This window comes from Barbatula barbatula, assembly GCF_947034865.1.
Source record: "Barbatula barbatula genome assembly, chromosome: 8".
Taxonomy (NCBI): domain Eukaryota; kingdom Metazoa; phylum Chordata; class Actinopteri; order Cypriniformes; family Nemacheilidae; genus Barbatula; species Barbatula barbatula.
This window is the reverse complement of record NC_136771.1, coordinates 23,470,062-23,536,070: the sequence shown is the minus strand read 5'-3', so window position 1 is coordinate 23,536,070 and position 66,009 is coordinate 23,470,062. Positions and strand designations below refer to the sequence as shown.

The following is a 66,009-nucleotide window of genomic DNA, read 5'->3' as shown; positions in this document are numbered from 1 at the left end:
GCAGCGTGGCAAAGCTGTTTGTCTGGGATGGTTGTGACACCCTCCGCTTGGGGGGATTTTAATGAGCTCCCCTGGGACAAGCATTAGTCATTTAACATCCTGTGGAGAGCAGGGACATCCAGACACACACTTTTGCTGGTTAAAACCCAGAGTGGACGCACACACACCAACAAAAGAATATGAATTCCAGGAAGCATGCAACAGGTCTCAAGTTGCTGCAAAATATTATGCACTCTTAGCGCGGTGGAGTTATAAATATGCGGTGGTATTGCAAGGCTGAGGAGTTGTCATATGGGGGTAAATCTTGTGGAATCAGGTCACATTTCACCCGAAAATGCAAAAGAAAGGGAATAATTTGTCACCTTGGAACTATAAGGTTCTATCTGCATTCTGAGCAGTTTTGAGATATTGAACTTCAACATTTTTGCATTCCATTTGACTGCAGATTTAACCTTTTTGTACACAAAACAAATCACATAATGTAAATAAGTTCACAATCACAATAATAACATAACCTTATAATTCTAAGGCTAAGGATTTTATTCATAAAGAAACTGAACCCTATATTTAAGGAGAATTTTGAATTGAGAATGATCCAGATTTGCATGAAAGATTTGCAAGAAGATTCACGTATGCATCCAGTGATCGATATACATTGGCATTGCTTACGTCTCCAATTTGCCATAACCGATATTGCGTCTATAAGCATCAATCAAACCATATCCATCTTTGCACCACATTAGATTCCAGCACAGAATCCACGTACAAAACCGTTTTATTTTCAATAACAAATGCACAATTAACCGTCCATTTGTCAGGCAGCATGTACCCATCTCCTGATAGGTTAAACGGCCGGTGCGAAGAACAACAAGGCCGATCTGATTTTGTTTATCTTGGACAAGCTAATTAAAGTGTCACAATTCATTATACAGGCCATGCCCCACCTTGTCACACGGAAAATAGGAATATCAATCATCCTGCGCCCCCACTCAACCTTCTCCCGTTGCGGATCTCATTGCTCGCCACGGTGTCAACGCTGTTCGAGGCATCAATGAGAAATGGGTTTTCCCTGAACACGTGTCAATTCACTCCTCTCTCTTCGTCAAACCGCTGTCATGTAAGCACGACCCCCATATACCTCGCCTAGCGTGTGCGTCATTGAAGGGTCTCCTGTCCTTGTTTTGACATTAACCCGTCATGTCATCATGCGTAGGGAATGGCAAAATGATGTCTCCTGCTATCCAGAGTGAACTGTCAATCATTTGAGTGATGATTTTTACGTCACAGTTTTCACATATAATATTTGGAGTCGTGCATTTTAACACAATTTCAACAACCTTTTACTGCAATTGTGATTTGAATGATCACTTGCAAAGAAAAATGTTTTTAATCAACAGGTATTTTTATTCTACATTATGCTATGCAGACGAAAGCCACGACGAGCCCACTGCCAGGTTATTACTCTGCCCGGTCTGTTCTGCAGGATAGGAACAATGAGCTTTGCTGTACTACCTTGCATTGTAAAGATGACTGTATACACAATGATAGCATGAGACGGCATGGGTAGGATTGGTGCAACAATGTCTTGTTTTGTAAAATTTGGAAACATTTTCACACCACATAGAAAATACGGGGTGGAACATGCCAAGTGTAATTTCGCAATACTGTAACAAGCTGTCATAATCTTAAAGTTACGGTTGAAAGAAGCAAAGTACAAAAACTTGATGAGCATTTCGTAGTTATCCATGCAAATTGCTAACCCAACCCATAACCCGTAGATTGGTTGTGAAGAGAGCTGGAATTTTCTAGAAAAATGTGTTAGTGTTAGTGCCTTGCAGATTGCACCTATTGAATGTGACATATATGTTGGACGGTGGTGCACATGCGAGAGATGTGGGTTTTAGTGCGTCGTCTTGCATCTTCCAGATTCTATTTCAATGTGCACTATGAAAAAAATTTGATCGGATAAAATTGGACCAACCCAACCAATGGTTGAAATGACTCTAGAAAATATCCTTATTTGACCCAACCAAGCATTTTGGGTTGAACAAGCATACCTTAATTTGAGCCCAACGCTTTATAGAGTTTGTCTATATTTTACCCAACCATGGATTCAACAACCAAGTATTTTTTTATTGTGTGACCTTGTTAAAGAGTGAAATAAAAAAGTTAAAATGACTTCTTTGACAAATGCTTTCTCATCCAGAACCATTACTAAAGTAAAATTACTGCTCTCCTCAAGGTACCAAGACTTTGATCAATTCTTTTATTTAAACAGCACCAGACTGAACTCCATCAGTTTGACACTTGCAGCAAACGTTATATTGTAAATCAGGTAAAATTCTGCAGCGCAAGCATTGACACAGCACGTCCTTGTTTTTGATACATTTCTTTTGCAGCGTTTCCTGCACAAGGCATTGCTTTTGAATGAATACAGCTTAAGCTACTTTAGTAAAGTGATAAGAGGGTGTATTATTGTATCATGAGAAAACTAACTAGTAACTAGTTTAATAATAATTAAAACTAGTTTTTTCACAAAACAAACTAATGAACTCACAAGTGTTCGTTCTTGAGAAATTTATTTTCTATTCGTAAGAAATATGCTGACACTTTCCAACAGAACTCACGCACAGATGTAAGAAATGAAATCATAAATTGTTTCCATTGATTCTGTCACTGCAATCTTGTAAAACACACTCTATCATAATGGGATTGTTGTGCCTAATCCTTGCTGTTTATGTGTATAGTCTGAAATGGACAGATGTCATCTGAGATTTGCTGAAAGCTACAAGGGAGAAAGGGTTAGAAACAAATGATTCTTTGGAATTTACAACCTCATAAAGTGTCTCTGTATATACATTTTCAGTGACAATAGATGAACGGTGCAGTACATGTGCTGTTATGTAACTTCGAAGAACATGATGAATAAGTTATCCATTTTGATTTTAGGTTAACATTTTATTGTGTGAATTAAATCACTTTTTGCAAGGATAAAACTTTATGATAAAGTTCACTTCATAAGTTGAACTAATAGTTAATCTTAGTGAATGTTCATTTTAACATTCATTTACTAAATTCTGTTTAAAATCAAATACTGTATCTGTTAACATTATCAAAGTTAATAAATGTTTAATGTAAATTCACTTAGAATGTCAACATTACATGGAACATATTAACCAATGTCATGATTAAAATAGTGATAATAACTTCAACCGTTAGCATAAACAAACTAGCAAAATACTTTTTTTAAGATGGAATTTAGCTAGTCCCAACCTCCCAAAAAACGTTTCCATTGATAATGAATTACATAATGCATACATGCATTTTTTAAGAGTTCTGTAAAACTTCTCTTTTGTGAATAATCTACTATACTTGTGCGAGTGCATAATTAAGTATTTAATGTTCATTAAGTGAAAAATTCATTAGCATTCACAAGTACCACTTGTAACCCAAAAATATTTTTTATGAAGATCATTTTCATTAGAGCGTCTCAATTCTTGATTAATCAGAGAAGTGCATAATTTAACTATACAACTTTAAAAGCATATAGAAACGATTCACACAGTGCACTACGTCCTGTATATGACCAGGGTCAGAGGTGAACAGTTTTTCACTCAAGTACACTTTCTGTATCCGTACTACAGTATATCAGAATGTTTAAACTTTATAAAAAATGAAATACATTATAGCCTAAAGCATATGCCTTAAAGATGAAAAATCATACTTTTACTTTACTATACTATATTTTAGAAAATACATGTCAATTTTGTACCTTTAAATACATAGGTACTCTTTAGCTATACTGTAAAAACCTCCTTCACACGTATTTCAAAAGACTTATGGGTAAGTTTTCTGGGTCACTTTTAAAGTGGTTTCTGGATACACATGTTGTTTGAATTGTGCCGATTCGATATTTTACATCCATCAAGGGGTGCATTAAGAAAGAGAACACATCATTGTGTTTATAAAGCAGTGTCGGGGGGTTTTAAACTTCAAGGACTGGTTCATTTGTAGCTAGTTTGCTAAAGCGAAAGGTAAAATAAAGTGTCAATGGCTACAGAAAACCTTGGCATGCTCCGCTGACCAAATGTGAAAGCTTGTTCCCTTACTCTGTGTTGGCATAGGTCTTTTAAGAGCCGACTCCTTATAAAGGTTCATCATTTATTTATATGTTTTACACATATTTTATCAATACAAAACTGTGCGTCTAAAAATAAATCTAGAAAACTGGATAATGCGAAAAGTACCTAGAAATATCCTCTGCAATCTTCTGCATGGATACAGCGTGTTATCTCCTCTAGCAGGTTGTTGGGACAGTCTGACATACGTGAAGTGTTTTTTCATGAAACATTAAAAATAGCTGTTTTGCCTGCCTGATATGTTGGAACATGTTTATTTGGAGAAAAACATGAATCAGCAATAAGACAGAAAAGGACTCGAATGATCCTTAAAACTCAACCGCTCTACTCAAGCTGTTTAACAGAGGATCTATCGTATTAACAGCTTGACACAAGAAATACATGAAATAAATGCATTTAATTTGAAACAATTTACAGAATGAACCCTGTTTTATTTTGACTTATGGGTTGGCTAAATCACATTTTTAGGAAATGAACACTCATAGTATATATAAACAACACTATCGAAGTAAAAATACTTTTTTTTGCTGGGCAGATGAAAAATGTAATGCTTTGCTAGGATTAACCTTTTACCATTTTTTTATTCCAATAGACTTTGAAAGAGTCCTGGAGGGGCATTTTACTTGATCAAGTAGGTCCAAGTAAAATGCACCCTCCTAGACTCTTTCAAAGTCTATTGGAGGATAATTTAATATTTTTATACCAAAGCAGTTTTAAGCATCCTCTATGCACTCCCTATTTCAGCATGTATCTCCGGATGAAACTCTCTCTATAATCTGTGGCATTACAGGGAAAGCCCCGGAAGAAAACCGTGCATCAGTTTCACTCCGATTAGCCGTCAACCATATAGAAGTACAGCCACTGTCACAAAGAAGCCAAAGTAATTTGCTTTAATAGCAAGACAACCCTGGGTCTGTTTGGAGTAATGAATACACGGAGTGTGCCAGGGGCCAGAGAGCGTGAACAGCCTGGAAAAGAGAGCAGGATGGCAAGTGAAGTACAAATACAAAGCAGCATTTCATCGTGGTTCTTCTGAAGACGGCCAAGAATTTTGGTTGTAAAAAAACTGAAATCTGAAATACGTTTGGAAGATGAAATCTTATGCATTAGATTAAATAAATACATAAATAAATAAATTCTGTGTTTGTTTTTTCACTTTAGGTGAAAAAAGTATTTCCGTGATCTAGTTTTCTGTAATTTACTTCTTCTGTTGTACAGGACATCTGTTTGGCTTCAGTATTAAGTCTGAGAGATTGAAGTCAAATAAAGAGAAATAAAGAGTTTATGCACACCACACCACACTGGTTATGTAAATACACTTAAAACATTTTAAACGTCACTGCGTTGGATAAGAAAATATCAAACCCAAAGGCATCGGGTGGCAAATGATGCTAAACCTTTTTTCAAAACTAACATCACTTATTTATTTATGTGAATACTTTTACCAACTGGACCAGTGTAATTGCCAAAAAGTAAATATATAAATGTCTATTATTGTAACGTTGCTTTGAATATTGAGTAATGCTGAAAATCTTACAAACCGCCTAGATTAAAATCCTAGAAGGAAACGTTGATGCTCAGAGGTTGCTCTTTTATATATAAAAAGCATCTAAAGTTTCATAGAAACAAATAAAAGGTAAACAAATGAGACTTTTGTTTAAAAATTTCAAGAGCGTAAAATGTAAATGAAAAAAGGTTGAAATCGAATGTAGATTGCAGAGATAAAATAACTTTGCTTCGGGTAAATTTGATAAGAAATGTTTGAGTTCATATTGAGATATTAAAATATATTGACCTTTGATTGCAGACATGACAAATATGTGGAGATCTCTTCTGAAATGATAATGACAGAGACATGTGTGACATTGCAAGGCTTAAACGGATACTTCACCCCAAAAAAACATGGATGTCATGAATTACTATCCCCCAAATGTCTTTGTTCAGCAACTGATATTTCTGGGACATCATTCACTACCATAGAATAGGAAACATTAAATTGTACTCAAAGTGCCACAGAACGGTTTGCTTTGCTACATTCTTCAAAATATCACATTTTGTGTGTAACAGAACGAGAAATATTGATCAAATAATTGAGAATATTAAAGCGATCTCATCTGTTATTATTGTTTCTTGTGGTATGTTTGTCTTCAGCGGCAAGTATAAAATATAAACAAGGCTTAAAAATGTAACATGCATCAATATATGAGAGATGATGATTTGTTTTAGGTTGAAGAATCTTTTTGACTCGGATGATTGTAATGCAGCTTCAGCACACCCCTTCACAGCCCTAAGCAAGGAAATTACACTGCGATGAAATAATTACAATCTAAGTCTTTCTTCAATACCAGTATCGGTCCCACAAATTACACATGAAATCTCTAGCTTAAAAATGCTGCATAAAGGGATTTTAAGGCACAAGCCCCATTTCACAATTCAAGTATTTCAAGGAGTATTAAAATGGTGCAGACTGCTGTGAAATTGTAAGTGCTTCATTCTCCGGTGCGACTTGGTGCGTGCAATATGTTGGATCTTGTTGAAAAGACGCATAGGAAAGTAATGTCAGAATTGAGATCTCCTTAGTGTCTCAATTGTTTTTCCAAGATAGTTGAGATACTTTTTCTAATAGAAAAACTTGTGGGTCTTCTCAGCAAAGGTCTCAACAATATCTCAAACTAGGCTTATATTTTCTATTTTATTGTACAAAAGTCAGAGATTTTAATATGATCTGAAACGTTTCCAATATCGAATTATTCTATATTTCATTGCGCCTTGTTCTTCATAAACAATTTTTATATCTTTATTTTTCCTACGGAGCCTTACGAGAAACTTCATTGAAAATATTCTTTGTGTCTTGAGATACTTTTTTAAAGATCTTTGTATTGTCCCGATGTCAACACATTGTATTTTAATGCACAATTTTCATGCATTCATTTTTACCTATGCAAAAAATAAGTGTTTAAAATCCCAGAGGCTGCGATCATTTTTACTTCCGTATTTTGACGCGTTTCCGAGTGAAAGGGAATTTTGAATGAGAAAAACAGTGGGCGTGGCTTTTGTCTCTCTCTGCGATTTGATTGGATCTATAAAAACATCCTTTACATTTTGAAATGGAACTGGCAGCAAACTGACAAGGGGAGGAGTTAATGGATGCTCCGCCCAAGCCGTCTAACATACATCATTTGAGATGGATAGTCTTTACAGGAAGGACGTGCATTTTCAGATTTGACAATTTGAGGGCACACAAATTTTAATAAGAGAATGACCCACTTTGATAAACTATTTACTATAAACGCTTTAAAATTTCATGAAAAAAATTGGCATTGTAATTTTTTATTTCACTGGGACTTTAAGATCACATTTAAGATTTAAATCAACTGTGCTTTTTTGGCCTGCATAAAATACAAACTTAACAGAGCACTATCACATTTTGGACTAATAAATTGAGTTCATTCCTTCGATTCCTATTTGTTTGTTTAGTAAAGCCAAAGAACCATTTTATTGACCAAACTTTATAGTTATTCGCTTCTCACGGTTAGGGTTATGTGGATGTTTCGGATGAGTTTGACAAGTGCTGATCTGGTGATGACTCAGTCTCACCTTGGCTTAGTACTGTCTTGGTGTCAACCCCTTAAGGTCATGGTCTTGATCTTTAGGTAAAGCGATACTTTCCACTGGGAAAGGCCAAAAGTTGGCCAGTGTTAGGTTTTTATGACCACCTTTAAACTAAAAATAGGCTCTAAGTGGCACCTTTGTCATATTAACTCAGATAATTGCATAATTAGTCAGTTAATCCATTAATACTCCGCATTATACAGAGACAGAAGTGCCATCAGTACCCCGCTGCTAATCAATAGCTCTTCACTCAGCATTTTATGAGGGAGATATTGTGGTAGATGAGCCATTTCGTGGAGCTAGATCACTGGAGACAAAGGCTGTGTTCCTATTACAAACCAGTGAAGCAGCTCAGCTTCTATTCCGAGCCAGCTGACAAATGCCTTATATATGACTCTCACCGCAAACTGCACAGGCAAGCATTCAATTATAGCCGTAGTCGGGTCAGCAGAGTCGAACGACGGTGTTAAAGGCACGTCATATAGACATACGGTTGTGGCATTCGAGCACATCCGTCGTGTAAGACGTGTCGTGGCATACAGGGATGTGTGCAAGAATATACGTGGCATGGCATCACAATGGAATCGTGGAAAGTTTGTGTTTTCGTTAAGCTCTTTTTATATTATTGCCTCCCTGAGATGAATCGCATTTTTCCACGATATTGTTAAGTTGCTTTGATTAAAGCGTCTAAATTTGCATACATTTGTAAATGTCTGCAGTAAGCCTTTTGTTGTTTGTACTTAAACAGTGAGTAATCGTGAATAATGTTTTGGACACATAAATTAAAAATCTAAGTTGAACTATAGTTGACAATATTCATACACTTAAAAATTTAAGTTCAATTTACTTAACATTATCAGTCCAAAACGCAATGAGGAATACCCATAAGCCCTTGTACCTTAATGTATTGATTACGTATGTTTGGTCAAAGAATAAGTCTCATGCAAGCAAATTTCATTTAAAGATGTACCGATATATCGGGCAATTATTGATTTCGTTCGAGCAATTTTTTACGCAATCAGACAACAGCCGATGATCAAAAGAGGACCGGAAAATGCAACGAATTTGTGCTCTGTATGTAGAAAATGTGAAGAAACATCACCAGTCTGATGTTCAATGTTAATAGTCATATATGAATGAATAGCATTCAGAAAGTTTACAAAATCTTAATTTAATCTTCAGAATCGGCAGATATCCCTGTTTCTTTGCACTAGAGATGCACCGATACAAAATTTCCTCAAAGACTTGTTTTTGGTCATAGAGGTTTTAACTAATTGTAGTATTACTGATAATATGATATTATAGATTTTTTACAGTAAAATATACTATTGATTTGTGTTTGCTTGGGTAAACTTGAAAGTTCAAAAGCTATTTTTTTTATGTTAAATCATATTGCATTTACAAGTTACTCAACTTAAATTATATTGAACTGATTTTAAAAAATCTACTTGAATTTGGTAATACCTAAAAAAATCTAGTCAAACCACATTCAACTTTTGGTAAAGAGTTGAGGTTCAAGTGACTCCTAAAGCTGGTTTGATTTTAATTCAAATTTGAAGGCAGCTTTGGAACTAAAGTCTTTAAATTAATTTTTTACAGCGTGTTCAAAACATCATTTCTGAAAATATGCATCGAAAATGCATTGTCTTTCTGCAGAGATTGAAGTTCATCCAAACTTTTACATGAATTATTTTAGAACTTTGTGTTATAATGTCATTGAATGAGCACAAAAAAAGTTCAAAATACGGAAGCATTCAAGTTTTGTCTGAAACCACATTACTCAAATAAACTCAAATAAAGTAACAGTCAACTTGTTAGGTTGTGTGATAAAACGTGTAGCTTTAATACTCAGTCACTTTGGATAAAAGCATAAATGTAAATAATTTATGAGCATTTAAAAAAAACATAAATTATAGAGTCTATATTCTATCTCAATCACAATTCGTGTCACTGTCAAGTCAATTGCTGCAACTTACCGCCGCCAAATCTTTCATAATGGTTACCGATAAAGTTTAGCTTTATGTTTTACGCATCTGGAAATCCCATCCGTGCTTTGTTATTCAGGCTACAGTATATCTGTTGATTATGGCGAACATCTATTGGGAGGAATGAGTTCCTATTAGTATGCAAACAGCGGCTGGCCGCCTCATCTAGCAGACCCTCGGAGGCGTCCCTGGGGCATGCTCATGGTCAACATACCCTTACAGATGTGGAGGAAGCTGACACTCACGTCAGCGCGGGCCAAAGCCCCCTCGGCTGTTCATTCTGCAGCACTTATGCAGATTGACTGTGAGATGTAGTTCAGGAAGGGTCTGCATTCAAATCGTTCATTAATCGCCCACACAGATAAACCCTGAAGTTTGGGGCTAAAGGAAAAAGATACCTTTTCTTCAGCGGCGCAGACGTGAGTCATGATGCCATAATGTGTTGTGATTTTACTTTTGTTTTGTAATGTAAATGTTTTAGCATTTTTTGCATGAATAAATCAGGATGCGTCTCATCGGAAATCAAATCACCGATATTTCTGAGAAAAATTTAAACTTTAAACAATTAGAATGGTATTCATCTTCAAGCATCTGTGTGTCAGATATTGTGGTTCTGTTGTGCTCAGTCAGAATTGGTTTGTTCATGCAGTGCAACTGAGCCGACACAGCAACTTGACTCGACCAATAGCGTTGACTTGTTTTAATCAATGGCAGATGGAGACAGATGTTTGGAAATCTGTTTGTGAACAGTAGCCTATATGTTTTGTGACCCCAGCTTTAGGATACGCATTTTGATAAAGGTTCACAGAATGTGTTTTAAAGTCTTGATGATTTCAATAAGCACATTCGGCGGCTAATACGACTGGCTTCTTCATCTGATCTATTTTATTGTCACTTTATTGTCTCATTGTCTTTTGTTATTTATCTCTGTCTCTAGCAACTATTATTTCTTATTTTGGTGTAATTCTTTTGTCATTCGCTCTGTATAATCTTTTTTATAATCTTGTATATTTTTTGACTTCATAAATTAAATATTAAAAGTATTTGTTAGATGACTTTTTGTTGCATTTCATTTCTTGATGTGTAGAACTTGTGTGTGTAGAATAATATACCGTATATATATATATATATATATACACGATGCAATAAAGGACATTGCATTGACTTCAACTTGACATCATCTATTTCATCATTACATGACTTAACAAAACAACTTTTTAGGTGTATAGAATTCTTTCATTTCTTGCCGTTTCGAACTTGTTTAAAGTGTGCACTTTTAAGCATGACTCAGCCCAACTTGAAGCCAGCGCTAAAATCAAAGAAAATAAAAGGCTTGAGTGGAGGAAAAGGTTTTGAAGTTGATTGTGGCCAAGCGTGGAACACCGAGGAGCCAGAAAGCAGCCATGCTGGTTTGCGTCTTGCTTCTGTTCATTTTACCCCCTGTTGCGTTCCGCCACCATAATGCTCATCATCACTGGACCTCTTGACTGGGCACGAAAGACCAGCAGGTGAGTGAAGACCACCGCTGGGACCTGGACTCTGAGTCACCGCCGCTGTGGGCCGCGACAACAGCAACCGCAGGGTAACTTCAACTGAAATCTTACAAATAGAGAGACAGATTTAAAAAAAACGAAGCTTTGAACCGAGAGCCTGTTTGTTACCGTGCAACCAATCAGCAGTTTCCCGCATGTCACCGGGTTCCCGTGGACGTGGTTTACCTGAATTCAAAAACAAGGGCATTGGGGTTCCCTGTGGAGACTGATCCATGCTGTAAGATAAGGTTCGTAATCAAGTGCGGTGTTTTAAAGCATCATCTGTCCACCTGCTGTTTAAGTGATTATAAGCGGACAGGTCAATTCAGACGGTTCAATCGATCAAAATCAGGATGATGATGGAGCCAAGATAGCGTCAGGCAGTTAGTCCAGAATAATAAATAAATGAGAAGGTCCAGTTTGTAATATTTTTGGAGGATCTACTGACAGAAACGCAATGTAATATGCATAGCTATGTGTTCAGAGGTGTATAAAGACCTCACATAATGAAGCGTTATGTTTTTATAACCTTAGAATGAGCTATTTCTATCTGTATACATATACAGACCCTCCAAAAAAACGTGTTTCCAACTATTAACATGTGAAAAGGTGCATGACTTTAGGTATAGTTTATAATTCATGTGCATATCATGCCAAAGAAAGTTTGTATTGCTCATGTGAGATTTAAAGGGGTTTGTGTCTCCTAAAAATAGAAACTTGTGAGAGATAAATATGGTAAATAAAGTTTTCAATTTGCTTTTCACTTAATCGTATTGATCTTTCAGAAATAATCATCTTTCTCATCAGATATCCAGTTAAAAAGCTGGGGTTATAGATGCTTTTATACAAAGTGACCTATCCTATTCCATGTCAAGCCCATGACTCTTGTTTTGTTCTAACAATTGACCTAGAATAAATGTAATCATGATATGCTCAGGGTCAAACAATACCCCATGTAAGCTGAGCCAAACAATAAAAAAAGAATGGTAAATGTAGAAAAAAGGAAAAGAAGAAAATCACAAACTTCCAGATACTTCCCACACACTAACCCAAGAACACTTATATAGTGATGAGCCAGCACCAATAAATAAGCATAGGGGAACACAATAAACATATAATGGCCATTTCACAAAAACAAACTACGCATAATTAAGGAAAGGAAATCAAAACACTGTAAAAGTCCATGACAGGAACCATTATTGAGCTGGCTTTTAGCAACGAGCCACCTCTGCACCTAGCATCCAACACAAACGGTAAGAAAAACTGTATTATTGGTGCGCGCCAACTCAAACGATTGTTTAAATAAAGATTTTAAACCAAAATCAATGTGTTGTGACTTGTAACTTATGGAAGTCAACAACTATTTAATAACTAAATTGAAGAAGACAAAAATAAACTTAACTTTTAACCATCCATCACTTGGACCACATTTGTTGTTCAAATCCTCATCCCAAAATATGCTAGCATTTTTTATCACTCTCGCCTTAGCAAACACTGCTAATTGTATCTGAAAAATAATTACAGGTCTGAGAATAAATGTTTCGCAGCAAAGGCATTTTTGCATTCGCAATCTGTCCCGAAATGCTAAACAAGGTCTCTTGGCTTCCAAACATGAATTCTTGACCTGACAACAGAAATGAAGCGCAGCTGTAGGCTGAAAAAAAATCACCCGTATAGACTAAAGGAGTTAAAGTTCAGGGTTGGCTCTTATGTTGATGCACTTTGCAACTGCAAACAGCTCCGTGAATGTTTCAAATACCATGCCTTTGTAAAAAGGCACCTACTAAAACATTTTATTTCTCCCAGGCTTCAGTATGCCCAAAATACTTTTCCTTTAAAATGAGCATAAAAGGTCCTCACCACCCACTTATTGCAGGTTCTTCAGCTGTGAGAAGAAAGAATGGGTGTAAATAGAAAGAGGAATGATTGCTTTCCTTTTTTAAAGTTTGGTTACATGAGTGTGCAACAAGAAGCAATAACCAACCTAAATATTCTTCCACTGCAGTCTTTGTGGAACAGGTCAACAGAGCATGCATGACTTTCCACGCATACTTACCACTTCTTTCAGAGCTTTAACCATTTTATGCTGTGTTACAGTGATGCTAGTTTTCAAAACATTTACATTTAGTCATTTAGCAGACGCTTTTATCCAGCGACTTATAAAGTAGAGGCAAACAATGGAGCCAATTTGTGCAACAAAGAGGAACAATGGTCTCAGTTAGTAAAACTATCACAGTATACGAAGCAAAGTATTTTTTTTGTTATCAAATTTTGTTTGAGTTGGGGCATAGTATAGTAGAATAGAAGTAGAAGACTGAACTAATGGGTCAGATGTTGACGGAAGAGAACTACAGAACCTGCTTGATCTTGTGGCAAGAGGGAGTTCGTTCCAGAGCCGTGGAACACATCCTGAGAAAGTGCATAAGAGTAATTTTTTTCCATTTGGGACGGCACCACAAGACTTTGTTCAATTGCAGAGCACAGGGATCGGGTGGGTACATAAATCTGATTTAGTGAGTGGTGGTTTTGTAGGCCAAGAGCCATTAGGCTGAAATGACAGATGGAGCTGTGTGTCATCCGCATAACAGTGATAGGAAACGCCATTTTTCCGAACGACAGAACCTAGGGATGTTGTGTATATGGAGAAGAGCAGCGGTCCAAGAACTGAGCCCTGGGGTACCCTTGTACTGAGATGCTGGGACTCAGAAACCTCACCTCTCCAGGATACTCTGAATGAGGATACTCTTGGATGACTGTGTGAAGGGTTTTCCCTCGCAGACAGATGATGATAAATTTTAAAGCTGCATAGGAGGTTAAACAATTTTAACAAGAGACAGATTCCCTGACAAATTTAAAACCTAGTTTACTAACCATTAAACATTTTCTTTTGGGGTTGGTACATTCAGTGGATTTTTGCGTTAGTAATCTTTGAACCTTGTGGGCTACGAGTATAACACAAATCAACAAAGTTTATTCGTAATTGAAATTGATCACAAATAAACTATATGAATGAGAATATAATGCACATGAGGAATCTATCAATGTTCTGGCAGTCTTATGCAGAAGCAGATGGAGTATCCGGGATGAGAATAAAACATGACGTATTGGCAGGTCATCCGACAGAGAAGTGCTTAGCTTTTACAAAGTACCAGGATTCATAATAGTCTTCTATGCTTCTATCAAGTCCATATTGAGCGCTTGTGACACGTGAAACTGCCAAGCCACGATGAGAAATAACCACTGTCAGCTTTCATGTGAACTTCAAAAGATTTAAACCCCAGTGGAGGGATTGGACAGAGGGCTGCGGTAATGGGGCAGAAGAGATCACGTTCAAGTAGGGTGGTCCGATTTGTAATTCAGATTCATAGTTTAATCAATTTCAGGTCACGCAGTTGGAAACAAGCTGCTACAGAGCTAATTAACGATAACAATACATGTTCAATATATACATTTATTCGTCTATATGCTGTATGTACTGTATAGGCATATACAGCAATTTTACATGTATATGACATATGATACTGTATATAATACTGTGAGGTTTTATACTGCATATAGGTCTATAATGTAATTCTATATGTGTATGGCATACGATATATAACAATGATGTTTAATAATGCGTATAGGCCTATCAAGTATTTTTATGTATATGGCTTATAATATATAACACTGATGTTTAATCCTGCATACAGGCCTATAATGTTATTTTATATGTGTATGGCATATGATATAAAATCCTGATGTATAACACTGTATATAGGCCTATAAAGTCATTTTAAATGTTAACGGTATATGATATATAACAGTGATGTTTAATACTGCATATAGGCCTATAAAGAAATGTTTTATGTATATGGCTTATCATTTGTATTACAGCTCCATTTGTATTATATCTCTCCATACAGTTTATAGGCTAATAATTAAATTATATATATATGGCATATTATATATATCACGGTTGTTTGATACTATACATAGGCCAATAATATCATTTTATATGTATATGATATATCGTTTAAAATTATCTAAATACAATCATTTTACTGTATATGGTTCTACTTTAACATCAAACATGTATAATAAATGTTCTGTATATATTTGTATGGGCCTATATGTTATACTGTATAATTTATTATTCTGTATTTAATTCAGAATGTTTTGGTTTGTTTTGCTGTCAATACAGATATGAAGAACTTGGTATATAACCCTGTTTAAAAAAATCTAAAATCACGTTTTTTTATGGTGCATTCCAATTAATCTCTATCGAACTGCAGGGAATCATTTGGAAATTTCCTTTTTAATACATAATTTATTTAATTACTGTGACATACTCGGACATAATGCGGTGCACGCAGGTGATGACATGCGCATAATGTGATGAGGCTCCTTTACATATAGCTATGGCTTCAAAATGAAGTGGAAAGAAACGGCAACAACGTGAAGCCAACAAACAAGAAGGCATGTGTTTTGTACTATTTCAAAGTCTTATTTAATTTTGCCAAATTAAGCAAATACCGATTTACAAATTCAGTATTTGTCCACTGGCACTGGGCAATTTAAGCCATAATAACGCAAAAAATGTAAAAACTAACACAATTAAACACAATTAAAACATGACAACATAGTAAAAAACATACAAACAGAGTTATCTCAATTTGGAACCAAACTCTTCATATGCTGTCATACACTCATCCTTACCTTGTGCTATACGTCTGTGCATACTTTCCACTATGCATCATGGTTAAGGGTTGAAAAATTAAGCTATTCCTCCCTGACTTTATATTCTGAGGGGAAATGGTACAATCCAACTCCGCAATGTTTCCATAATTAATTTTTAATTGATCTTCTTTTCCATCATGAAGTCAGCAGTCTAAGCGTTTATAGGGAAGTTTGTAGATGAGTCTACAACGTTCTCTCTCTCTCTCTTTCTGCTCATATATCTCTTTCTCCCTCATCCTCTTGTTTTTATCTCCTTATCCTTTCATTCCATTTCGTCTCGGTACATTCAGATTCAGGTGTGCGGCATGGAACAATAAGTATGGCTTTACCTCTGATTAAGAGTTCTCCCAGTGGGGCCCTAAGTCGGGTCGGCTCAGCCCCCCCATGCAATTAAATCAAGTTCCACTTTAATGAGGAGCGTGTTTATTAAGTCCGTTCGGGGACGTGCCCGCAGAAGCTGTTAGCATTGCTCTCTGATTAGGAAGGCTAAGCAGTCTGAGGAACCAGACCTGAAGTTACTACAGGTGATGCAGTGCGCAATGTACTTTCTAACCATTAGCCGCCCGGCTAGGGCCAGACTGACAGGGAGAGATGTTTCAAAAGGTAGGGTGGATACCAGTCTGGTAAATGAGCACACAAAGTGTCTGGTTTAGAGGTGTGTGGATCGCTGATATCACTGGTGTACTTCCAGGGAGGGGATTACTTTGTTGAGGGGAGACAAAGAAAATGCGAGAGGCAGGAGCCGGGCCAAACGGAGCGTGGCACAGGTTTCAGGTGGACGCCATGCTTTTGACAATACTGGCACCTATAGGCCATTGTATAGTCCAACATTGGAAACAGCTCAGAACTTGTTAACAGAAGTTTGTGGTAACAAGACATAAGCATGAGAGCCCTTATAAGAAAACCAAATTTCTCATGTGATCGCATTTGTTTGAAACAATGACGTGGTTTTTACTGGATTCACAACTTTCTGCACATATTTAAAGACCTTTTTTGCAAAGCAGTGGTGATTGGAACTGTGGTCCAGAAAGGCAGACAAAAGACATCCTTAAAGTAATCCATGTGACTCCATTGGTTTATATATTTATTTACATGCAACAGTGTCTGCTTCTCTGTCATGTGCTTTATGCTCTTGTATATATGGAATGGACAAAACTATAAACTACAAAACACTTGCAATGCTTCAATAGACTAAATATGGTGTCACTTGTATTACTTAAGGATATATTTTTACTACCTTTCTGGATCTTGAAAGTGAAAGCTGCGTAGGCTGCCTGAGAAGGGAAACGGAAAGTTCAAAGATTTCATAGAAGTTTATCTTAATTTGTCTTCTAACAAAGAAAAGTCTTAACAGGTACGGCATGAGCGATTAACAATGGTATTTTCATTTTTGTGTGAACTGACACTTTTCACGTGAATACACTTTCCATGCATTTGTTTCAAATTATTTTTCACCTAAAAACTTTATCGACAGATTTATTATTTGAGAAATATTTTTTCTGTATTTTCTATATTGAGTATAGAGAATAATTAGGTGTTAGCTGGTAATATTTTACAGTTGTTTCTGTGAATTTCATGCATCTGTGTAATGACTCTAAAACTCTAAATGTAAATGTAACACTGAGTAACTGAAACAGATATGTCATGTCACACTTTATTTATATTTTCAGTTATGTTTATAAAAGTTATTTCACAGTTAAGTTTTTTCATGCCGTGGTTATCCTTTGGAAATGTTAACTGTTTGAGTTTGTCCTTTACATTTATTAATTTGCATGAGATAATAAAAACCTTTCTGTTATTTATTTGGTTAAATGGGCCATTGCAAATTGAAAGATATGCCAGATTAAGTTCAAAGAACCTACATTTTAGTATAGATAACTTGAAAATGTAAGTTGATGTATTCCAACTAAACTTTGCAAGTTACTTGAAATAAGTTGTCTCACTTAAATACTATGAGTATGAGAACAAAAAATAAAAATAAAATGTTCATCTTCTTAAAGGGACAGTGAACCCAACAATTTCTCACCTTTGTGTCATTCCAAAGCTATATTCTTTTTTCTGCAGAACACAAAAGAAGATATTTCGTAAAATGTTGGTAACCAAAAGACACTGACCCCATTGGCTTCCATGGTATAGACACAAAGAGACATTTTTTGTGTTGATTTAAATATCTATAGATGAAAAGTCATATACAGGTTTTGAATGACATGATGTCAAATTATTGATGAAAGATATTTTATTTTGGTGTGAACTATCCCCTTCACAAAATTCAAACCAAACCTCTTTATTTAAAATGATCATTTCTCATCTATATTTAAGTGTGGCCGTTAGATATTGAAAATGTAGTGACGAGTAGTGAAAGACATGGATTATATCTGTGCAATTATGCCATTGTTCACCGACTGCACAATAATAACAGGTGATTGCAACCATAGAAAAGCCATTGTTCAGTCTCCACACTCCAACATCATTCACAGAAGCCGATGACACCAACAGTAATCATCCTGCACATATTCAAACATAATGACCACCCACATGCTTAAGCTTATTCAATGACACTGTAATCACAAACACACAGAGCTATTCTTTGTTAAATCCTCATGCTGTACCGTAGGTTCTTTTGCACAAAGAACGTGGTTGAACTTCCTTTGAGGTTTGGTAGGAAAGCAATGAGGAATGGAGACGAGATCAGTATTCAATCGGAGTTCCATCCGGCTTCCATTAAGCAAAAGAGTGGCAGTCTGATTATCCACATTGTTGGCAGTAGTGGGAGTGGACTGCGCCGGGCCATTTTTGCATTAACGTCCTGATCAAATTTTCATAACTCAATTTGGCGGAGGTTTGCATGTCGAGGATTGAACGCTCGAGTCGAGCTCTCTCTGGTCGCTTTGTCTGTGCAATGCACATTTAACTCTGAATCCTTGACAGCGAATCCTTGACATTGACTGTCCCGTGGCACAATTGTTAGATTTTTGCGACGGTAGATGTCCGAACGACAATTGTATTGTTTAGAGGATCTCCATGTAGTTCAACACATTACATAATTGCAGTCATACCAGAGAAATTGATAAGAGATTGTTGAGTTCATATCATGAAATCATTGCAGACTTTGGTTTATTGGCAAATATTTGAGCACACATTTTCTTTTTGAAACTGTTAAGCGCACATTAGCAGGGTCTATTTCTAAAGAAAAAGGTCAGAGAAACTGGAGACGCAAGCCGCGATCTTTATGCATTCATTGAGTCAATTTATGTTTGAATGGATTTAATGAATGATTTACACATAAAATCATTCTTCTCATGTTTCTTGAATAAAGCCCATTATCCTGTTTTCACAAATGACTAGACAGGTTTTTAGAAAAGTCACGGAAATTCGTCAGTGAAAAGGTGGAAAGCTGAAGGGTATGTTTTGGGGTTGTAAATGCGACCTCAATTTTGATGACATGAAACATGCATATGCCAAATTGACGCGATCCTTATTACATTCCTCATTTTCTTGAGTCTGATGCATCAGTGAACATCATTTGTATTACAGCTCCATCGCCATTGGCAGCAACATGATCATGTTCTTCCCTGTTTCCGAATCCATCACAATCGTTCCGTCCCTCATGAATCATTTGATCTCTGATGCAACAGCTCAAAGAGGCTTGAGGAAAATAACAGAAAATATATTTAAAGAAATATATTCAAATGAAGATGTTTTCAATTGCAACTAAGATGTCTATCTGAATTTGTCGATTTATTGTTGTCAAGTATCTGTCTAAATAACCAGTTTAAACTAGAAATGTATACATTTTGCTTGCTCTTTACAACTATTGTATAAGACTTGAAGAGTTTGTTTCCAAAATGAGTGAACTAATTTCCAATATCATGTTTTTTATTATGTTATCGTGTTAGTTAGCTGTATGTTTTCGTGGCTTAAATCAAAACAAACCAACTGCAGTTTGATTGATATTAATTGGAATGCACAATAAAAAATAAGATTTTGGATGTTTGGATGAGTTTAGTCATTTTGGAACCAAACTATTTACTTAGACTGTAAAATATTAAAATAAACGGTTATTACGTGTGCAGCTAATGTACCGCTTCTGAATTATTAATGCATAGAAAGGCTCACAATCTACAAAATAAAAAATGTTCAGGTCAGATGTCTTAATTATTGAACAACTATAAAATGTACAATCGGCGCACTATCTGAACTCCTCGGCCGCGTGACGCAGTTCTCCTCCTGAACACCAGATGACGGTGTTGAGGCGCACAGACGAAGAGCGCCTAATCTAGCGATCAGACGAGAAGAAGTTCAGAGTACGCAGCAGCGCTTGGTTTGGTAAGTTCTGCTGTTCTAGTATAAATTCGTGCGTTAGTCTGTCCATAAACTTTCGCATTTGACGGGATGCATTTAACCGCGCATTAACAAGTCGTCCGTTTGTATTCCGTCGCGTGCATGTTTTAGGAAAAGAAGCGCCGCTCCATCTGCGCGTGCTAGTCAGGACGCGGAAGGGGGCATATAACGTTACCAAGTTTTATTTCTCAAAGTATTGATCGCAAACACGCTAATTCAGTCTCTGGTTATTAACTTAAACGTTCGCCGTGGGTCTCTGCGTGCAATCTGTTGGGTTCTATCGGACGGGTGTAATCTGGCAGATGGGAACCGATTGAACATCATTAAATCCTGCTGGAATGAGGCCCTTAAACACAACACAAAGGAATTTTGTCATGTCACGGTCTTAATGTAAACAAGCGATGGTTTATAATCGCGTTTATAATGCAAACCGTTAGAATTTGCACACGAAAAGGCCCCAATCGTGTAAACGTGAATCATTTGAGGCTTTATAAGCTTTATGGTCGAAAATCCACGATGTCCCGTGATGCTCTGAAACGGCTTTCAAATGCACAGATTTCTTCAAGTAGAATTTATATATGTAACACTGTAGCAGTGAACGAGCCGATGGATTCGTGCATTGTTACATTTAACTGCGCGTATGTACACCGGATGCTTTGCAATGTGTATATAATAACTTGCTCATTTTGATCATACAGTACGTGATGACTTTAAATGATTTAGTTGAATGTGGGTCAATGACGTCACGTGATGCCATTTTTTGTGTGTCCGGTGTCACTGTATTTCAATTTAAAATCTAATTTGACGGGCATCGATATACACCATGTGGGGACATATGGCCCTGATGGGAATATTCCTAAAACAAAATCGCTCATTTGATGCTTAAACTCCATAAATGAATTATAATATTCCGAACAAGGGTGTTCCCTTTCCTTTATGTTTATAATTAGTTCTAATGTGAGATTATAGCCATCTAGGTGTTTTATTGAGAAATTCACCTTTTTAAACGAGTTTCGTTTTTACGGTTTAACGGTCTTTCAAAATATATTAAAAAGCAGAAATTTTACTCGACCTATGTATGCATGCAAGTAATTTGCCTTTGTTTTTACTTGATCGTGAGCCTTTTAAGTTGAATAAAACCATATGGACACAAAATAATTGCATCACCTCACTGTTGACCCATGTACCAATGTCCTTAAATGTTCCAAAAGAGTGCACCTGTGCTATCGAGGTAGACAATTGGTATATTTTAAGACCATATGTGCAGCCATTATTGTTATATTTGTCTTGCCTATTGTTTTCATTTCAGATCATCTGTGACAAAATGTCAGAACCGAGGGCTTATAAGAATCCCTATCCAGATTACACGGGGCCTGGATGTGCTCAAGACTTCTTTGACATGCAGGGAAATGTGAGTGATGCTGTGTGCCACCGACACTTACACGTTTGCAACTTTTCTGTATCATGTACCATGTGTCTGTATTCATCATTATGAAACCTTCTCCGTGTCTCTGTGTAGTTGACCCATAATTTTGCCAGCTGTATCAGCAGTAACATCAGAGAACTTTTGGCTGTAATGGAGAATGGATTGAAGAATGCTGATCCTAGAGACTGTACAGGCTACACTGGATGGGCAGGTGAGATCACGCTCCAACACCACTGTCAATGAATTAAACTGGCTGTGGCAAACCTACTTTAATATCAGACACTGTATGCATTGGTTTCGATGTGGGTTTATAGATTTTGTTTAATATGCAAACGGGTAAATACTTATATGTTATGTGTTACTGTGTTTAAGTCTGGTTATGGCTAATTGTGCATTAAACATACTTAACTGTACATATCCACCATCATTTGCATCTCTACTTGCCTTTCATGCAACACATGTAAAAAACGGACATTGAAGTTTGTCATGCTTGGTCGCTATTGCTAAATGGTGCCCTTTTCCCCCACCGCAGGCATTGCAGTGCTGTATCTGCATCTCCACAGTATCTTTGGAGAACCCATGTACCTTCAGAAGGCTCTGGAGCACGTCAGCCGCAGTCTGAGAAGTTTAACCCAGCGCTGGGTGACTTTCCTGTGCGGGGACGCGGGGCCGCTGGCTGTAGCAGCTGTGGTCTATCATCGCCTTCAGAAACCCCATGAGGCAGAGGAGTGTGTGAACAGGTCTGACAACGTTTTAACCTGCTCTTCCATCTTTGTACATGTGGGTCGATGGTGTGACGTTCGTTTTTCTCTGGTTCTGTACTGTCTAGTTCATCCAAAAATGAACATTTTCATAATTGACTCGCCCTCGTGTCATCCGAGATTAATACACATTTGTGCTTTTTGGAGCTTGTTCATGAGGGCTTTATTTCACTCGTTGTTTGGATAAAGGTGTGTTAAAGCAACAGATGACAATGTTTAGTGTCTGTGTTGAATCTGATTTCTTGTGTCTTTGAATTGGTTGGAACAAATAGCATTTTAAAAGTTTGGTATTTGTTAATACTAAACCAAGATTCCAGCATGAGGGTGAAATGTGGAGGATTTGTTGGACTAAGGGACTCATTTCTTAATTTTCAGTCCACCTGGGGATGTTATTGTCATCTATTTGCTCCAATGTTCTCAGACTCATGCAGTACCATCAGTTGGTGGTGCAGGGGAAAGGCAAACTTCCAGATGAGCTGCTGTACGGTCGGGTGGGCTACCTTTACTCCCTCATCTACATCAACCAGCAGTTTCAGCAGGAGAAGATTCCCATCCAATACATACAACAGGTAAGTCTCAAACATGTATGAATTCCCATCTTTGTGGAAGCGAGTACCGGGCGCAGACATTATTTTGACCTTGTTTCATCTAAAAATATCGAACACTGGCTATGCAAATGGGAACTGCTTTTGTTTATTATTTGACCTGTTAGTGATCCATCCGTGTGTGTTTATTGCAGATCTGTGAAGCGATATTGGCATCTGGGCAGAGCTTGTCTCAGAGGAACAGGCTTCAGGATCAAAGCCCTCTAATGTACGAGTGGTATCAAGAGGAGTATGTAGGTGCCGCCCATGGACTTGCAGGAATCTACTATTACCTAATGCAGGTAAACACGCTGACATTATAGACCGCATGCGTCTCTAGTGTGCTTTAGAGATTCCTATGAGATCAAAATATGTTGCATGGATGCTTTACTTAAAAACACGTTATCTCGTCTTTCTTTCAGCCTGGTTTTGTTGTCGGGGAGGAGAGGGTTTTGTCTCTGGTCAGACCCAGCGTGAATTACGTGTGTCAGTTACGGTTTCCATCTGGCAATTACCCACCATGTGTCGGGGATTCCCGGGACCTTCTGGTGCACTGGTGTCACGGGACACCGGGTGTGATCTACATGTTGATTCAAGCTTTTAAGGTACAAAACTGTATGATGATTTCCTCAACCTTTAAGCCGTCTTTGTGGTTTTTGTGTGTTTTAAAAAGTACTTTTGGGTTTGGTGCTCTAGGTCTTTGGTGTGAAGCAGTATTTGGAGGACGCGCTGCATTGCGGGGAGGTGATCTGGCAGAGAGGTCTTCTCAAGAAGGGTTATGGACTTTGCCACGGAGCTGCCGGGAACGCTTACGGCTTCCTGGCCTTATTTAACATCACTCAAGACCCCAAACACCTTTTCAGAGCCTGTATGGTGAGAGTCTTGGCTAAAGATTATAGTTCACATTATAGAAAGGGTTGTATTTTCTGTAATTCAGTATTTGTAAGGATCTTTTAAGTTTGGTTGATGTTACTCTATAAATATACTCAAACTTTTGTCATTTAATGCAAATTTGACTGAGGGTCTATAACTTTAATGGACTGAAATAAAGCATCTTTGGATGAAACCGTCTTTCAAAAACAAGGGAAAAAATAATTACGTCATAGTTCTGCCGATAGTTTAAACCGTATACAAAATGATGAGTTTTATTGAAATCACATTCAGTCTTTGTTGTATCATCAAATTAAGTTTAAAAGAAAGATTTTCATTACACAGCACAACGAAATTACTTTGTTGCCATTATTCTTATTTCCTATTTATTCATATCAGGAGAGAGACTATCTTTTACTGTTGTGTGCACAGAGGCATGATGGGATTTTATGTTTTTTCATCTATGCAGTTTGCAGACTGGTGCATGAATTATGGAAAACATGGCTGCCGGACTCCAGATACACCATACTCTCTGTTTGAAGGTAATACTCAATATATAAAAAAGTCATATATAAACACTTATGATATAAGGGTTATTATATATAGTGACATTGAAAATCCTTTTATGTTATAGCATTTTCAGTGTAGTCACAATTTTCTTAGAATTTGGTCAAATTGATTTATTTTATAATGTATTTATATGATCATGCATCTTCTTGAGGTCTCTCACTGAGATGCTTTTTATGTAGTAAGGAAGCTTTTTCTTCATTGTTTGGTTCAAGACATCCATTTTTAAAAGCATCAAATGCACCGCTTTAATTTTTCAGACATATCCCATATAGATGTGCCATATAGGTTTTTAAGATGATGAAAATGTAACCCTAATCTTTTGAACGCTGGTGCACTTTCCGATTTTTACTTGGTTTACCTGATTTATTTAACTTTTCTCTCAAAGGCATGGCGGGCACGATTTACTTCTTGGCCGACTTGCTGCAACCAACCAGAGCAAAGTTTCCTGCGTTTGAGGTGTAAAGGTGAATATGCCTCGCTTTTAAAACATCCACCTATCCAAATATCGAATCGAACATCTTGCCAACTTCAAAATGCATCATTCCAGTGTTTTTCAGACGGCAGAGATTTTCCACTTTAGCTTCGTAGAAATGCAAGAACACGTCGTCTGATGGAAGAATAGTACCGTCACACTCTGCATGTGTGTCTGCATGCCTGGGGTCTGTTCGTATTCACTGAGAGTCTTATGAGAGCTGTTGTGTATGTGACAATGTAAGGTGGATGGGAATCGAGGTGATGTTGAGGAGGCCGTCTGCTTTAAATCTGCTTAATAGATTGCAATTATTTTGTTATTGGTGTATATGTACATGTAGGTATTACTAGTTTTGTTACTAATACAGGATTCATTGATTTGAAATATTTTGTGTATATATATTTTGAAATGATTTACTGTTGTGTAATATTTAAGTAGTAGTACTTACACAGTCCTCTGTTTTAAGGTAAGCTCACAAAAAACATAGCTTTGACATTGTTAGTGCGTGAAATTAAGTCAATGAATGTCATTCTTATATATGCATTTGGATATTTTTTTGTTGTTTTTTTGATAATTCTTCTGGTGATATCTGGAAGATAAACTGCAACATTAGTTATTATTTTCAGATTTTGTCCCATTGTTATACATTATTTGTACATTTTCATGTGCACCACAATTAAAAATCGGATAAAAATATGTTTGGTTGGCATGAGACATAAGTGCATTCACTATTTTGATATCAAGTATTTCAAATACATAACCAACATTAACAGGTTTTGAAAATGTGATTTGTTAACAACTTTTAATATCACCGTTTTCTCCACTAGGTGGCGATATAGAATTCTGCAGTCAGTAATTCTCTTTCTCTCCACAATAATATTTTAAGAGTCTTACGTGTTTTCTGGGGCAGATTTAAACTGGTAAATTATACAGCTGACAGGGACTTATTTGTGACCTCATTACCCTTAAATTACACAAAGATTTAGATGCTCTGCAAAATTCTGGAATCATGCTTGGACATATAAAAAAGTGTCTTAACTTAAAACAGTGTGATTTCAAACTTAAGTTGCCTTGACGTGCAGTCTTTGTCTTTACGAGCATATAACATAAAAATAATAAACTTTTTGATTTGCTAAAATATATAAGAATGGCCTTAAATGTAAAGCAGAAAAGTGATGGTCCGTTTACACTCACTTGAAACCTTCTGCCAAATAAGGCTCACATTTTTTTTCAAGGGCCTCTGGACAATGCTTGGCCCACAGGAAGGCTTTTTTTAAACGTTGTACACCCCTGTGTTCCATCCAGCTGATCCGGGGCCAGTCTAGTTTGGTGCAACAGTAATGGCAGACATCTGTCAAGCTGACCCCACATCAGAAGCGAGCAGAGTAACCTGAGCTGCCGGGCGTCTTTACGATCTGGAGTTCTCTAAGATGTGTCGACGACCCTAGAGGTGCTACCAGTCCTCAATGAGGTACAGCGGAGAAACTCAACACCCCAGCCCCCCCAAAAGGAACGACTAAATATAAATCTCATCTGTCCGGGGGTGTGGCTTCAGTTACATGACTTCTACAGTTCAGAAGAGCGAATGTCTCTAGGCAAGAATGGAATGTCTTCCCAGTGGACTTCTGTCGGTTTGTAGTAACATCTAACAGACTGAAGGACAGCTTTGAAAAATAAAACTGTGTATTATATGGGGCAAAAAGAATAGGCCTGCTCATGGCATTTTTATTAAAGCATCTTAGATTAATTCAACATATAGTAAGTGTAAAAGGGTGAGTCTTTCTTCTGCTGAACTCGAAGGAAGATATTTTGAGAATTGTGGTTTTGTGTTCGTACAATGGAAGTCAATGAGGGCCAGTGTTGTTTACACTTTTGCCATCGCTCTTCAAAATATCTTGTCTTCTGCAGAAGAATGAAAGCCATACAGGTTTGGTTTCATTTTGTGTGAACTGTCCCTTTAAATTGATCTTGAAACATCGTCTGTTGTGCATTCTGGTTTCATTTTACATTGTCATGATGCTTAACAAATAACCAAACGTACATTTGTTCATCACAAAATCACAGGGGAAAGTAGGTCACATTTTGAGATGAAAGGCACATAAGGATTGATGAAAATGTTAGGGAGCTTGTCATGATGAGGAATATGGTGCACTGTGGTGCTGCAAGTACATCCCAGCTAAATAAGAAATAACAAACTTATGGGGATGATATGCACCAACCCTTTGATGACTTATCTTGTAATAGTATTAGAACATGAAGTATATCACAAATACATTTTAATGGTAACCATCAGATTTATGTATTTAACTCTAGAGACAGTATTGGGACCATTTTGGACACAAAAGTGCATTAACAGAGCATATATTTTGTTGTTGTTTGCTTATCAAAACTTGGAACATTTGTGAGGATTTTCTTTGGAATTTCTTTTCACCAACTCATCCCAAGGTCTTCACACAGGTGTGAGGTGTCCTGCTGGAGTAACCAATGCAATTTACACAGACCCGCTTGTTTTGCATAGTGACTGTATATATCAGTGGGTACGGAAAGTATTCAGACAATTTTTGACTCTTTGTTATATTGCAGCCATTTGATAAAAGTTCATTTTTTCTCATTAATGTACACACAGCACCCCATATTGACAGAAAAACACAGAATTGTTGACATTTTTGCAGATTTATTAAAAAAAGAAAAACAGAAATATCACATGGTCCTAAGTATTCAGACCCTTTGCTGTGACACACTCGTATATTTAACTCAGGTGCTGTCCATTTCTTCTGATCATCGTTGAGAAGGTTCTACAGCTTCATTTGATTCCCGCTGTGTTTGATTATACGGATTGGACTTGATAAGGAAAGCCACACACCTGTCTATATAAGACCTTACAGCTTACAATGCATGTCAGAGCAAATGAGAATCATGAGGTCAAAGATACTGCCTGAAAAGCTCAGAGACAGAATTGTGGCAAGGCACAGATCTGGCCAAGGTTACAAAAACATTTCTGCTGCACTTAAGGTTCCTAAGAGCACAGTGGCCTCCATAATCCTTAAATGGAAGATGTTTGGGAGGACCAGAACCCTTCCTACAGCTGTCCGTCCGACCAAACTGAGCTATCTGGGGAGAAGAGCCTTGGTGATAGAGGTAAAGAAGTACCCAAAGATCACTGTGGCTGAGCTCCAGAGATGCAGTCGGGAGATGGGAGAAAGATGTGGAAAGTCAACCACCACTGCAGCCCTTCACCAGTCGGGGCTTTATGGCAGAGTGGCCAGAGGGAAGCCCCTCTTAAGTGCAAGACACATGAAAGCCTGCATGGAGTTTGCTAAAAAACACCTGAAGGCCTCCAAGATGGTGAGAAATAAGATTCTCTGGTCTGATGAGACCAAGATAGAACTTTTTGACCTTAAATCTAAGCGGTATGTGTGGTGAAAACCAGGCACTGCTCATCACCTGTCCAATACAGTCCCAACGGTGAAGCGTGGTGGTGGCACCATCATGCTGTGGGGGTGTTTTTCAGCTGGAGGGACAGGACGACTGGTTGCAATCGGGGAAAAGACTGATGCGGTTAAGTTCAGGAATATCCTGGACGAAAATCTTTTCCAGAGTGCTCAAGACCTCCGACTGGGCCGAAGGTTCACCTTCCAACAAGGCAATGACCCAAAGCAGACAGCTAAAATAACGAAGGAGTGGCTTCACAACAACCCCGTGACTGTTCTTGAATGGCCCAGCCAGAGCCCTGACTTAAACCCAATTGAGCATCTCTGGAGAGACCTGAAAATGGCTGTCCACCAATGTTTACCATCCAACCTGACACAACTGGAGCTGATCTGGAAGGAGGAATGGCAGAGGATCCCCAAATCCAGGTGTAAAAAACGTTGCCAAAAAGACTCATGGCTGTATTTGATCAAAAGGGTGCTTCTACTAAATACTGAGCAAAGGGTCTGAATACGTAGAACCATGTGATCTTTCAGTTTTTCTCTAATAAATCTGCAAAAATGCCAATTCTGTGTTTTTCTGTCAATATTGGGGTGCTGTGTGTACATTAATGACTAAAAAATTAACTTTACTGATTTTAGCAAATGGCTGCAATATAACAAAGAGAAAAAATGTAAGTAGATTTAAACTATCTTGATTTGTAAATATAATCCCTCTTATTAAATTATATATTGTCTTTCGGTAGTGATAAAATTTGGGGAGGAAGAATATGCCAAAACTTTCTGAAAGTACAATATGACAATGAACTGCACATATAGTTTACTAGAAATGTGTACCTTTAATATTATACAATTTGCATAAAACATTTCTGGAAAACTTTTTTTATCCGATTTTGCACCAATTCTGTAGAATAGCTCATATAGAAACGTATCATATTCAACTGGGTTTTCTATGCATTTTGCATAACATCAAATAATGTCATGAAACTCTACAACGATTGTCGCGCCAGATATTTAAGAAAGCAAATGCGCTCAACTTTCAAGTTCACTCTACGCTTGGTTTCATGTTGAATATTTGTTCTGTATACTTTCTTTGAAAAGCTTTTGTCCGGCTTGCCATATAACCATAAGTGGCCGAGAGCACCATTTGCATGTTAAAAATATCGCCGCTGTAACCAAACACTTCCTTGATATGTTGTGATGCCATTTATACCCGCAATTCGCGCGCACACGTGATAACAGGTACAATTGGGAATTACGTGCGTGTGTTTTCATCCCTGGCTATTGGCAATAGGCTACACGAGTAAAAAAATAGGGGAGTCAATTTAAATGCTGACCAAAGCCAAGGAGTCTTACAAGCAGCCTGGAGCATAATCTAAAAATACCGCCGCGACATGCGCAGTGACGAAAGTCGCAACCCTCCTTCCAGTTTGACCTAAGAAAGTTAAAGTAGTCACTAGGTCCGCCCCGTGACATCATTTGCATAGCATAAATAAGAAGGACATGGTCCATGGTTCAGGACCACTCTCCTGGGACTCCGGCTTCTTGACTTCTGCCCCTCGCACCTCCATCACAAACCTGCATCATGGTGTGTACATGGATTACTCTGGTTAATGTAACTTCTGTACCTCTTTGATGTTCTTCTGGCTGAAAAACAACAATGCCATTAAAATAAACTAGGACACCAGTTGTGAAGTTGGGGCGACATTCGTTTCTGTACAAAATGGAGATGTGTGCACTTGGAAGGAATATTTTGATGGTTATCTAAAAAAGGGCGTCTTTGCAAATGTATTGTGTTATAATATAGGATTGATGTGTCATGAGACGTTAGCATGTTTGCCTATGGGATTGATGCAATTGTTGTCTCTCTGGCAGGCTGGAGAATTCTCTGCTGACCAGATTGAGGGTGAGTGTTCCATACTTTTTTAAAGGTTTTGTAAATAATGGTTGTATTGTGCTTCTAGAATACCGAAATGATCAATCTTATTGCATCGTCTCAGATAAAATAACACTAGTGATATTAATTCTGATGCTCAAAATTTACCATAACACATGTAAAAAATGTCAGTCATCTCCAATTCAAAATGTATTATTGGCATGTTCATCTAAATATTTTAATTGGCCCCGTTAAGAAACGCTGGCTGAGAAAAACGGCCATCACAAGTGTCAAATTTATGTAGTCTTAAATAAAAAAATAAGAAGATTGTACGTTTTTTGTTTATCTCCACAATTAGGCCTACTTCTATGAATTTATTAGTTCTATTTTATTTCATTAGGTTTATAACGATTCATAAAAATGACAACACATTCTACTAGAGAGAGTAATCCTTACAACCATAAATTATTTATTAGATATTATGTATCAGATACAGTGTATTTAGTTAACCAAATTTAGCATAAGTGTATGTAAATTGAACTGTAAGTGTGGATAATTTGTTCGATTATTAGTGATATAAGATTTAATGCTAAAGGCCACGCTCACTTCCTAAATACAGAAGAAAAGAAATTCATCAGTACCAAACCAGTTAGGTGTAAAAATCATGCAGTTGGTGATGGGTGTAGGTTACGCTGCTGTCAGCATTCTTGCATTTGACATGGGTCAGCCGAAGACTGTTACTGCCATGTATGGCAAGGGCTACTTTGTCTGAGGGTATCAGGTATCATACATTAAATGCCACATTCATACAGCAACAGCTGCTGTAGGACTGGAGGTGTAGGATGCTATTTTTCTGTCAGAGGATCAATTTCAACTTAGGGTAATTAAATCCTGTTGGAGGGGGCATTGTTGGGATAATTTGTACATTTTAAGCGGCAATATTTTATGTATGCCAACAAATATTAAAACAGTGATTCTAAATTCTTAAATAATTAACATTAAGTCATGTTTTATATATATATATTTAAAATAATGGAACAATGATAAATGTTTTTTTAGACTGTTAGCATGTTTTCTCAAATCAGAGATATTGACTTCTTGTTTCCACATAACCAAAAAAAATGTTATCTTCATTTACAGACTTCAAAGAGGCTTTCGGTCTCTTTGACCGAGTTGGAGACAGCAAGGTTGCTTACAACCAGGTTGCCGACATCATGCGCGCCCTGGGTCAGAACCCCACCAACAAAGACGTCAAGAAGATCCTGGGCGACCCATCTGCTGACGGCAAGAGCCATTATATTGTCATGCTTACATTATGAACACAAAGGCTAAAATAAATCTTCAATAGTTGATACTGATTTTGGTAAATGTAAAATTACCGACCCGCAGATATGGCCAACAAAAGAATCGACTTTGAAACTTTCATGCCAATGATGAAGACTGTTGACGCCAACCAGAAGGGTACCCACGATGACTACGTTGAGGGTCTGCGCGTCTTCGACAAAGAGGGCAACGGCACAGTCATGGGCGCTGAGCTGCGCATTGTGCTGTCCACACTGGGTAAGTGAGGATTATGGGAAATGTAGTTGACAAAGTGCATGCTAAGAAAATAAGAACATGACTCCACTTACAAAAAAAAAACTGTGGTGTGATGAAGTAGAAGTATTTTGACATACAAAGTTGCATCATGCGCGTCTTCGACAAAGAGGGCAACGGCACAGTCATGGGCGCTGAGCTGCGCATTGTGCTGTCCACACTGGGTAAGTGAGGATTATGGGAAATGTAGTTGACAAAGTGCATGCTAAGAAAATAAGAACATGACTCCACTTACAAAAAAAAAACTGTGGTGTGATGAAGTAGAAGTATTTTGACATACAAAGTTGCATCATGCGCGTCTTCGACAAAGAGGGCAACGGCACAGTCATGGGCGCTGAGCTGCGCATTGTGCTGTCCACACTGGGTAAGTGAGGGTTATGGGAAATGTAGTTGACAAAGTGCATGCTAAGAAAATAAGAACATGACTCATCACTGTGGTGTGATGAAGTAGAAGTATTTTGACATATAAAGTTGCATCTTGGGATACTTTTTAAACTGTGTTAAATATTTTCTACCAAAATATGAAATATTTAGCTTTTCTCCCTAAATTAATTCAAGCATGTAAAACTAATATCAATAGTTAAACCATAGGTTTTTTTTAAATCAATACAAATGTCAATTGTGCCCAGATATTTCACAAATCACACTTTCAATTTTGCTTTTGATGGCATCAATAAATGACTAAACTCCTATAAGACTGACAAAAACTAACAATAAACAATATAGTTTTTATGCATTAAATAATCGAATTTTATGTGATGCTGATACAATTGTTCATGTTAGTAATTGTGCATAAACTAATGTAAACTTTTCATTTAAAAAGTAAATGCTGAAATTTACTTGAGATTGATAAAAGTTGAAATTATTTGTTTATTGTCGACTGATGCTAATGTGTTAACCAATGTTAATAGAAACAATCTTACTCTAAGAAGCTTGGATGCATGTCTGAAAAATGACCAAGTTATTAATAAAAGATTTATGTTTCATGACATCACAGGTGAGAAGATGAATGAGACTGAGATTGATGCTCTCATGCAGGGACAGGAGGATGAGAACGGCAATATCCACTACGAGCGTATGTATTCCAAAAGCTATTTGTTTTTTGTCTTCAATTTGCTCATTGAACCCTTGTGACTTTTTCAAAGCATGTTACATAATGATGCACGTAGCGACATTCTTTTATTCTTGTCAGGACACCGTGCCACTAATCTGGCTGATATAATAATCTCACCTCATTACAATCATTATTTTTAGAAACCACCTCAGGCCTTGTATGGTGAGTCAGTCCGGTTGATCTTTCCTTATGCACCTCCTCTGCTTCTCCCCTTACAGCTTTCGTGAAGCACGTCATGTCTGTGTAAGAGACCGTCTGTTGTGGGAGTGGTGAGGAAAGCTAAATTACATCTGCAGACCCCATGGTGTCGGGACATCCATTCTGTTATGAAGACCAATCAATAAAAAGGACTTTGGGGTGTCACTTCTGAGCCATTCTATTTTTCCTTGTCCTCGATTTATTTTCTTGCTGGAAGTTACATCCTCATGCAGCCGATCCTCCGCCTTCTTGGTCCACCCGGGGCGACTGTCCACAGTGGGATGGAGACTGGGGAAGAAGGAAATGACCACTCATGAAGTGAGGGTTTGTTTCTTCTTTCGCCACCCATCCAGGGCACAATAACACCCCCAGCTATGTGTTAAAGGCACATGACGTTGCTGTGGTCCGTTCGCCGTTATCCCCCATCCCCATTTTCACACAGTCATTTCACAATAAACTTTTTTCCAAAAGTACACGAGTACACAGAGTTTTTCCTTTTGGCTTGGTCGAGTTCAGCTTATTATTAATATGAATAGCTAAATGTTAAAAGTATGTGTCTGATACCCACACAAATTACACACCCGTAAACTGAGAGCCCTAAATGTTTGGACAATTAATTCACAATAAATAAAATGTATGATTGGATTGAAACACGTGCATAACCCAAGTGTCCTTACACTAGCAAAGTAAGGTGAACATGATTTCCCCAAGCAGAACAACGCCACTGTTGGTCTTCAAATGAACTTTCTATCAACCAATTAAATTGCATGATTAGGTTTAGGGTAAATGGTTAATGTCTGGGTTTGGGGATTGCATATCAACCTGTTATGCCCATCTGGTCTGAGGAATAAGTTACAGCTGGGGTTTTGTGCTTTGGCTTTATGCTCGGCGTTAAGTGTTTCCTTAAATGTTATGTCAGGGCTGAAGATGTTGAACACGTTTTATGACGAGCAGCCCACCTTAGTTTATAATCTGTGCGCTAGATGTCAGTGTTGCACAACTCCTATCCAAGGAAACAGAACAGCCGCATTGAGCACTTTGGCTGCGGCCAAATACCCCCACTTATCATGACGTATTTCCTGTTTTTCTAGGGGGTGTGAAGACCCAGAGTGAGCATGTAGTATTTATAACGCTTTTGGACACACGTGGCAAGTGCCAAACATGTAACATTAATTAATGTGGTGTTTCTAAGTATGTGATGAAAAAGCAGACTTGCGCTCGTACTTCCTCTCTCGTGTACGCGCTCTCAAGTGGCCAAGAACGCAAGTGGGGGTATTTGGACGCAGCCTTTGGCTGCAATAAGTGCCGCCATATTAGGAAGGGCAGCCTTCATATAAGCACATACAAGTGAACGGGAATTGACTGTGCATTTATTTCTTCGAAAAAGCTTGATAAAATGTACATTTAAAAACCCATATTGAAACTCTTTTGTCAATTTATTAAGGCAAGGAATAGTACTATTTAAATAAATAAATGAACTATGAAACTTATTTGTACTCAACGTAGATCTAAATCCATTTGAAATCGATCTAGAGGGCAAACTTCAATGTGCTTTTAATCTAGATAAACCGCAACGTCCACGTTAACTTGTATTTGTTTATATGGCGCTTTTGCCCTTCCCAATATGGCCACGGCGGCGCCATTGACGTCCGATTCAACAGCCTATGAAGGAGCCCATAGGCAGAGGTGTTTTGTCCTCTTCGGTATCCGTACATCTTCAATGCAGACGCGATGGCGTACGTGAAGTGTCGCAGCGAAGGCCCTTCTAAAGGAGGTGAAATTCTCATTTATGTTTTTATTGACAGCTTTAAGAATAGTTGTAAAGTGCATTTATTCGTTGTGTTGCAGGCATGAGTTCATGCAAAGTTGCAGAGCTGTACTTTTATTATTTAGAGCTTCAGGCTATACAGGTTTAGCCAGCTAGCTACATTAGCTGTGTGTCGGCCTGAATTTGAGTGTTTAAACAGACACACAGTATTCAACGCGTTTCATGTCTATCTATACAGTTAAATGCAGACTATTGTTAGGTATGCTACACATATAGCATGTGCTGTCTTTTACATTGTTTACAAGTTATAATTCACCCCGAAATGTTAATTCTGTCATCATTTACTCACCTTCGAGTTGTTCCAAATCTGTATAACTTTCTTTGTTCCTATAGACACAGAAAGGTATTTGGAAGAGTGCTTATAACAAGACACATTTTGCCCACATACTCCAATCCCCCATTGAATACCATAGTAGGAAACAATACTTATCATATTTGTGTTCTGTTGGACACAAAAGAAGACATTTTGAAGAATATGAGACAGCAAAGAGTTCTGGGGCACTTTTGACTACCGTTGTTATTTCCTACTATGGAAGTCAATGGGGGAAAATGTGTCTGGTTGCAAGCATTCTTCCAAATATCTTTCTCTGTGTTCATCAGAAAAATGTATACAGATTGAGGGTAAGGAAATGTTGAATTTACATTTTTGGGTGAAGTATCGTGTTATATTGTTAGCATCACTAAACGCATACGTTGATATACTAAAACAAAAACAATATCAAAAAGTGCCACTTTTTGGACACCCACCATGTTTGTATTGCCATGTAAATATATGTGGTAACATAAATTAATAAAAGAGCTATACTAGAGCTGAATCTGGATGGCGCGCTCCGTATGATCTGCATCCGTTATTCATTGTTATAGCCTACTTGATGTCCTTTCTCCTGGATAATTGACCTACTTGACTACAATAACTAGGAAAGTATAACTAACGTTTATTAATAAGCGTTTAAAGGCAGGAGTATAGGGGAGAGTTAGCACAACTAAAACAGCAATATAATAATATTAGCACCAGTTAAAATTGAGCGGTTAGCATTTTTAAATGTATTTAGCAGTTTAGAAGACAGACTAAAGCAAACCTACCTGCCAGAGGATTGCAGCTGCATGACTTGCCCTGTCATTATATTCAATTTTAATAAATTTGGCAGACGCTTTAGACGCTAAACAGTAGGCTACTGCTTGCCTTTACCAGGCCATGTTACAAGTAGGATTAAAGCTGAAGCAAGCAGGGGAGAGAATGAACAACGTGAAGTATTGTTTTTAGAAAGTTGAGATGGATGCTGCAGCTCGGTGGAGACCTGCGATACAAGAGCAACCAGCCGTCTCCATTCTTCCCTTATTAATTGTAAGAATTCAGTAATGGTTTCCCCACTTTGACTGGTATTTACATGAACTTTTAAAAACACGAGTCTTTGGTTTGTCATGTACAAATTCCCATGAAATTGGGAGTTGAAGTGGATAAACATACATTTACACACACGGTTATTTGCAAACCAGTTGGAATTGAGATTGAAGGCTCAACATCAGCTCTCTGAGCAGGTCCTCCTGGACTCCCTCAACTCTCAGGTAACTGTAGCTCACCTTTGGTCTCCAAGGCAACAGTCGCTCACCTTGGTAAGTTGTCTCGCCTCCAGCAGGACCAGAAGAGAAGGGAAGCAGTGTGAAAACTAAGACTGTCTCTTCCAGCACGGCATCAGGGGACGGTTTGAGAAAGCGCTCTGCTTGTGATGTTGAACCAGAAGATGAGGCTAAAAGCAAGCCAGCGTCTTCTAAAATGTTGAAAGCCGGGTTCAGTATGACAGCCCTGGTTGCCAAGAAGCCTACCCCCATCTCTATCAAGCTTGGAGCGAATGTACGTGTGCCTTTTTTTCTTTGTAAGATCATTTATTTGAGTTGTAATTGTACTGTTAGTCTGAGAGTTGTTGGTGTGGAGAATTACAAATGCTTAAGAGGGTTTTTTGTTGTTGTTCTCTCTCTTAACTTAGAAACCTAAAGAACCCACTCCAGCCGTACCTCCCAAGAAACCTGGACTCGCATCTGTATTCAATGAAGACGATGATGTATTTGCAGCTTTTTCTGAATACGAAATTGATGTAGTCTATTTGTGAAGTTAATAATAGATTCTGTTCATGCATTTTGTACAAAACAAATGTATTTTGTTGACAAAACCATTGCATAATGAAGCTTATTTTATATTTGTTATTTTTTAGAGTGAGCCTGAGGAAATGCCACCAGAGGCAAAGATGAGGATGAAAAATATTGGAAGGTTGGATTCTGCCTATTGTATTTTCTTGTTCCTATATCATTATTTTGATGTATTCGCAGCAAAGCTTGTTTTAAACATGTGTTGCAATAAATTTGCTTTTGTAGCTGTTGGTAATTACCAAACTTCATAGGGGAGTGCTACATTAAATTAAAAAAGAGCATCTGTTTCTTGTTTTTCAGGGAGACGCCCACATCAGCTGGACCCAATTCCTTCAACAAAGGAAAACAAGGATTCTCAGACCATCAGAAACTTTGGGAGAGGAAGCTCAAATCTCAGTCAGACAAATAGAGAGACTGACTATAGTAGTTTACACTTTGGCACAGAGATATTCGTCCTTTTGTCGTTTTGTTTGATGAACACTGTACAAATGTATATATGTAATGAATGTTTATGCTTTTTATTGTAGCCACAGTTTTTAAACACTGTGGTTAAAATGCTTTCTTGTGTGAAATGGAAGACAAAAGAGGGAAAATGAGCATAATCTACATTAACTGTTCCATACAAATTTGATGAAATTTCCCCCAATATGCAACACTGAACAGTAATGACATACTAAACTATAGCCAAATGACAACAGAGAAGGAATGTAGTGGTGTGGTTATGACAAAGAGGAAAGTTAGTAAGTCATTAATAAATGAGTGGTGGTAGAACTTTGTATGAACTGCTTTTAATTTTTTTACGATAAGATGTGACAAACAATCTGTGGCATAACTAGAAGAGAAGCTTTTGACATTGGTCAATAGTGCATTCATATTTCACAAAAATCTGAAAAGACTAGCCTACTGATAATCTTACCAAAATAATGAAAATTTTGGAAACGTTTATTGCCTAATGCAGCCTTTGTATAACATGATTGTATCAATCAAATAAACGGGACCTTCTGGAATATAAGTGTTTAACAAACTAAAAACTAAACAAGGATTTAGGATTTGTGAAAATTACTTTCTAACCATGCTGCTCACAATGGCGAGTATATGACAGTATGATGTATATGACCACATTCTAAAAGGCATTCAGGAGGTTGCGAGCTTTCAATAGACGCTTCTGGCGATTAAGTAAATGCTCACGCTTTTGGCCAATGTCGTGATCTTCTTTTAGCAGGTCATCTACAGCATTCTTCTCCTGCAGCAACTGCAACATGTTTCTCTGCAGCTCCGCCGCAGCCTCTTGGAGAAGCTCATAGCGGATCATCATTGGGATCTGGTCAGCTAGACGCTTGCTTGCAATCTGGCATGACATGACATCATAACTATACAATTTAATTTGGACTACAGTAGTAAACCATAGAGCACACTTACCGAGTAGTAGGACTCGATGTGGAGCTTCATCTCGTGCAGTGTGGCATCTTTCTCTTCATACACTTGCTCCTCAGGACCCTCTTCCACCTCCTGTTCCTTCTTTGTCTGTAGGAGGCTTTGACTGTATGTGCCATCTTGACTGTAAACCATGAGCTCCATCTTGAATTGAGTCCTCAACATGGACACGGCCAGCGATTCTTTCTCCTGCTTGATGCCTTCAATCTTAGACTTGAAATGAAATATAACAGATGTGTCAATAAATAAATTAGAGACCAAGGCCAGGTGCTATAAGACACACCACAATTTGGCTGTCTGAGAAACATTTTGAGAATCCTTAAAGATCATTTGTGGCATCAACACGTCAAACCTACCTTTGCTATTTTAAGAAGATTAGGGAAACCGGTGAAGCTGTAATTAGCCAGTTGGATAAATCTCTTTCTAACAACATCTATGAAAATACAAACATAATCTTGGTCAAGTTTTTTTGTAAGTTTTCACCTACAAGCAAAATTATCTGGTAAATCTGTTTAGCTCCGTCATGGAAAGCCTGCACAGACCTGAGGTTGTCTTTAGTGTTTTTAATGCGGGTCCCTCTAATGTCTTGATCTGTTCTCTGACCAGCTTCTCAAAGGTCTTGTAACTGATGAAACCTGGAAGTTCCCTTCCTCGATACTTTGCTTCGAAGGTATCAACTTCGCTCTCGATCTTCCTGTTTACTTCAAAATGAATTTTGAATGTTAGTTTGGAAATACATTCAATGAATATTAAACAATTTACTGAGATTTTTTGGTTGAATGTTAAGCGCTGGAGAGTTTCAAGCAGGTGACATGTATACATATTTTTGTTTCGGGTGAATGGTATTATTTTGAACACTTATTAAAGACATGTATTCAGAAAAATTAAGTGGTAAAGTGATCCTCCATTGAAAAATGAAAACTACGTCATCAATTAGGCTACCCTCACGTCGTGGACCTAAAACCTCAGTTAAGGATTGAAGCACTGAAGTCACGTGGACTATTCCAACGATATCTTTACTCACTTTCTTTTCTTTGAATGTGAGATGAGTTTCTCTCTATGGGGTCAGAAAGCTCCGGATCTCATCGGAAAAAATCAATTTGTGTTCTACAGCTGAACCGAGGTCATAGCATTATCAAACTACATAAAAGTGAGTAATTTGTGATAGAATTTTAATTTTCTACCAGAATACTTAATCTACATTTGTTAAAAAATCCGAACAGCTATGGTGATGTTTTTTAATCCGCTATTTACATTGTATACTCACATGTGTATCCTGAACATTCCAAGAGGTCTTTCCATTTTGCAAATTCCTCCCGAAGCTCTTGGAAAATGATGAGGTCTGAATTACATTCAATCTCTTCCCCGGTGGTCAGGTTAAATGTATCCTTAATGAATGCTGTCACTTTCTGAATTCAGTGATAAGATGGTAAAAATGTCAGTAATGTTTAAACAATTTTGTAAAATACAGACATTGAAATACTGTGCCTTCACTAGTTTCTCAGAAAGGCTGGAATGAGAAAGGTGTTTTATTTGCATGTGCTTTGGTTAAGTCAACAGTCCCCGCTCTTGGATCCGGACTTTCAGATTTAGCTTCCTACAGAGAACAGGTCCATCCTTAACTCCCGAAGCAGCTTAAATTAGTTTAAAAGTTTACTTGAAAATTACCGGTAGGTGTTTAAGTATGTGGTTGAAACAAAACTCTTCAGGAAGGCAGATCTCCGAACACAAGACTGAACAGCTCTGGGCAAACTAACATGTTCATGACAATGCTTACATCAATCAGAAAGCTGAGTCGTTCTGAAGGGTCTGATGGTGGTCCGGTGCCGTACGCCTCCAGTTCCTTCTTTGTCTCAGCTAGCTTTGCCTCGATTTGTTCTTCTAACCGTGGCATGGATTTCTACATAAAAAATAAACCACGAGAGAATGAGCCGTGGTTATTATGAGACTTTAAATCATGTCTGTCTGTTTTATTAGAAATGTTTTCACCTGAATGTGATGAACTAACTCATTTGTTAGTTTCTCTGCCAGCTTGGGAATAGTTGCAAAGCCTTCATTATACAGCGTGCTGTAAAAAAACATACATGAATTGACCTAAAGATTGACATAAAATAACAAATTCGACAGTTATGCTATACAGACACAAGAATATAACTTTTACTAAAAGTTTTACAGGAAATCTGATTACACTTTGAGATCTGTTTTGACATCACAGCTATGCAATATGCCAAATGTTTTATCCCACCTGAAATGAGGATGGTCTTTAAAGAAGAACTTCTCTGTATCCGTGGCCTCATTGAGAGTGACGTGATCCATAATCTCTTTCTGTCCCCTGCACCTGACGATCATGTAGCCTTTAGTAAGATGAATGACCTCATTGTGCACAACGTCCACCACTGTCTGCTCAGTGCCTTTATCCACCAGGTCTGGTTTTGTTAAGATGCCTGTAGGTTGACATGCAATACAATCAGAATATACATGACAAGATCTGGTATTACAAATCTGAAAATGCAATGAGTGCTGAGCACCTAAAGTCCTCCCGCCTTCAGGGTCCACGTCCTGAGCCATCCGTAGTGCTTCCGTGGTCGCGATGTCAACATTACACGGAACCACAACTAGGTTGATTGTTTCTTGCTTTGTAACAAACTTCTTGATCAATCTCTTGATCTGTAAGAAATGATTGATAAGTAATGTGCTTTGTGCAGTAAGCGATAGTAAGCCATATAGCATTTCTCTAAGATCTTGAGCCAATAATATGACCATTGGATAACTCAGAAAAGTAACCAGTGGAAGAAGCGACCTGGAGGGCATATTGAGTTAGATGGCATAAAGATATAGCATATAGATGAAAAAGGCAACGAGAAATCTACCTGTTCTCCAATATTCTCAGGTTGACCCTTGACTGCCACTCGTGTGATACCGGGCAGGTCAATGAGTGTGAGGTCAGGAACATTTGGAGAGGTGATTTGAAGACTGATGAGATCCTCACTAATACCAAGCCCTGTTCCCGCTATCTCTTCCTGGGCTACAACCAAGCACGAAAATCTGTCAATGCATTGAAGCATTTGCGACATCTCATAATTTTAGGAAAACTGGGGAAGCTTTAACCTTCACGAATATATTTCTCTACATCTGCTGGGTCATCAATTTCTCCTTCAAAGTCCTGGTAACAGATTTTTGCATGCCATCCTTCATCTTTGGATCTGATCATCTTCAGCTCAAGAGGACATCTTGTGACAATGCCTGTACCAAAACATGAAAGACAACTATTTCAAAACATGAAAGACAACTATATGTATCTTTGACAAGGGCTGAAGTGTAGCGTGATGTCATCGAATTTCTAAATTTGTTTGAGCACACCTGCAGACTGTCAGATGTTTGATTGAACGGTAATATCTCAGAAATGAGCTTAAGGGGGAAGTTCACCAAAAATCAACAGTGTTTGATTTTTTTACTCACCGGTGAGTAACTACCGGTGTCTTTGGCGCACAAATGAAGATATGAAGGTGACATACGAGAGATTTCCAGGCATCCTCATAGACATGGTGTCAGTTTTTGCCAAGGGCCAGAAAAGTACTGAAGACATTGTTAAATTTGTCCACCCACGTAAAGTGGCTCAGTTGGATTTTTTTGAAGCGACGAGAATGCTTTATGTGCAAAAAACAAACCAAAAAGCCATCTTTTATCGATATGTTCTCCTCTGTCTTGTGAGTGTTCACGAGAGCACTTCTTCTTGGACAAGAGCACTTATAAGAGCATTAGACTTCATCTCTTAAAAGCTTAAAGCATGTCATGGTTCTCTTGGTTAGTGGCAGGATCATGACAGAACCTCATGTTTTGTGTGGAGATTCCATACACTCTCTCCGGTCTCTGTGCCCGCCCTCTCCTCGTTATTGTTTTGATGCCCAACACCGGTTCCCCTCTTGATTTGTTCCCTTATTGAATGCCCTGGTGTCTTATGTCTTGTGTCGGATCATTGTGTGTGGTGCTACCTAGTGCTACCCCGGAGCCCCCCTTCAATTCGAGCACTGGTAACAGGAACAACTTACTAGACTAGACTAGACTAGGTAGCACCACACACAATTAGGCATTAGGGAAGTAAAAAATAGATTCTGTGGTGCTAGAGACCCCGATGAAGCTTGTTGTGCGGTTTCTGTACTATATATAATCCATTCAGAATGTGATCAAACTTGTTATCCAACTGCCACATACCACGCTGCCAAGTTTCAAGAATTAAATCGGCATATAAATAGCTCTGATTGACATATTGATAGCCAGTTAGTTCCTGAATAAAGCAGACTTTTGGACTGAAATGGTTGAATAGTCTGCTGACTGACAGACTCGCTCATAACAGACCCTTGCCGTAACCTGCTGGACGTAACTATGTAAACTGCACTAAAATCATTGAAAAATTCCAGCAACTCTAACACACAGACTACAGCCGGTCTTCTTGTCACAATTTATATTTTTATAATCTAACAAACTAGTTTCTTGCATTTAAACAACTCTTTTGGAACAAACATAATTATTCAAAGTGTCAATCATCCAGTTGTTTTAGGAAACATAGTAAATACTACATCGGTAAACAATGCGTGAATTATTCTGTTGGATATAAACTACTGTTCAAAATAAATTTAAAATATATAAAATAATTTATTCTATTTGGATACATTTGTCTATCTTTTATCAGATTTGCCAATATGTAACATTTGTATTTGTGCCGGTCAATTAATAGTCAAATTAAACTGTTAGAAAACCTTGGGAGAGAGAGGATTGGATGGGGCTGAGGGGGCGCTGCTGAACCCTTGAGTACCCCTGTCCTAACAGATGTGATCTCACTCCAGACGTTTGATAAACTAGAGAGCCCTGTGTAGTAAGTACTATGTGCAGTCAACTTCAAGTACATAACTAGCCGACAACCTCGTTTTTATTCCATACACCTAACTTGCATATTTTCTGAAAGTATACTTATTTTTAGTTAAATATAATAACAACTAAATACAAACTTCATTGGCATTGATCAACATTTTTATTTTAAGATGCGAGGCGATTAACGTTAACCTACTCACCACTGCCTCTGGGTAAAGTTACCCTTGATAACGCCTCCAGAACAGAGCTTTTCCCCGAGCTTTGGTCTCCTATGACCGCGATGGATGGCAGCGCCAGGTCCTTCTCGACTCCCAGAGATCGCAAGTTGTCGATAATATCGATGCAGGGACGAATCTTTTCCTCATAATGCTGACTGAGCGTGTAACTCTTCTCCATCCTTAAACAACGACGAAATGTCGAAATAACCACAATATACTAATAAATCACGCAATGGATTCGAGAACCTTCTGTTGTCTGAACTGAGCGATGCTGTCAAGTGCTTGCATCCGCTATATACTTTAAGTTTCATTATGAGAAACTACGATTAAGTTTCGTTTCTTCCACTTAAGCTCAGTATGCGTGGTCCCTAAAAAAATCATTCATCATTTTTTTTCTAAAACGTTTGCGCTATGTAGATATTTCACAATAAAAACGTCTTTCCACGAGTGAATATTCCTTACAAACAAGAAAACACAAAATATATTTTTTAAATATATGGCACTAACTGAAATGTTTAAGGACTGTAAAGTGTCTTACTGTACATGCCGTGTTCAATGTAAATTCGGATTTATGAGGAAACTACACATTTGCAATTTAGAATGACAGAACTGTTTCAAATTGAAACGTAATGTTATTATCACGTAAAAGTCTGATACTGAATTACCAAACAAATCAAAATGACTCAATAAAACATATGCGATAAAATGATAGTTTACATTTGAATTTCTTATAAGGCCATTTTGTTTGGTAAAGCAATAAGCCCCAAGAAACAGTGGTGTTATAGAGCCTCCTCAGAGACGGACTCTTAAGTTGAGATCGTTGCTATGGTAACAGTTCAGCTCTATACGGTAGTCAGTGTTGCCGTAGCGCAGTTTATATTTCCTATTTAAGTTTATATTTGATTATCCGATCGTCTTGCACAAGTGTATCCTCAAGGTATTAGTCATTGAAGAAAGAATTATGTCGATTTGATATTGTGTCTTGGTGATGCGCGTTGTATTATTTACTTTCGGTTTCGCATTGCGATCGGTTTATTTTTCCCAGTCGGGAATATAATTTAACCTGTTGTTAATTCAGTTAATTATTAAACTGTTTAGAGTAAATAATATTGATATTACATATAAATGCTGGAATGATTGTGTTCTGTTATATTCTGTTCATTATGCATATTAGCGAGTGGTTAGGCCTATATGACAACAGAAATTGCACAAATGGATATTTTTGTAATTTTTTATTAAGGATATATATAAGTGTGCTCCAAAAACATTCACAAATCATCCTAATCTACTTGACCACATCCTAAAGCATCAAATTATAAATCACCTCATTTCATTTTATTACACCTTTAATTCTGAAATAGTACTGAGTTAAACTCAAGTAACAGGTTTGAAAAAGTAATTTTTATGTAGGCCTACTTAAGTATTTAAAGTAAAAAATATATATTGTCAGTGTTTAAATGGGGAAAGAAGACACCATACTAACTTCTTATAAGGTGGATCTTTAACAGACAAGCTATAGTGCTACATTGAACATATTGCCTTACAAATATGAACTGAATTCTAAAAGCCAACGAGGAGGTTGCGTGCTTTTAGTAGACGATTCTGGCGATTAATTAAGATTTCCCGCTTTTCACTGATGTCGTGGTCTTCTTTAAGCAGGTCATCTACAGCATTCTTCTCCTGCAGCAACTGCAACATGTTTCTCTGCAGCTCCGCCGCAGCCTCTTGGAGAAGCAGGTAGCGGATCACCATTGGGATCTGGTCAGCTAGACGCTTGCTTGCAATCTGATGAGGCAGATAAGGCAGCTTCAGCTAAAAACAGCACTTAAATCTGAGCTTCAGATAACAGAAACCCCATGTAAGCACACTTACAGAGTAGTAGGACTTGATGTGGAGCTTTATCTCATGTAAAGTGGCGTGATTGTCTGATCTAACGATTGCTGGCATTTTGAAACTAATTCCAAATGAAGATGATGACTGAGGAGTTGTATATGGAGGTTGAAGTTGTGCAGTTTGCTCTTCCACCTCCTGTTCCTTCTTTGTCTGTTGGAGGCTTTGACTGTATGTCCCATCTTGGCTGTAAACCATGAGCTCCATCTTGAATTGAGTCCTCAACATGGACACGGCCAGTGAATCTTGCTCCTGCTTGATGCCTTCAATGTTAGTCTTAAAACACCCAAAATATTTGTTATGACACAAAAGTGATAAAGGAAGGACATCTGTAAATTTTGTTTTGCTCAAAGGCACCATTGAAAAATTACAGTTCAGTCTCATGGTATATAATTGACTGCATTTGTGTATCGCCATAACCTACCTTTGCTATTTTAAGAAGATTAGGGAATCCAATGAAGCTTTTTTGGGCCAGTTGGATAAATCTCTTTCTGCCTATATCTATGTGAATAGAAACACAAACACAAAGATTCATTTGTAACCTCTCGCATTAAAGCTTAATTATCTGGTCAATTTAGTTTTGCTGAAAAGTGCCAGGATAACTTGCATTGTAGGCTACTAAATGGACAACAAAATACAACACTGACCTGAGACGGCCTTAAGAATTCTTAATGCGGGTTCCTCTAATGTCTTGATCTGTTCTCTGACCAGCTTCTCAAAGGTCTTGTAATTGATGAAGCCTGGAAGCTCTCTCCCTCGATACTTGGCTTCAAATGCATTCACTTCTTTCTCAATCTTCTTGTTGACTGAAAAGGAATGGTGAATATTTGCAGAGAAACACATTAAATACAATACACACTGCACATCTCAATTATCAATTTTCAAGTCGGATAAATGATTTGTTTATTCGAAAAACAATTTAATAACTGAATATCTTTTTCATGTTTTTTGTGTCATCCAAAATAATTTTGGTAACACTTTGTCCTGTGTTAATACTTTATTTGTATTTATTAACAGAGCATTTAAAGGAGACTCACATGTGTATCCTGAACATTCCAAGACGTCTTTCCATTTTGCAAATTCCTCCCGAAGCTCTTGGAAAATCATGAAGTCTGAATTACATTTAACCTCTTCCCCAGTGGTCAGGTTAAACATATCCTGAATGAAAGCTGTCACTTTCTGAATTCAGTGATGAGATGATTAAAACATATTAGACTGATTTAAATTATCCTTTAATATATATACAGACACTGATATACTGTGTACTTTGCTATAGTTTCTCAGTGAGTTTAGAATGAAACGCCTTAGTTTACAATCTTGTTTGCGTGTGTTTGAAGTCAATGGTGCTCTTGGATCTGGACCTGACATTTAACAGGTCAACAACACAGTCTTAAAGATTTCTGGCTGATATTGAAAAAATATGGTTCCCAAAGATGGATCTCTATGAGCAAACCTGAACAGCTCTGGGCAAACTAACAAGTTCATGACAATACTTACATCAATCAGAAAGCTGAGTCGTTCTGAAGGGTCTGATGGTGGTCCGGTGCCGCACGCCTCCAGTGTCTTCTGTGTCTCAGCTAGCTTTGCCTCAATTTGTTCTTCTAACCGTGGAATGGATTTCTACATAACAAATCAACCACCGGAGAATGAGTGGTGTTTAATTTGAGGTTTAAAATCTAGCTGTTAAAATGGTTTACCTCTATATGATGAACTAACTCGATTGTTAGTTTCTCTGCCAACTTGGGAATAGTTGCAAAGCCTTCATTATACAGCGTGCTGTAAACACACACACACACATACACACCAACACACACACACACATTGAGTGATCTATAATTAGATGTTTTGCAAAATAAGGCTTTGCTGGAATAGCATGTCAGAAAACATTACCATACCATGCAAAATGCTTTCTATAGAATATATAGCAATTGTCTTTTACCCACCTAAAATGAGGATGGTCTTTAAAGAAGGCCTTCTCTGTATCCGTGGCCTCATTGAGAGTGACGTGATCCATAATCTCTTTCTGTCCCCTGCACCTGACGATCATGTAGCCTTTAGTAAGATGAATGACCTCATTGTGCACAACGTCCACCACTGTCTGCTCAGTGCCTTTATCCACCAGGTCTGGTTTTGTTAAGATGCCTGTAGGTTGACATGCAATACAATCAGAATATACATGACAACGTCTGGTTCTACTAATCAGCACTACGCACCTAAAGTCCTCCCGCCTTCAGGGTCCTCATTCTGTGCCATCTGTAATGCCTCTGTTGTTGCGATGTCGACGTTACACGGCACCACAACTAGGTTGATTGTTTCTTGCTTTGTAACAAACTTCTTGATCAATCTCTTGATCTGTAAGAAATGCTCAAAATTAATGTTTCTAGCCAATACATTGATAAATGGATAATTGAGGTAGTTAACCAGTGACAGAGGCCACTAAACGTGCTTACTGAAGTAGTCTGAATAAAAAAAATTGTAAATGTACAACAAACTTTAATTAAACTAGCATGAGACGGATTCATCTACCTGTTCTCCAATATTCTCAGGTTGACCCTTGACTGCCACTCGTGCGATCCCCGGCAGGTCAATGAGTGTGAGGTCAGGAACATTTGGAGAGGTGATTTGAAGACTGATGAGATCATCACTTATACTAACCCCTCGTCCAGCTATCTTATCCTGGGCTACAAACAAATGCAAGATTGTGTATTTTATATATCAATATAATTATTTTATACTTGAAAGATTTACATCTTTTCTGTAAGTGCACTGCATGCTTTTTGAAACACCGAGACGAAACATTCACCTTCACGGATCTTTTTCTCCACATCCTCTGGGTCATCGATGTCTTCACTATATTCTTGATAACTGATCTTTCCATGCCATCCTTTCTCCTTAGTTCTCATCATCTTGAGCTCAAGAGGGCATCTTGTGACAATGCCTGAACAGAACAGCATTTGGAGAAAACATGTCATTGCAGTTAAAGGGGCGATTGTAAATATGTGCAGTAGTTATGGCCTACTTCAAAGACAATCGAAAATATCCAAAAACGTGACATATTTTATCAAACAAAATATGTTTTTAGTTAAGGTTTTAGATCGTTTTAAAGAATGCCACTGCACAGTATTACCATAGCATTTACAAAAAAATATGCAACATAAATATAGGCCTAAATTATTTTGTATAATATTACATGAAATTGCCTAATGCATTTCCATAGCTATATTGGAAAGAAGTGCTTATATTTTTCAATGCAAGCGTCGATTCTTTAGTATTCAATAAATGTTCATTTACGCGTCGCACATCTTTTTTTGCGCAACGGACAATACAGTAGCTAGTACTCACCACTGCCTCTGGGTAAAGCTACCCCTGATAACGCCTCCAGAACAGAGCTTTTCCCCGAGCTTTGGTCTCCTATGACCGCGATGGATGGCAGCGCCAGGTCCTTCTCGACTCCCAGAGATCTCAAGTTGTCGATAATATCGATGCAAGGACGAATTTTTTCCTCATAATGCTGACTGAAAGTGTAACTTTCCTCCATCCTTAAACAACGACAAAAGGCAAAGTAACAAGCACTTAAATCGTAGTGATGAATGATGTACCACCTGTATATTTCCTGGAACGATAAGTTTCGTTTCTTTCAATTCTGCACTGCGTGGGCGGATCAAGCAGCCTGTGAAAGCTTTATACATCTTGGGTGTGGTGGAAATTGATGTCTGGGAGGGAGACCGGGGAGATGATGTGAACACAGATTTTTCTGTATGTATTTACAGGATCGGTTAACGCAGGTGTTATTAAAAGATAACAACAGCCTTATGTCTCTTTTTGTGTGTTAAATAGGCCCACAAGTCCTTATTTGCTTATGTAAATAGAACGGATTTGAGATGCAAGACATTTGCACGATTTGACCTTCAGTTAACGCATCTGTCTGTGTCTCGTCAGACATTAGGGAACTCGTTTCCTGCAACAAAATGAGATCCGAGCCCTCTCCTCGTTATTGTTTTCATTCCCAACACCGGTTCCCTTCTTGATTTGTTCCCTTATTGAATGCCCTGGTGTCTTATGTATTGTGTCGGATCATTGTGTGTGGTGCTATCTAGTCTAGTCTAGTCTAGTCTAGTCTAGTCTAGTAAGTTTTGTTCCTGTTACCAGTGCTCGAATTGAAGGGGGGCTGGGGGGATCCGGGGGACCCATTAGGCATTAGGGAAGTAAAAAATAGACTCAGGGGATCCCTCAGATATTTTTGTTTTAGTAAAAATGATAATGACAAATGTGATTTAATTCATACAATGGATTAATTATTTACAATAATTTATATTAAGTTGTTTATGGGCTAGTTGTCATGTCACTTGTTGTGCGGTTTCTGTTCTATATATAATCCATTCAGAATGTGATAAAACTTGTTATCCAACTGCCACATACCGCGCTGCCAAGTTTCAAGAATTAAATCGGCATATAAATAGCTCTGATTGACATATTGATAGCCAGTTAGTTCCTGAATAAAGCAGACTTTTGGACTGAAATGGTTGAATAGTCTGCTGACTGCTCATAACAGACCCTTGCCGTCACCTGCTGGATGTAACTATGTAAACTGCACTAAAATCATTGAAAAATTCCAGCAACCCTAACACACAGACTACAGCCGGTCTTCTTGTCACAATTTATATTTTTATAATCTAACAAACTAGTTTCAGAAAATACAGTAAAAGAAGCCTGTTCTTTCATGCAAGCCTGTTTTGAATAAATAGTATATAGTTATGCATGTTATGATCAAATATATTTTGTATTTTGTATAAATTGTATATTGCCAGACTAACCCCCACAAAGTCGAATTGATTCAATTTGATTACAGTATAGATGTATTTTCTTATCGCTGTTATGTTTTTAGCCTGCCAACAGTATTTTTCTACATGTAGAAAATGTATGTAATCTTATGTAATTTTATTACATAAAGACATTTATAAATCTATTTATAACAATTGCATCCATCTTTGGTCCAGATGGATGCTCCTACTTCTTGTGTTACAGTTTTGATGAACAATCTTTGAAAGCAACGTAGAATATTGTTGTTCTGTTTACACAAATTAATAAATAGACTAATCTTATGTATTTATATTTATCAAAACATTTTGTCAATTGGATTGATACAGTGCACATTCAAAAGATTGCTTCTCTACCAAAAATATCCAGCAGAGGGGGATGTTTATCCAAAAGAATGCTGACAAAGTCTGAAAAGTCTCATATTAAAATGTTAAGAGCTTTTGGCCTAAAATGCTGTATTATTTTTGATTACTTACTTAAAAAAGAACAGACAAAAGGTTAATATCCGATTCAAAATATACTTAGTTTTATTCCGGGAACACAAATGTAAAAACCTGTCAATGTTAACATTAAGTTAAATTGTTTAATGTGAATTAATGTACCAACAAAACCAAATGGATTTACTTTCTTACAAATTATTTATTTTCATTTATAATAATTCTTTATAGTAACACTGCATATTTAAACAAATCTAGCCAAAGTTAACAACAAAAAACATTATTTTGATTTGTGTAATTTATTAAATGTAAGAAAGACTACATTGGCTGTAAAGTTATTGTAGTTTTTAATGGGCCATTCACAGTTTACTTAATCTAAGGAATAGGCTACTCGGATTCAATAAATGTAATTTAATAATTAAATGTAAAAAAGTGGTATTCTTTCACATAACATCTGAGGTGTTGAGAAGCATTATGTGGAAGATGTCATTCTAAAAGCTTACCCAGGCTTCATCCTAAAAGTCAGGCAAATGGCATGAAAATGAGAAATCTCTCCAGTTGGAAAGTGTTTAAACATGCTTTGAGAAATTACTTTTTTTTCTGATGTTTGCTGATGATCAACAATATATTTGAAATATATCTATATTCATTTTAGTAGCAATATCCTTCAGTATTCTGTATGCGAATAAAACTATTATAACGTATTCTGTATTGATCTTTTTCTAGGTTAATATTGTCTAACATTTCCATTGTTGTTGTTATAACTCCTAACTCTATTGCACTAAACAGCCATAAAGAAAACATTATAGTAAAAACACTTGTTTTCTGTCGCTTATTCAGTCATTTTATAGTCCCATCTGAACTTCTAAAGCGATGTAGAAAAACAGAGCTCTTTTCAGGGGTCCGACTGAAGGGCTAAAAAACACATATTCTGACGTTTCTAAATGTGATGTATATCTAATGCATTTATAAACACAGGGCATTTATTAAAATATGAGGTTTTAACGCTGTAACATACAAATACAGTTACAACAATATGTGAAATGAAGAAAAAGGCTGCCGATGTTTGTAATAGTATAAAAAGTGCAGATTTTTTCCTTTTGTTATTGTTTTCCAAATGGTTGCAACTGTTAGGACTCTGTCCTTCCTGTCTCGAGCTTTCAAGCTCCCTGGGCAGAGTCATGACATTGCTACGTCTTTCGGGTTTTTGTTGTGTTATGTGTGGAGACATGTGGCTTTATGTTGTTACGTGATGCCATGTGTCTTCCTGTTATGTCTCTCAGCCCCACCCTCCTATCTCTGGTAATTTCCTAAGGGTTTCATTCCCATCGTCTGTTTGGTGTTTCACTTTAATTAGGGTTTTATTCCCATCAGCTGTCACCACTCTCCCCATGTAATCACTCCTCGTTAGTGTCTCCCTTTATATGGTCTCAGTTTTCTCTCTGTTCAGTGTTGGTGCATTGTCTTTGTCTTATATTGGTTGTCTAATGTGGATGTCTATGTTGAGCTGTGACTGGGGATTACACGACTCCAGGCAAATAGTTTGTGGACTTATTATTTTATTATTAAGGACTTTGTTTCCTTTTGTCCCCCTCGTTGGAGGTGTTTGTTTTTTCTAGTGTTTTTGTTCATGTTTACCCCCTTGCGGGTGTTTTATTTAATAAACATTTTTTGTTATACCTTCGTCTGCCTGCATCTGGGTTCTGTCCAAAACCATTTCGTGACAGAATGCACCAACCCACATTGAACCCAGCAGGCAGTACGGACACGACTGCCCGTGCTAGTGAGGCGTACCTTCTCTTTGGCCTCCGCCAGAGAGACATGTACATATGGGACTTCGCTGACAAGTTCTTGGCAACGGCAAAGCGAGGCTGCTTCACGGAGGAGGAGTTGAAGGTAATCTTCAACGGCTGCCTTGCAGAACCGCTCTCCCAGGAGGAGATGAAGTTACAGAGACACCTGGGCTTCACTGATCTTGTTCAGCGGATTAGTGATCGGGATCTGCCCAGGGTTTCTACACGCCTCAGCTCTACGACCCCATTGGGTTCGATCCCTGAGGATCACACCCTGGAGCTTGGGGTCGTGACCACCACCGCACCATCAGTCTCGGACCCTGCAACCTCTCCACCAACCACCAGTCTTCGGGGCAAGCGTGGAAGGAGAGAGTCCTGGGGGTCCTCTTCGGAGGCCTCCAACGCGGAGCCAGCCCCGTCCTTCACCTCCTTCCTCCAGCCGACTACCAGGAGATTGGCTCGGCAGAAGAGGAAGAGGCAACGGAGGGGGGCACATAACCCAGCCCAGCCGGCGCTCCTGCCGGTTCTCCAGCCGGGTTCACAGCCAGCGATCCAGCAGGCGTCCAGACCTGCCTCTCCGCAGGCGTCAGGACCTGCATCTCAGCAGGCGTCAGGACCTGCATCTCAGCAGGCGTCAGGACCTGCATCTCAGCAGGCGTCAGGACCTGCATCTCAGCAGGCGTCAGGACCTGCATCTCAGCAGGCGTCAGGACCTGCATCTCAGCAGGCGTCAGGACCTGCATCTCAGCAGGCGTCAGGACCTGCATCTCAGCAGGCGTCAGGACCTGCATCTCAGCAGGCGTCAGGACCTGCATCTCAGCAGGCGTCAGGACCTGCATCTCAGCAGGCGTCAGGACCTGCATCTCAGCAGGCGTCAGGACCTGCATCTCAGCAGGCGTCAGGACCTGCATCTCAGCAGGCGTCAGGACCTGCCTTTCCGCAGGCGTCAGGACCTGCCTTTCCGCAGGCATCAGGACCTGCCTTTCCGCAGGCATCAGGACCTGCCTTTCCGCAGGCATCAGGACCTGCCTTTCCGCAGGCATCAGGACCTGCCTTTCCGCAGGCATCAGGACCTGCCTTTCCGCAGGCATCAGGACCTGCCTTTCCGCAGGCATCAGGACCTGCCTTTCCGCAGGCATCAGGACCTGCCTTTCCGCAGGCATCAGGACCTGCCTTTCCGCAGGCATCAGGACCTGCCTTTCCGCAGGCATCAGGACCTGCCTTTCCGCAGGCATCAGGACCTGCCTTTCCGCAGGCATCAGGACCTGCCCTTCCGCAGGCTTCAGGACCTGCCCATCAGCAGGCGTCCAGACCTGCCCATCAGCAGGCGTCCAGACCTGCCCATCAGCAGGCGTCCAGACCTGCCCATCCGCAGGCGTCCAGGCCTGTCCTTCCGCAGGCGGACTTCCAGCCGGTGCCTCAGCCGGACTTCCAGCCGGTGCCTCAGCCAGTTCCCCGGCCGGCATCACCTCAAACTTTTTTCCCCCTTGGACACACACCTCTCCCTAGCCTTTTCAAGTCCCCGCCGGTCTCGTCCGGTTGTTTCAAGTCCCCGCCGGTCTCGTCCGGTTGTTTCAAGTCCCCGCCGGTCTCGTCCGGTTGTTTCAAGTCCCCGCCGGTCTCGTCCGGTTGTTTCAAGTCCCCGCCGGTCTCGTCCGGTTGTTTCAAGTCCCCGCCGGTCTCGTCCGGTTGTTTCAAGTCCCCGCCGGTCTCGTCCGGTTGTTTCAAGTCCCCGCCGGTCTCGTCCGGTTGTTTCAAGTCTCCTCAACCTGTCCCACCCTTTTCTGGTGTCCCCAAGGTTTGGCCTCCCATTCCACCACCCCTCCCATGTTTGTTGTTTTTGTTGACCCACCCGAACCCCTTCATAGCCTCCCTTATGTTCCCTTTAGTTTGTTCTGTGTTGTGCTTGTGGTGTTTGTCTTTGTGCTTTTGTGTTTTGGCCCGCTGAGGTTTCTCCCTTGAGACGCCATGGGGCGTTTCTGGGGGCGGGGGTAATGTTAGGACTCTGTCCTTCCTGTCTCGAGCTTTCAAGCTCCCTGGGCAGAGTCATGACATTGCTACGTCTTTCGGGTTTTTGTTGTGTTATGTGTGGAGACATGTGGCTTTATGTTGTTACGTGATGCCATGTGTCTTCCTGTTATGTCTCTCAGCCCCACCCTCCTATCTCTGGTAATTTCCTAAGGGTTTCATTCCCATCGTCTGTTTGGTGTTTCACTTTAATTAGGGTTTTATTCCCATCAGCTGTCACCACTCTCCCCATGTAATCACTCCTCGTTAGTGTCTCCCTTTATATGGTCTCAGTTTTCTCTCTGTTCAGTGTTGGTGCATTGTCTTTGTCTTATATTGGTTGTCTAATGTGGATGTCTATGTTGAGCTGTGACTGGGGATTACACGACTCCAGGCAAATAGTTTGTGGACTTATTATTTTATTATTAAGGACTTTGTTTCCTTTTGTCCCCCTCGTTGGAGGTGTTTGTTTTTTCTAGTGTTTTTGTTCATGTTTACCCCCTTGCGGGTGTTTTATTTAATAAACATTTTTTGTTATACCTTCGTCTGCCTGCATCTGGGTTCTGTCCAAAACCATTTCGTGACAGCAACAGTCTCAATGTAAACTGAATATGCATTGTATCATCAAGATACAAATGGCGAATTAAAAGATGGAGATTAATGTAAATAACATATAAATGCAGAATTTCTTACGAATCAAAGATTTGTAAACCTATTAAAACCCATTAAACATATTGTGTCAAATAGTTCCCTATTTAATATTTTGTGATGAAAATACAGCAAACAAGTGGTTGTGATGCCTCAGTCAGGTTGACTGCAGAACAATAACACGTTTAAACAGGATATCATAACTCAAAATGTGCACACTGAGTAGCATGTGATGACTTGAATCTTTTCCCATGCAAATGACCCCCCCCACACATACACACACACACACATCTTCCCCTCATTGAGACAAACTTCCTTCCTTTCCCAAATGCTCCACCACGAAGAGCCGTCCACTTAAAAAAAGCATTAGTTACTTGTTTATAGAGGCCGGGACAGAGCCGAAGCTGTACTGGATCACATGTCGCGTGCTGCAGATATTTGACAATCTGTGCTGCGGGAAAAAAATCACAAATTAAAAAGCCAAACAAAGAGATTCCCAATGTCTAGTTCAAAGTTAATATGAAAAAAGTTAAAATCAACTTTGACAATAGAATGAACGCGGGTCCAAGCATCTGGCCCTCCTCAAGGGACATTCTTATAATCAATTATGTCAGCCCAATCACCGCCGAAATTGATGAACACCAGCAGTGTTGTTTTTCCTTTGTTTTTCTTTCTTTCTCAAATGGATGTAACTTTTTCTAACCTTTGTCACTGACTGTACAATATGCGAGAAAATACATACATTTATGTTTTCATGTGCATGGTCAACTTACTTACCAAGTAGTGCATGTGCATGTTTTTCTATTCCCTTTTTGTAGTTGTTATTTTTACATGAATTTTACATAATCTTAAAAGTATTGTTGGCAATAATACATCTATTGCATTTCCCACAATCCATTATAAGAGCAAACACTGTGACAGTTCACTGTGGCATGTCCTATCCCACGTACTTATTTTCAGCACAGTCGCTGACTGCTTTTGAGGGAAGGTCCCTCGGTTGCCAGGTCTCATAGATGCTGGCAAGCTGAAAATGGGTGACATGACATAGCCCAGGAAGCATGAAACAGTCTCGCCCACGCGCTCCTGCTTGATGTAGCCCGCAGATACCGGCTCTCCATATTCTCCTTCATGTTCAGACTTGTATCTACCTTTAAGCCAAAACATCTTCCTCAATTTATGCATTTGTTAGGTCACTTTGTCAAAATCCCCTTTGGTGAGATCACGACTTTTGGCATGACGATGTCTGGAGCAGTTTTACCTTTTCATAATTTTATTAACCACACTTTTTTGAGGAATGTAGAAAAAAGAATCACTTTTGGCTGATTTATATTTGCAATACCGTTCTGTCATGTGATTTATGCCATGAATATGTAAAGTCGTACATTAAAAGAATTCTCTGCAGATTAATCACTGTTATACTGTCATAAGTCATTTGCTATAACAACTGCCAGTTTGCTTATGTTGCTGTCTGTGCTGTACCATTGAACGGTCTCATATTGCATGGCGAAGAACAGATGTGTTCTGCTTTGCTAAAACTGTTACTACACAGCGTCTGAATGAGTTTTTATTCCATATAAAACAGTTTGGGTTTAAAGTACCGAAAATTGGTCCTTTTTTGGATTTTCCGTAATGAATATGTTCTGTTCCTTAGGAAACTTGAGAACGGCACTCTGACATCAGCAATTTCTTTAAAGACACTTTTGAATGTTAAACATGCAATGAAAATTGAATTAAAATAAACTTTAGACTGCTAATAGTTTCAAAAACTTTAAGGGACAGTGCACCACAAAAGAAGATTTTTTGACAAAGTTGGGAAGCAAACAGCACTGGCCCCCATTCACTTCTATTGTATGGACACAAAAAACAATGCAAGTGAACGGGTGCCAGTTAACAACTTTCTTCAAAATATCTTCTTTTGTGTTCTGCGGAAGAAATGACAAGAGGGCGAGTAAATGATGACAGAATTTTCATTTTTGGGTGAACTGTCCCTTTAAATTCATCAAGTTCAAAAATATTGTAACAATAAAAACAATATTTTTACTACTAAAAATGAACTCTATTGAATACATTTTGGCTAAATTTAGATTGTAAATAACAGTAATACATTTTTATTTATTATTTTATATATTATATATTATTTAAATAAAAATAAAGGTGTAAAAAAGTTTTTTTTTGGCGATTCTTTGGTTTTCTAAAGAATAGTCATTGGAAAGGAAAACTTTTCCATTTCGTTGTTAACTCTTCATAGAAAAAACCTTCTTCTACAACAAATAATCATTTTGAAACAGTAAAAGTGCTTCGGATGTTAATTATTCTTTGAGAAACAAAACAAGGTCTGAACCTTTTCCTTTAGTACTATTGACCTTTTTTGACAAAAGCGTTCAATGGATGTTGAAGGTTCAAACAAAGAACCTTTCAAGAACTTTTTAGAGCAAATTTCTTTATGTATTGTTTTATTATTTTGTTGTATACTGTATGAACGTGACCAATACAACGGGAGAAGATCAAACAAAAAGCATCTACACAATCTCTCAGTAAAGTGATTTAACATATTTGATTTATTCAAGCCCTCTAAAAAGGTTTTTATTTGACAGGTCTGTCAGTAAGGTGATTTCACATCAAACAGTTATCAATTTAAACAACCCGCTCATTGCATGCAAAGCCATTAGCATAAATAATGAAGACAAGGCTTTTCCGTGTTTAATGGCCTGCATGTTTACACCGCATTTGTTTTTCCCAACCAAGTTTGTAAATGGTACTAAATCACAAACGTCAGGGCGATTTGGCGCATATGGCAATCACCTGTTTACAGAGTACCGCTCAAACCCATTTAACCAGTGTTTGTGTTTGTGAGACCTTTGTACGACACCCTGAAGAAAAATGATTTTCTCTCACATGAGAACCCTCCACAGGTTTGGCCACGTGCCGGCGGTTTGAGTTGTGTACCATGTAATAGTGCACAGCGAGATTGACAAATTCCCCGTCCTAGCTCTGTACTAAACACAATGCAGAATGGGGCGGGTCTTCCTCTATTGTCTGAGGCTGGGTGTGGACCAAAGCTCTCCGTCGCCACATTGTGCCTCTTTTCCTCTCGTCCCACTCTGACTTAAGGAGCAGAAGGGACTGCACCAGAATAAGAGTTCTTATTTATGGACAATGTTTTTGTTTTCAAAGTCAAATAAGGAACACAAATTGATAAGTTGCTGGGGAGATTAAGCACGGATTCATATCTGAGCCGGTGACTATCAAGCTTAGAGATTTAGTTATTGAAAGATCCACCCACACCTCCAGGCCTCATACAAAAAGAGAAAAGTCATCGCATTGATTTACATTTTGAAATAGAATCTCATTAGAAATAGAGCAAGCGGAAGATGGTCACAAGCTCAGCCAAAATAAAAAGTGTCTCTGTGACACAAACTGGGAAATGATGAGAATTTGATTGAAAATATTTCTGATGGCCTACAATGAACGTTTATGTTTCCATATGTAGCCCATATGACTTGTGCTCTACATTCCAAATGTTTACGTTTTTAAACGCCATCAACCGTATGGAAAAAACACAATGTGCTATTTCAAATATGTGTAATTGAGAATGAGACTTGAGAGCTACAGTGATGGATTTTGTTTTTATTGAATAATAACTTAAGTTAGAAACAGAACAGGACGAAGGAAAAGTTTTGTCCCTTATGGGTATATTTAGCTGTGGTCATCGTGAATTGTTGTTGTATGGAAAAGAGCTGCATGCTTTAAAGAGACATTTTACAGTTCTTAAAAAGAATCCCCATGTTAAACAATAGCATATGTGCTTGGATGGACATGAAGGTAAGGAAATAATTGCATAGGTTTTCCAAATTATTTAATAGCTTGTCAATCACTCACAAATAGAGGTCAGTTTCTTTCATTTGCAAGGTTCCTGGTTTACTTCCCCAGTATGTAATGTCACATACTGCTGTGTTTTTGAGTTTGTATTCATTTAGAAAATCACTATGGTTATCGTAAACATGTTTTTTACTTGATTTTTATTGTACAGTTACAAAATTCTGAGGTTATTTTCACATATAAATAATCATAACAGTCAATATATCTATCTATTTATATATATATATATATATATATATATATATATATATATATTTATATATATATATAGTCATCAAACTGACTATCTGGATGCTGTAAAACTACACAGTAGGAGTAGAATCTACTTTTACCATCGGACACACACGCTGGCCCGAAGTTATGATGTAAAAAATGGTTTACATTTAATTTATATGAATATTAATTAATATTAATATTCTATTGAATATTAAGTGTTTTAAATCAAATTAAAACTACTGAACAGTTACAGTTATATATTTGCAGAGGTCTAACGGAAGTTAAGTGTGGGCCACATAATGTCTGTTTAGGTTGCTGCTGAAACCGTCAAAAACATTTGCCCAAGACACGTGAAAGTATCAACCTGGTGTCCTCCATTCTTTCCGACAACAAAGCACCTGAACACAACCAGCTCGAAATTTTGACTTCATATGTGGGAATTATATATATATCTTTGATAGCGTTTGAAGTCTTTATTCTATGAAAACACACCGCAGATATGGATACAGCGGGTCATCTTGACCGGTACTATTTGATGGATCACTCCAGCATCCCTTCTCATGCCAAGTTTAAATCGGTAACAAATGAGATCACCTTGTTGGGTTTTATTTTGCAATAAAACTGTGGATTTACATTATCCCTTACTTCTATTACAGCAACCAAGCTTTGGGGTTTTATTTGTTGTAAAATCATAGTAACCACAAATTGTATATGGTCCCATCACAATAACCACAGTTTAACCATGGTATTTGTAGTAAAACATTGGTCATACAAATAATGGTGATCAACCTGACAAAAAACATGGTTACACAAAGATAAACTACTATTTTACTATAATAGAACCATAGGTAACTTTCCTAAGGGTTGTGAGAGAGAGTGAGAGTCTAAATGCATGTGCTATTTGTTTGCATGTGAACACTGTTTATGTTCTGTCGCAGCACATCACCACGGTAATCTGTATTAAAATGTGAGGTCAAAGGGGCAAATGTGCTTTAGGGCAACATCTCTTTCAAACCGCTGAGTTATAGCGCCGGTCCATTAGCAGAATCCGGCTAATGCAGTCTTGAAATAATACATTCAGTTACTCCTCTGGGGGAAATCCCAGTTTCCCCCCGTTGCCTCTACACACACCTCACCGTATGACAAACGTCGCACAGACTTCTCCGATTTTCTGGGGGCAAATAAAAACAATCGAGAATGCCACCGTGCCACACATTTAACACAGTCGGGCCCAAAAGCGGCCACCTGACAACGCACATTATCTCATCCGTGTCTCCTGTGATGTTTTGACACGCGATCGCGCGCACTCCGAAAAGACTAAAAAGACGAAACGGAGGGGAATTCACAGGCACGTTGTCAGGCCTGTCATGGAGAAACAGGGTTGAAATAAACCATCAGGAACTGAGACAAACACAGCGCACAGTAATTTATGGCCGCAACGGTGAAAGCTGACTGGCTAGTCAGTGTAGCGGGCAGGGAAAACACAAGCTGCGAAAAGTGCTTAATAACTTTCACTCCCAGGCCGTTTGCTGACTGCGCCCGTGACAGCTAAATGTTTGGTTAACCCCTTTTAGCAAACGGAACAGTCTGAAACGTTTTTTGTGACTTATAATTATATATTTTTGCAGATATACACCAGCCATTTTTCTCTGACATGTTGAGAATGTCCCCCCATGCAAAATATACATTCGGCATGATTCAATTGGAACCTTCTGGGCTGTGAAACGGTCCCCTCACGGCAGGCCTGGAAATTCATTTACGTATATGGCTCAACATGTACTATTGCCACACAAGTGGAAAAAGGTATGTGAATGTGAATGCAAGTGCATGAGAGAGAGAGAGAGAGAGAGAGAGAGAGAGAGAGACAATAAGGAAAGTGCCATTATTTTGTGAAACAGTATGAACTACAAAAATAATTTCAAACCATAACAGGTCATGTATTGCATGTTTTAGATTTCTGAAGTAAATCTCTTATGCAAATGAATGCAATTCTATGGAAAACGTGTGAGTCAATAATCATAAAATAAAAAAGGTATGATATTACAGGTGATGTTACTTCCGGGTCATTTGTCTCATTGGAAATCAAAAGTAAATGGAATCCAGTAGAGCAAATACATACAGTTTGATGTCCGTATTTTCTAAAATGATCCAAGTCTATATACCTAGCCTGGCCATCATAGCGGTTTTATTCAATCAAAATTATTGCTGACCTAAGTTTATGGATAGCTAAAAACATTGAACCCTTTTCAGGTGTTGACAGTTTGGAAAATAACGACAAAATACATAAATAAATATATATATATACTGAATGTGAGAAGTGAATGTAAAGATGTTATAAAAAATGTAAATAATAAAAATTAAGTTTTTAAGCAAGTACATAGAAACGTGTTCTAAAAGGTCTTTAAATATGATTTTATTACAGCAAAGTTTAGTAGACAATGTTTTTTTGGCAGATTACCATTTGTATAACCACAGTTTCAGTGCAAATATCACGGTCAAAATCGGTTTACTATGATACTAGATTTTTGGTTACTATGGTTAAACTATATACATATATAAATAGTACCGTGGTTAATTTTTGTGAAGGATGTTTGCAAAGGGACAAATCACCCAAAAATGAAAGTTTGTTTATCATTTACTCACCCTCATGTCTTTCCAAACCTGTATGACCTTCCTTTCCTGCAAAACACAAAAGAAGATATTTTGAAGAATGTGCGTAACAAAACCACATTGGCCCCCCCATTGACTTCCATTGTATGAACACAAAACTACTGAGACATTTCTCAAAATATATTTTTTCGTATACAGGTTTTGAATGGCTGGCGGCGAAAAGATTATGGCAGAATTTTCATTTTCGGAAGAACTGTTGCTTTGATGACAAACCATCGTATGTAGTTTCTGTATTCCTAACAACATCATTTTTGTAAAAGCATTTATAGCAATAATAAGCAATTTACACACACGTGTACACTAGAGAATGTTATACAGAGTACCACTGTTGTGGCATGATGTCATTTCAGCAGTAATACATTTACTTTGTCCCTTCCCCCATCAGTCACATGAAATCATGTTTTATTTTTTTCCCAGTCTCTCTCTCTCTCTCTCTCTCTCTCTCTATCTATCTTGCACACACACTCTCTGGCTCTTTCTCATCATTGCACTTTATTCACACATTTTCTTTCGATTTCTTGCAAATGTCTTAACTTTTGTTTCCCTAAGCTGTCACAGTGTGTTTGGAGAACCTAGTATGTATCTTTTAGCTTTCTGTTGCTAAAAAGCTCTTGTGTCGCAAAAAATGCTCTGTTGGTAAAACGCCCCTCCACGACCAAGTCTACTGCTGGGTCTCCTGGTGGCGGCACATGAAGTGCTCTCAGCCTTGGGCGAACCTAATGTGGAACCTAAATATGTGCCTGTGCAAGTCCACTGTTGCGAGGACACACCCTGCCAGCAATCAACCTATGCTCCCAGTGCCTTGTGGGTATGTCTGGGAAAACAAGACTAGGAGAGCGTAGCCTGTGGGAAACACAACATACTTGGATGATTAAGCCTTTTGAACCTGTGAAAAAGGAGTACCATTGTATTACCGTACAGATTTAAAATAAAAAACACACGGTGAAACTTTGTTTAAAACTGTCAGACAAAAACTTCAGTTGGTTAAGGTGTGTTTGATTAATTTGCACAAACCTTTTGAGCAAGACTCTTTGCCTTACTTAAAAATTCATAGCATGTTTCTGTCTTATTTTTATTGACGGAATATCGCTGGATTTTTGATTGACACGATATATCGGCCCTAATCATCGGCTGTTTTATCGACCGATACTGGCCGATATATCGGTGCATCAGTACTTCAAAACATAACATTTTCTTCTTTATCGCCATCTCTGTTTAACACAAAACTACGGGTTAAGTTACGTACTTATCTCTAAATTTGTTTAAAGAATAGTTCACCCAATAATGATCCCAATTGACGTGACTAATTTTTATTCCTTTTGTTGAAAGTAAATGGGGAACTTTTTTGAGGTGAACTATTCCTTTAAAGTCAAACAACGTCAAGCTGACATTTCCGGGCAAATTCGACCGCACTAGCTCACTTTCTAAATCATTCTTATAAGCTTATCATAGTGAATCGGTAAGAGACAGTTTGCACCCTGACTTGTACTTGCACAATTATAGATTTTTGTTTATTTGATCAAAATTTCAGCTTTTCTGCATGTATACTTTGACAGAACTTTCCCAGTGACAAAACGAGAGATACTAATTTAACACCAGTCTTGTTTATGACCACTTGATGCAAATATACTTTCCAAGATTCCTAAAGTGAAAAAAGAGCACCTCTCACCGCGATAACATCAGACCTGCAAAGTCGGCCCGATCACAAAACATAAACCGTTCTACAGAGACCCATTCTCCATTTAGCGTGAATGATGCTTGTTAGCGTATGACTTTTGGTGTTTGGTTTGGTTCCTGCAAAGTTTAGGAATGAAGGGTAGACTCGGCTCTGAGTCTACAATTCATTTCATCACATTTTCAATCACCCGTGTATTTATAAGAGAAAATGATTAACAAAGTCAAATGTGACTCCTAGATTTATGTTACAAGTTAAAAATATAGACGTGATTATTTGTACTAATTGGATAAATATCTTGGCATGTCGCTCAGTAACGCGCAAGCGTGTGGAGTGTGTGCGGTGTAGGCTGTGGTGCTCTGTGATTCATGGTTTCCTCAGACACAACAGCAGTGGTCTCTCTTTCAAAACAAACACAGAAGCTTAAGGATTTAAACAAAGTAAAGACGTTAAGTTGTGGCCAAGCCGGGAAAATACTTTGGCTGTAAATATTTGTTTCCCAAGTCTTCACGGAATCTAAAGAGAGGGGGAATCTTGTGATGACCAAAAGTCATTTGTAGCTCATTTGATGAATAATGATTGTGATTAATGATAATTATATTTACGAGTTAATGGACTAGACCTACATATTTGATTTCCTTTTTCTTTAAAGCCAACAGAAAAGTCAGGTTGTCAAAATGTGTGCCCTTTTGAGACAACTTTCTGTTTCCAATGATGTCACCAGCCCCCTTGTTTTCAGCTCCACCCCTCCAGCCATGTGCATTCTACTGTGCATCATTTTTACTTGGAAATACAGTACGTTATGGGAGTCAAAGGGCTTGAGAATACCATGACTTCACTGGGGGAATTCAATTGAAAATGTAAATGTTCCCATTCTTTACTCACGGTCATGTCGTTTCAAACCCTGTCGTTTCCATACAATAAAAGTGAATGGGGCCCAGGGACAGATGCTGGACACCATTGACATTCATGGCCTGTTAAGGAAAGCAGCTGGACACAGTCTGTTAGATAACATTCGTGTCGCACAGAGTAATGAAAGTCAAACATGGTTTGTAATGAATTTAGAGTAAGTACATAAATAGGTCCACTATTATAACTGTACAACCTACAGCCCTGGAAAAATAGACAACACCAGTTTTGTCTTTAATCAGCACTTCTGCGTGTATTGTGGTCATTTCAGTCCAGTGTCTGTTGAATTTCAACAATTTGTTAAAAAATCCACATTTCTTTTTTAACAGATTCTAAAAACACATTAGTACGGTGTTGTTTAAAAATGAATATGAACTTGTTTTCTTTGAAGTCTTCAAGATCGGCAAACATTGCATCTTTTTGGCATTTTTACACATTGGGGGGATTTTGGGAGAAATGACATTTGTTCACAGAACTAAACAAAATGATCATCAAATGGTCAAATTTAGCAAACAGAAATAGTTTCGGAGGGATCTCTTATATGTTAAAAACTTCCAAAAGGGTTGAAAAATGTCAGTTGACGATTTTTTGTTTCAAACAGAGATGGTGACCGATAGGCCACCTTTGATAATACAGCAGAATATCCACAAAAAAGACTAAGAATCTGATCTGATAGTCAATGATGTTCAAATCCTCTGAAAAAGTCAAACAATATAATATAATTTCTCTCCTTTTTGAATGTCAAAGCTATTTGTGTAACTATAAAGCTACATATAACAATGATAATCCAGACTATCGAAATCCCTCATATGTCCAAATCCACCATATTCCGCTGAAAATGTGTAATCCCTCCAAGCGCTACGTTCTAACCTGCTCTATATGCATCGTGTCATTCATTTCATTTATTCATTATCGTTTCTTGCTATGTTGATTCTCTAGAGATGTCGGGAGCGGGAATGATCAGTCCGATGTCAAGCAAATGTGGTACGGATGCTCTGATGTTTCCTGGAAGACGCATGTTTACCGTAGCGTTAACACGCTCTCCTCTCCAGCTTGCTTCCCAGGGCGCACACGGAGACTTCGTCACATTGCAACGTGTGGCAGATTGGGTGAACTAATTCAGGATTAATTGCATGCTTGTTACAACAGGGCGCCCATATGGCCTCAAGCTCACTGGAGTGTCACTTTTGTTTCAAATCGCACATTTGCTCGAGAAAGAAGATGCAGGATGGGGGAGGTTATTGGTAAACTGCACCGTTTTTCTTGATTCTGTCGAATCCGCAGAAACGTCCAAATCCCGCTGGCGTATTGTTGACTGATCTTCCTGAATTGCCAGCGACGGTTGAAGAG

At 38.3% G+C, this 66,009-nt stretch overlaps 5 protein-coding genes across 10 annotated transcripts; 3 read left to right on the top strand and 2 right to left on the bottom strand.

The window, feature by feature from the left end:
• Positions 1–20,184: 20,184 nt before the first annotated feature.
• On the top strand, positions 20,185–26,989 carry lancl1 (LanC antibiotic synthetase component C-like 1 (bacterial)). Its single transcript, XM_079461873.1, has 11 exons — positions 20,185–20,313; positions 21,638–21,739; positions 21,848–21,965; positions 22,287–22,494; positions 22,937–23,084; positions 23,255–23,401; positions 23,522–23,704; positions 23,796–23,972; positions 24,439–24,511; positions 24,925–25,003; positions 25,087–26,989. Exons 2-10 carry the CDS (start codon positions 21,653–21,655, stop codon positions 24,999–25,001), a joined length of 1,218 nt encoding a protein of 405 aa, XP_079317999.1. The 5' UTR covers positions 20,185–20,313; positions 21,638–21,652; the 3' UTR covers positions 25,002–25,003; positions 25,087–26,989.
• A 2,924-nt stretch (positions 26,990–29,913) lies between these two features.
• On the top strand, positions 29,914–33,700 carry mylz3 (myosin, light polypeptide 3, skeletal muscle). The gene is made up of 6 exons (XM_079461872.1): positions 29,914–30,027; positions 30,315–30,345; positions 31,456–31,599; positions 31,705–31,875; positions 32,909–32,986; positions 33,244–33,700. The coding sequence occupies exons 1-6, from the start codon at positions 30,025–30,027 to the stop codon at positions 33,270–33,272; spliced, it is 456 nt and encodes a 151-aa protein (XP_079317998.1). The 5' UTR covers positions 29,914–30,024; the 3' UTR covers positions 33,273–33,700.
• Positions 33,701–34,420: 720 nt separating this feature from the next.
• Positions 34,421–38,201, top strand: pcnp (PEST proteolytic signal containing nuclear protein). 6 transcript variants are annotated; one of them, XM_079461457.1, is made up of 6 exons: positions 34,906–34,997; positions 36,549–36,665; positions 36,738–36,903; positions 37,037–37,111; positions 37,262–37,317; positions 37,497–37,963. In XM_079461457.1, the coding sequence occupies exons 3-6, from the start codon at positions 36,826–36,828 to the stop codon at positions 37,603–37,605; spliced, it is 318 nt and encodes a 105-aa protein (XP_079317583.1). In that variant the 5' UTR covers positions 34,906–34,997; positions 36,549–36,665; positions 36,738–36,825; the 3' UTR covers positions 37,606–37,963. The 6 variants fall into 6 exon arrangements, with proteins under 6 accessions (XP_079317579.1, XP_079317583.1, XP_079317581.1 ...); XM_079461455.1 differs by having other exon boundaries at positions 34,923–34,997; positions 36,647–36,665; positions 37,497–37,717; XM_079461456.1 differs by having other exon boundaries at positions 34,943–36,396; positions 37,497–37,717.
• Positions 37,972–44,038, bottom strand: LOC306897011 (interferon-induced GTP-binding protein MxB-like). Its single transcript, XM_079461452.1, has 12 exons — positions 43,700–44,038; positions 41,739–41,873; positions 41,501–41,655; positions 41,159–41,297; positions 40,876–41,074; positions 40,620–40,698; positions 40,408–40,530; positions 39,898–40,039; positions 39,173–39,331; positions 38,987–39,063; positions 38,616–38,843; positions 37,972–38,544 (listed from the first exon to the last, which is right to left on the bottom strand). The coding sequence occupies exons 1-12, from the start codon at positions 43,893–43,895 to the stop codon at positions 38,320–38,322; spliced, it is 1,857 nt and encodes a 618-aa protein (XP_079317578.1). The 5' UTR covers positions 43,896–44,038; the 3' UTR covers positions 37,972–38,319.
• Positions 44,039–44,954: 916 nt separating this feature from the next.
• On the bottom strand, positions 44,955–49,291 carry LOC306897010 (interferon-induced GTP-binding protein MxB-like). The gene is made up of 12 exons (XM_079461451.1): positions 48,950–49,291; positions 48,411–48,545; positions 48,134–48,288; positions 47,821–47,959; positions 47,551–47,749; positions 47,305–47,383; positions 47,105–47,227; positions 46,645–46,786; positions 46,255–46,413; positions 46,032–46,108; positions 45,590–45,883; positions 44,955–45,502 (listed from the first exon to the last, which is right to left on the bottom strand). Exons 1-12 carry the CDS (start codon positions 49,143–49,145, stop codon positions 45,278–45,280), a joined length of 1,923 nt encoding a protein of 640 aa, XP_079317577.1. The 5' UTR covers positions 49,146–49,291; the 3' UTR covers positions 44,955–45,277.
• Between the last annotated feature and the right edge of the window lie 16,718 nt (positions 49,292–66,009).

Coding starts and splice junctions, on each gene's coding strand:
- LOC306897010 (XM_079461451.1), bottom strand. CDS start 49,145: ATGGAGGAAAGTTACACTTTCAGTCAGCATTATGAGGAAAAAATTCGT. Junction 48,546..48,949: donor AGCTTTACCCAGAGGCAGTG/GTGAGTACTAGC, acceptor TGTTCTGTTCAG/GCATTGTCACAAGATGCCCT. Junction 45,884..46,031: donor ATCTTCTTAAAATAGCAAAG/GTAGGTTATGGC, acceptor GGGTGTTTTAAG/ACTAACATTGAAGGCATCAA.
- pcnp (XM_079461453.1), top strand. CDS start 34,955: ATGGCGTACGTGAAGTGTCGCAGCGAAGGCCCTTCTAAAGGAG. Junction 34,998..36,685: donor CGAAGGCCCTTCTAAAGGAG/GTGAAATTCTCA, acceptor TCTCGCCTCCAG/CAGGACCAGAAGAGAAGGGA. Junction 37,318..37,496: donor AGGATGAAAAATATTGGAAG/GTTGGATTCTGC, acceptor CTTGTTTTTCAG/GGAGACGCCCACATCAGCTG.
- lancl1 (XM_079461873.1), top strand. CDS start 21,653: ATGTCAGAACCGAGGGCTTATAAGAATCCCTATCCAGATTACACGGGG. Junction 23,973..24,438: donor ACCTTTTCAGAGCCTGTATG/GTGAGAGTCTTG, acceptor TCATCTATGCAG/TTTGCAGACTGGTGCATGAA. Junction 24,512..24,924: donor ACCATACTCTCTGTTTGAAG/GTAATACTCAAT, acceptor TTTCTCTCAAAG/GCATGGCGGGCACGATTTAC.
- mylz3 (XM_079461872.1), top strand. Junction 31,600..31,704: donor GGGCGACCCATCTGCTGACG/GCAAGAGCCATT, acceptor ACCGACCCGCAG/ATATGGCCAACAAAAGAATC. Junction 32,987..33,243: donor CGGCAATATCCACTACGAGC/GTATGTATTCCA, acceptor CTCCCCTTACAG/CTTTCGTGAAGCACGTCATG.
- LOC306897011 (XM_079461452.1), bottom strand. CDS start 43,895: ATGGAGAAGAGTTACACGCTCAGTCAGCATTATGAGGAAAAGATTCGT. Junction 39,332..39,897: donor GGAATGTTCAGGATACACAT/GTGAGTATACAA, acceptor TTCATTTTGAAG/TAAACAGGAAGATCGAGAGC. Junction 38,545..38,615: donor ACATCGAGTCCTACTACTCG/GTAAGTGTGCTC, acceptor ATGTCATGCCAG/ATTGCAAGCAAGCGTCTAGC.